At 32.6% G+C, this 72089-nt stretch overlaps 7 protein-coding genes, 1 long non-coding RNA gene and 1 other non-coding gene across 9 annotated transcripts; 3 read left to right on the top strand and 6 right to left on the bottom strand.

The window, feature by feature from the left end:
• Nucleotides 1-1487: 1487 nt before the first annotated feature.
• LOC122585689 (heavy metal-associated isoprenylated plant protein 20-like) lies at nt 1488-3947 on the bottom strand. Its single transcript, XM_043757811.1, has 3 exons — nt 3735-3947; nt 3487-3562; nt 1488-1964 (listed from the first exon to the last, which is right to left on the bottom strand). The coding sequence occupies exons 1-3, from the start codon at nt 3807-3809 to the stop codon at nt 1672-1674; spliced, it is 444 nt and encodes a 147-aa protein (XP_043613746.1). The 5' UTR covers nt 3810-3947; the 3' UTR covers nt 1488-1671.
• Nucleotides 3948-13398: 9451 nt separating this feature from the next.
• LOC122592421 (putative fasciclin-like arabinogalactan protein 20) lies at nt 13399-14753 on the bottom strand. The gene is made up of 2 exons (XM_043764642.1): nt 13613-14753; nt 13399-13453 (listed from the first exon to the last, which is right to left on the bottom strand). The coding sequence occupies exon 1, from the start codon at nt 14751-14753 to the stop codon at nt 13650-13652; it is 1104 nt and encodes a 367-aa protein (XP_043620577.1). The 3' UTR covers nt 13399-13453; nt 13613-13649.
• Nucleotides 14754-37732: 22979 nt separating this feature from the next.
• On the bottom strand, nt 37733-39059 carry LOC122586071. The gene is made up of 2 exons (XR_006321866.1): nt 38989-39059; nt 37733-38027 (listed from the first exon to the last, which is right to left on the bottom strand). It is a non-coding gene; the product is annotated as an uncharacterized LOC122586071 (long non-coding RNA).
• Nucleotides 39060-48841: 9782 nt separating this feature from the next.
• Nucleotides 48842-50086, top strand: LOC122585378 (probable ribose-5-phosphate isomerase 2). Its single transcript, XM_043757514.1, has one exon. The coding sequence runs from the start codon at nt 49139-49141 to the stop codon at nt 49925-49927; it is 789 nt and encodes a 262-aa protein (XP_043613449.1). The 5' UTR covers nt 48842-49138; the 3' UTR covers nt 49928-50086.
• A 577-nt stretch (nt 50087-50663) lies between these two features.
• Nucleotides 50664-50860, top strand: LOC122586188. The gene has a single exon (XR_006321896.1). It is a non-coding gene; the product is annotated as a U2 spliceosomal RNA (small nuclear RNA).
• A 1358-nt stretch (nt 50861-52218) lies between these two features.
• On the bottom strand, nt 52219-53685 carry LOC122592402 (probable aspartyl protease At4g16563). Its single transcript, XM_043764622.1, has one exon. It carries the CDS (start codon nt 53683-53685, stop codon nt 52219-52221), a length of 1467 nt encoding a protein of 488 aa, XP_043620557.1.
• A 4255-nt stretch (nt 53686-57940) lies between these two features.
• Nucleotides 57941-61064, bottom strand: LOC122592393 (sulfhydryl oxidase 2-like). Its single transcript, XM_043764610.1, has 12 exons — nt 60832-61064; nt 60679-60703; nt 60496-60588; nt 60222-60403; nt 60049-60121; nt 59905-59973; nt 59741-59814; nt 59498-59654; nt 59349-59389; nt 59110-59256; nt 58056-58508; nt 57941-57962 (listed from the first exon to the last, which is right to left on the bottom strand). Exons 1-12 carry the CDS (start codon nt 61062-61064, stop codon nt 57941-57943), a joined length of 1569 nt encoding a protein of 522 aa, XP_043620545.1.
• A 1585-nt stretch (nt 61065-62649) lies between these two features.
• On the bottom strand, nt 62650-64395 carry LOC122592382 (berberine bridge enzyme-like 21). Its single transcript, XM_043764598.1, has one exon. It carries the CDS (start codon nt 64393-64395, stop codon nt 62665-62667), a length of 1731 nt encoding a protein of 576 aa, XP_043620533.1. The 3' UTR covers nt 62650-62664.
• Nucleotides 64396-69825: 5430 nt separating this feature from the next.
• On the top strand, nt 69826-71660 carry LOC122584695 (berberine bridge enzyme-like 21). Its single transcript, XM_043756742.1, has one exon. The coding sequence runs from the start codon at nt 69871-69873 to the stop codon at nt 71515-71517; it is 1647 nt and encodes a 548-aa protein (XP_043612677.1). The 5' UTR covers nt 69826-69870; the 3' UTR covers nt 71518-71660.
• The last annotated feature ends 429 nt before the right edge of the window (nt 71661-72089 follow it).

The following is a 72089-nucleotide window of genomic DNA, read 5'->3' as shown; positions in this document are numbered from 1 at the left end:
ATCATTAAAATTGCAGCAAGTCTTATTTTATTTTTCTTTTCAACTTTGATTTTCTCTAATTTTGCAAATTTGGGGAAAATGAAAATTGGAGGAAAACAAAAAAAAATCTCGATTTTAGACTTTTACTGATAGAAATATATATAATGTGTTGGTTCACACTAAAGTTTTTATTAACGTTGTTTGCTAGTCATTAAAACGAGGTCCAAGTAAAACAGACAGGTTTGAAATTTGACCCAATATCTTTATACGAGTACTTGAGAAAAAATCGAAAAGTATTGTAATGAGAGTTTGAGTGTGATTATTATCAGAAGTAGATATCCTTTAGTTTTTATGCTATTTACTTGACATAATATTAGATGAACTTTTTTGTTGATGATGTAAAGATTTGATTTTATCAAAAGCAAGCGATATACAAATTGTTTTTATATTATGATCACTTTAAATTGAGACGACTTAGAGCAATTTGGGGTAAATTTAGTTCGGGTCATCTCAATTGGGGGGTGACAATAACAGGCCCCTATACAAGGGTGTTTGAATACGTCTCTCATAATGAAGTATCACTATTCTATCTAACATTGTTTAGTTAAAATTAAAAGTTTTTGTTATAGTGTCGACCATAATGTGAACGTCATGGTCTTAACTCACCATGACATAACTCAATTTATTATATTGATGATTATTAATTTTTTATATAAAAATGTGAATTGGAATTTTGCTCACCTAGCGTGTGGCTCATTGTATGTATGAAATAAAAGTAACTCAAATTAAGATACTCCTATAACTGGTTCATCCAATGTAGCCCGATTCAAAATTTGCCAAAAAACCGATCATTTCGAATACTCCAAGTAAAAAACGCAGTGCGAACCTTGTTTGACCGCTTTATAAACACTGCAAATTAAACAACATTTGAAATTGATGCACCATCTTAATTGGTTAGAATATTCTTGCTAAAAATATTACGAGTAGATGGGACTTATAATTTTCCCATTTCCATTTACACCATCATCTCACATGCTCATGAACTAATTAAAAGTATAAAGAGATCAATTAAAAGTAGGGATCCGTAAGGCAGTAATTCTATTTTATTGATGCGTTTTTTTCCGGAACGTTCTGTCGGTATATAAAATTGGGAAAATCTCACCGTATAATGATGAAGCCTTGCACGCACCCAAGACAACGAGATGTTGACCATGAGCCGTTACAAGTATCCATAGGAAATACTCCAAGGTTTTTTCATCCTTAAGGATCGAACTCAAAATCTTGGATAAAACAAAGAGTGCCTTAGACCAAGTGGGTTTGGCTATTTTATATAATGAAATTGTCCTTGTGTGTTCTCTATTAGTCTACCAAGTATACATGTAATGATGTAAATCACAATATGACATTAAGAACTTCCGGGGTTCCTTGTACAATTGTGCTTTTTTCTAAATTTTTGTGTTGCAATTATATTTCAATAGAAGGGAATAGCAAAAAAAATAAAAATGAAGTGAACTCAAAATTTTATGCATATTAAAACCATAAACATTCCACGTATTCTAATAGCGTGTATACAGGAAACATGATTTAATCTACCTTCAAAATTGCCAACTACTAACTACGAAAATTGTGTACATGTAAATTATCATAACAAGACCATTCCAACACAAGCTCCTAATCGATAAGGACACACATTCACATAATCGAACAAGCATTTGGATTTTCGTCACTAAATAGAGTGGTGAACGCCTCGCCCGGAGCATTTGGACTATAAAATGCTTGAGGGACGTTCCTAACGTAGCCGGAAGGGGCTTTTTTGTCATATGCTTGAGGTGCATAAGGGTAAGCGACAAGATTATATGGCACGTATGGCCACATTTCGGCTTTCTTTCCAGTGTTTTGAACTTTCTTTAAGACCTTTTTTGGCTCCACATAACCCTTCACTGTTACCCGGCTTTGCTTTCGGTTTACATCCACCGATTTCACGCCTACATAAGAAGATATAGAACCAATAGTGTCAATCACAATGATGATTTGAGCAAGTGACGTTCTGTGATGTTTGATTACATTAAAAATTAACATGTATTATAACTTAAAAAAAGGTTTAAATATATGATGAAAAGTAAGTAAGTGATTAAATATTGAATTTGACCAATTAAGCTTGGTGACTAAGATTTGAATATGGAAAGATTATTACTCGTACAACAATTATTATGAGATCATTGGTGAAAGAGACGTGAGTTCCATTCCCATACGACAAAACAAATCGATTGATTGCAAAAAAGTATTGAAAATTCAGAATATAATTATTATTTGATGTTAATCAAATGTCAAGTCAGGGGGATTTTATCATTTTGATAGTGACAAATCTAAATTACAAGAAAACTTGTACGAGTATATATAACAAAATTACACGGATGCGAGGTTTGATGTATAATTATTATAGTAATAAAACTTGTATAAATTGAGCATAAAGTTTTTTGGTTACAAAACATAAATAAATTCGTGAATTCTTTCTCAAAGGTTTTAAATGGGCGTTTCTTTGTTTAATTTGTTGCGGTCCAAAAACAGCTAGGGTGTCAGTTGGGGCTGATTCGCGTTTGGCAGGTAGAAAATATCCAACCATGCTATCAAAATTGAGTTAGAAAACTCAAATTTAACATGTAAACTTGTTAACAAGGCATGTAAACAAGTTGAATTCATGTAAACAAATTATATGGGCTATGGATTTGTAGGTTGAGTTCGTGTCAAACGTGACATATGGGTTGTTGGTTGGTGTAGATTATATTGGTGGGTGATTTTAGGTCAAACAAGTCATATGGATTATGAGATATCAGGTTGTCGGGTTGGTTTTGGATCAAATGGGTAAGGGGTCAGCCTATGAAAAAAAATTATATAGATTTTTCTTTTTGGCGGGTCAACTTGCTAACCCGAATTCCCCACACAAACATGCAGAAAAACATCATATTAGCGTGTCGAGATTACACAAACTAACCTAACCCAAAATTGTTTCTCTACAATTAATATGAAAAATTGACGTGTATGTGTAGTTAATTGACTGTACAAATCTCATATATGTTTATTAATCACAAAATGGAGAAAGGATGCAAATTATAAGATCATTGTCACTTAAATGATTATATAGATGATTTTAATGTTAGGAAAAAAGTAATCCTAAGCTTGTACACAATGGCCCATGCCCACTACCAAGATCAAACTACTAGTCCTTAGTAACTAGACGAGTTTAAAGGCTATATTGATACACGTACACATTCAAAAAGAATGATCAAAAACATTATTTCTATAGTTGGAAAGGTGGTTTTAGCACAATTTTGAGTGGATGAATATATCATATATCGAGTATATACATACCATTAGTGGATAAAACATTAGCATTAATTGGATTAGGATATATAATCTTGTTTGCATGGTTTTATATATAAAGTTTATTTCTAGCTCAAAAAGTAATTAATATGCATGAAAACATTTAATTAAGAGAATGATTATAACCTGATAAGGAAGAAACAGCATTCTTGACTCTTCTTTCACAGCCATCACAATCCATTTTCACCTTGATCTCAACCGTCTGAAAAAACCCAAAAACTCAACTTTAGTGAATCTAATTATCTTAAAACACGGTACACATCAATAGTAACAAGTTAGTAACAAACCATGCATATAGACACAGAAAATATGAAAAGTTGACCAATTAATTAAGGTGAAAATATTAATTGATGAAGAGATATATATATAAATACCTCCATAGATTTGCGTTTGCTTTTTCTAGTACTTGTCACGGCACATATATCCGATATATGATCCAAGTAACCCATATTGGATTCTTAACTTTGTGTTGATTAACCAACTCTTTAATTACAAGCTATTATATATAGAGATGTGTGACGAGTATGTACGTGTATGTGTGCTTGTTTATTTCTTTTGGAGCTAGAAGTTGAATTAGGAGGGTTGTAGGTACGTTGGGGATGAATGAAGGGGAAGAGGTAGGGGATGATTTGGTATTTATAGCGCTAGCAAATATATAAAGAAAAAATCATGTGTTTGGAGAACAAATAGTTGTCAATAAGCTGTGATAAGTTGAAATCGAGTAATCTACCCTATTATATTACTTTACTATATATAAATAAATTTCACTTCATGCTTAGATTTCTTATATCGTCACATGAAGTGCTTCTCATACCAAATATATAACTATTTTGATAAGTGTAGGCCGGTTTATAATAATGTTATAGAGAATTTCAGTAACATTTTCTAAAACATTGAAGTGCTCCTTAATAAGACGGCGTCCTACATGGTTAACTCAAAAAAAATTACTATTGTACAAGAAAATAATCATCTCTTTACAAGTAATAATTAATTCTTATGTATAACTTCTATGCCTGTTGACTATAACTTTAAAGACCGTTGTTAGTAAAATCTTTTATTTTTAACTGACTAGTATTTTCAAATTAGGAGCTTATGCGTGTTAATTATATCTTTATAGTCTATGGTTAGTTAAATCATATATTTTTTTAACTAGCTATTATTATACACTTTTAAAAGTCTTGAAAAGATTTCCAGGAACTTATTTCGTGCAACTCTGGTAACAATTATTTTTAACTTAAAAAGATATTTTTAAATGAAGAGAGTATAAAAGAACTCAATCAATCAATGTATCATCTTGTCCGCCCCCTTTTTACCACATATCATATAAATTCATTTGATGTGATGATACAAGTTTTGATTATACATTTAAGTTAATTCTATCTTATGTTATGTTAATTAATAAAATATAAAACAATCGAAGAGAAGAAAAGAAAATGAGATGGGCCTGCCGTCCCATCTAATGATGAGGGCCGATGGGAAGCCTAAAATCTATGTGTGACTACCAACTCTGAGAATTTTCTTTTTCTTTTCTTACTAATATCAATCATTGGAGACAACATACATTTTCTGTAATTCCGTGTTAATCCCCTGTTTATGGGCTGGTATTCTTTCTTGGTCTTTCAAATTACTATGAAAACGACTTCAAATGTGCTTTTAAATAATATTTTAAGTATTTTACCTTTACAATAAAAAGAGTTATTAGATTGGCAATTTGTAAATACTATTTTGATTATGATTACTAATACAAATGTTTTGATTATTTTATCACGAGGCATCAGGGTAGCATTATCTTCTATATCTACTAGATGTATGCTACAGCGGCGATGATGTTAACGACAGCGGTTTGGTGGTGGTGGGGCCAGAGCTAGCGAAAGAGGGCGAAGGTTCAAGGAAGAGGTATGTTAGAATTTAAGATATGAATTAGGGATGGATACACACATAGTTAGGATTAAGAAAATATAAAAATGTGAAAAGTGTTGGAAAAAATAATTAAGGATATTTTAGGGATAATGAAAAAATGCTTAATTTCTTAGTCCATTTTGCTTTATAAAGGATTATAAATATGGATATAGAAATCTATACTTACTACCTTATAAACCATTTATTTCCTTCAAGTTTTCTAAAAAAAACTTGATAAACTCAAAAGGTCTCTCTTTTGTTCATCAATTTGAATATTTTTACCTAAAACTATAATTCTCTTAATAAAATTATTTACGACATATATTTTCAACCATTAAAATAAATACATTACCCTCATAACATCAATTACCTTTACATTAATAATCATACCGCCGTCACGGCTACCGTCGCTACCACCACTGCTATCAATGTCGTTGCCGGCACACCGCTGCATCGCACGTGCACATGTCTAGTATAATATATGTTTAGTTGATGTTACAATTTCAAAAAGATTGATTGTGCTGGTGACATAGTCGATCTCTACCGGACAATGAAGAGGCAATGTCGCTGAGTCCAATCACTACTGCTATTAAAAAAAAATAAAATTGAATATTATATTCTTTAGCTTATTGTATATCAATACGCTGGTTTCACATAATAAGCAGGTATTGTCTTTCCTTCTTGGTTGACTTTTACAATTTGGGTAACAAGTTATATTGAAATTATTACATGGCCACAAAGGTTTAGATGTTATGACTTCGGTCTTGCAAAACGAGTCTTCTGATTAGACTATTCGCAAAACAAGTGAGACCATCCAAGCTCGTAAGAGGCTCAAAAGCAAAGCGTAAACAAGTCAAGATTCTTTATGTTGAGTTCGAGATTAAAAAAAAGACCCATTAATTTGATTTAGTATAATAAGTTGAACTAAAACTTTTAATTGGCTCGGCTTCTATAAATATCTTGTTATTTCGGATCAAATGGTCTAGCGAATGCAACAAGTTTAGTTAGTTAATATGAGTTTTATAAACTTGTAAGCTAGAGTATAAGGTTAATCTTGATGATCATCAATCTCGAGCTGAAGTTTAAGAATCTATGCAATTTATTGAATTCGAGTACACGACTTTATTTGAGTTTGAGCTTTAAAAACGAGTAACAAAAGAACTTGGCAATTAAATATTAAAAAAGTTAAAAAAATCATAGTCGAGCTAGTATCGTATAATAATTACAAGTCAAGTACTAGCGTGTTGCTGCGACAATAACTTATATAACGCGCGAGATGCCGTGTCGTAATTTACGTCGTGCATGTTTTTTGCTAATTACCCAAAGTACGTACTAATGCAAGATCCCTTACATTTGACCTTTCGGTTCAAATTGCCTCTAATATGTATGGTAGATTAAAGCTGAAATGGATTTAAAGACTCTAGTACACTTTTTTTAAATAGGTTCTAAAATCATAACAAGCATCAACTAACGGAGGATTGTTTATCTCTTCATGTGTACACATGTATTTAAAATTAGAAAAACTATGCTTAAAAAGGTTGTCAAATATTTGAAATATACATTGTTACAAAATCTATGGCCTCCATAAACCAAACTGTAAATGATGCAAACAATTGCCACTCAGACCAATCCATGTATCAGACCACGGACCGCGGACAACATCTTTCATATCAATCAAAATGAATAAAAATCAAAGCAAGATAAAAAAAATCTTGCGGTATCCATAGTCACAGAGCTTCACCCCTTCATAGTCCACAGTCACTAGCTTATACCGTCGATGTGAATCTCGAAAGATCAGCAGCCCCAACAACAGCAGCCTATCAACAGCATAATATGAGAACTAAACAACATAATATATGTAAAGTAAACAACATCATTAGTAGTGTTGATAGGAGAACAAAAAAGCATAATATAACACGAAACAAACCGGTAGCAACAATAGACACTTGGACAGTGTTAAAACAACGATAGTCATACACAAACATAAGAGGAGCAGTATGTTGGATTCACAGGCCCTTAATCACACACAAGACACACTCAATATATGTAAAGTAAATATGATGAAGGTTTAAGGAGAGTTGCAAAAGGAAATTACTACTGTTTCTTTACTCTCAAAATGAAAAAGGGTACATAACAAAGAAAATTCCTATCCTATTTATAGAGTAAATAAACTACCACATGCGGTAAAAACTAAGTCCATGTTCACAAAACTAATTAACTCAACGAGCTCCATATTATTAGTAGGAACCACCTCTATGTTTTGCATCGTTACTCCCATAAAATACTCGGTCAATTTAAACCAAATCTTCCACACATTTTACTTATGACCCGGTAGTGAATGGTTGACCGAGACCCGTTTAACAAATGGACAAAACCAGATTAATCCAACAAGGTATACGGATATTTTTGCAAAACAAAGGCAGCGGACGAAAAATCCCTAATTTGAACTAGGTAAATGCAGATTGCACTTGCAGAGCAAAGAAAACTCACGAGACGTGATCAGTAAAGAAAACTCACTTGTAAACACAAAGTAAAGAAAACTCACCAGACGCGATTAAAGGATGCCACTTTCAATGTTTAGATGAAAATTGCATTTGTATGTATCTTAATCATCACGTAAAACTGGAGATCATCCATACCCATACAAGGATTATACACCTTCATTTTGTTGTAGCCTGTGTCAATGACATAATAGATTCCATCCACGGTAAAAAGAAATTATCTACCTTTTTATGTGTATTAACGTTTAAAATATCTATATAAAGTTTAAAGTAATGAAAGTTTGAATGATGAGTCGTTGTGATTGATCAAGAAAAATGCATAGCATATATTAACTTAAAAGGTATACTGGCCTAGTGGGTTAAATGTATTACGAAGAAGAATAGATAAGCTGCAACACACAAAATAGAATAGAAATTGCAGTTGGCAAGTAACCTAGATCAACTGTGTTGTCTTTCCGGAACCAGTTTCATAAATTGTACAAATTGGTATAAATCTTGACCCGCAACATACAAATTGGTCAAGCCAAGTTATGCTTTATCTCTTGGGAGATCAGCAACTTGTTCCATAATTTCAAGAATACCTCTTGACCTTTGTGTGGTTGAAGCCGAGCGCGTTGGATGTACCTGTTAACACTTCCTCTTTCCTTGAAGCATCATTGCTTATTGGTCACGTCTATTCATTTGGTAGAAAATTTACTAAGTATTCAAAATTGAATTGATGATTTTAACTGGTGATAAAGGACCATTTATAGTCGTGACAAAAAAATGTGGGCTTTTAAACGGTGAAGTTTTTTCTTAGTAGTGAGTCTTAATCTAAACTTGTCACTGTGTAAGCCAAAAGTGGCAAAAGGGTGGGTTCCTTGGAGTCATGGTTTGGGTAATCAATCAAAATGGGTTATATGGTCAAAGTGGGTAATTGTAGGCTACAATTTTGCACAGATCAAAATTGACCTGGCTGGATTAACCTGCTAACACTTATCCTATATTGTAAGCTGATTTTTCAAACATAATTCTAATTGAAAGACAAATACTTAATACACTCGGAACCACCTATCATTTGCACCCATTTGTTTTCTAATGAGACTTACTTAACCCGACAATCTCTCGGTTGATTGGTTACTCCAACACCTCAAGACTTACTAATCTAGGGTGAATTAGTTGAATAATGCTTTGGATAATAATCTGTACGTTCTGCCTGTTTTTTATATTTTATTTTAGCAATGGTCTTAAGCTTGGCCCAATTGACCTTTTAGTGGTAAAGAATAACCAAAACCAACATGATCATACGAACTCATTATAATCAATTTCAAATACACATGATCAAGCAAACTTGATTACTATCATTCCCACAAAAGCAACAGAACATGTTAACAATTAGATCACTAACGAGGTAATTTGGATTACAACTCGAATAACAACTGCTTGAAGTAGTCATTCAACACCTTTATTTTTCACTAAACCGTTATTATATGCATGTATTTATAGAGTCATAGTCTCCACAACAATGTATGTAGTTTTACTTACAGATCAGTAACAAACTTCATGGCGCCTCAAAACTGATTCAGAACTCAGACAGATCCAGAGCAGCTAGCAGAAATCAACATTCTACCCGAACTTCTAACCAAAGTTTCATGAAGAAGCTAGTTAGTATCAAATCATGAAACAATTGCCCGTTTTAGCATTACATATATTTATATACATATTACTAAATACTAAAAACCAACTAAATTTTTACAACTAATGTGGTTTTTCACGTCTTATAAGGAAAGGCCCATTAAATCGTCTAACATTAAAAGTTAAAACTCAAGTTGAAAAACGAAGAGCTTGCTATGGTGCGATATGGCCAGTGCGACTGTCCTTATGGTCTGAATTAGACCATTATAATGAGTTGACTATTATTGGAAAAGAAGTTGATGTAAATTAGGAAATAACTTAGATCATTCTTATTGAACTGAGTGAATGACTATTTGTAAAGTTTTAAACCCTCTTTTCTTTATCATGTTTATGATGGTGTGATATGAAGGCTCACATGAGGAATGGTGTACTAAAAAATGGGGTCTGCCATCCAAATAAGTGCATTACAAAAGGTACTCTTTACTTGAATACCTTATGGATCATGCCTAACTATATTATACTATTTTAACAGGTAAAGATGCATCACACAAGAAACTTGTATACTAAGCAGGAACCAGTTCTGCTAGCCAAAACATTTTTTGTAGTTACTAGATGCAGCTTAAACACCAAAGCTTAATAAAAACATACTAATTGGTGTTGTGGTTCAGATATGAAGTTAAATCTGAGCTGCAATTCCATTTGAAGTATATGGCAACTTTTTTAATGCATGATCAAAGCGGGAATGTGATAATGTACAAAGATTTACCCGTTAGAAAATTGCTTTATATTACCATCCCTATATATATATAGTTGTTTCTACATAATATCTGTCAATTTGATACATCATCATAATAAGCAATTAAAAGCTTAAACCACCATTGGAAAATTAAATTAGATTAACAGCAAATTTTATACATTCTACTACGTACTATAATTAATTTGAGTATGATATCTTTTAGACATTCTGTACATTGACATACATTCTTGAGATTGACGTATATTTGTAGACATTGTGTACATCCCGATTTCGTTTTCCATGACATATATTTTTTTATATTATTGACGTACATCTCGATCAGATGGAGCAAAATCATCAGATTTCTAATAATGCTTCAGTTTGTAATGGATTACCTACTCTACCGGCTAACTATCCATGGTTAGTTGCTCAGAGGCTGGAAGCAAATGATGACAACGGACTCCAGAGTTTCCACACTGTACATGATCGGTGGTCACCTTATCAGTGTCGAATTCCTGAGTTGTTTGGGAGACGTATCCGAGGGTGTTACCATGACTGGGTGATCCTTTCTAGCCATCCGCACAACGCCATGTGGTCTCTTTGGAACCCCACCACTTCAAAGTTCATCCGTCTCCCACCTCTACCGATTTATAAAGATGAAAATTTTGATGATATTGGATATTGTTGTTTGTCGTCCCCTCCTGGTGATCCAACCTCGGTTCTTTTGTTACTGAGAACAACAAAACCTAACCTTGTTTTTTGTAAGGTTGACCGTAAAAGAAAGAAATCTAGATGGACTGAAATGTCATACGCGAAACAACTCAAGAAGGTTTCTAACTATGATTGTATTCTACGTTTTCTAACTTGCTCCAATGGTAGAGTATACGCCTTAGGTCTTCAGACGGGATATATTATACTAATTGACATTGTGGTTGAAGATAAAAACGTTCTGATAAGCCTATCGCCATTCCAGGAGTATCCTCTACCTGCCTACAATAACACTGGTCCAGACTATTATTGGATGAAAGGATCTAATGCAGATTTATTTTGCATTAGAGTTTGTTTTGAATCGATTTCAACAGATAAAATTGCTATGGTTTTTGTGTTTAAGCTAGACATGACTAGTACAACGTCAACATGGGAGGAAGTACAAGACCTTAAAGATGGTGTATTTTTTGGGGATATTAGTCAAGGCCCTTGTGCTCCCTCCTCAGTATTCTACAACCCCGCAATTCCCTCAGAAGAACTAAAGGGTCATATATACATCCGTGGCGGACTTAGCAACGTCATCTACTCGTACAACATCAAAGATAAAACAGTTTCCCTAACACCTATGTTTTCGTTAGATTGGAGAAGCCATGTGTCATTGTGGGAATGCAGGTATTACTTATATCACATTCATGTTTATTTATTCCGGAGTAGTGTAATAATTCTATTATTGTTATATGAGTAATTTTGTTTTGTTTTTTTGTTTTTTTAAAAAAAAGAAAAGTAAATTATGCTCATATTTTGGGTATAGGCTTGGAAGTCGTGATGGACCAGCCAAGAGCAGCTTCAATTCTACACAAGAAGTGAATAACAACGATGAGACAGTGGCACGGTCAATTACTGATGGTGAGATTGAATGCAGTAACATACCGAATGAATCACCTCTGCTGAATATCCCATTTCATCTTTTGGAAAAGCTTATGGGGCATTGTGTTGGCATCGAGTACATGTACTTTCGTGCTACTTGCAAGCGCTGTAACTTAGCAGCACCTGTGAAACAATGGGGGAAAGAAGCAGCATTAGGGAAATTGGAGACCTATTCATTAGATTCACCATGGCTTATGGTGCTGGAAGACAATCGAGGGATTATGAAGTTTACAGATCCTATATTTGGTGATAAGTACTTTATAAATACATTACCGATACCTATTATTCTTGATCATCACAAGAAAATATATTGTTCAAGGTTTGGTTGGTTGTTGTTTTATAGTAATTCATATAACCTAGTGTTTTACAACCCCTTCACAAGTCAAGTTATCGAGCTTCCACCTACGTCTGAGCTATTTGATCAGGCATGTTTCTCAGCGCCGCCGACTAGTCGTGATTGTATTGTGGTGGGATTTGCAAGGAATGGTTCTGTATTGTCTTCGCACGAACTCCGGTTAGCAGATGAGAACCCATTATGGCATGGCTCTTTACAGCATGATTGGGGTAATGACTCTAAACCACAAGCCTTCTATTTCCCAACATTCTATGGTCAGCAACTTTTTGCCTTGCGTAATGAAGGGGTACTTATTTTTTATGAAAATGCTGCCCTTCACTACTGGTGGCGGGATGTTGGGGCCAAAGCCCCTAAATACGATCTTAAATACATGACCCGGTATTATCTAGTTAAAGTTGATCAACATCTCTTACTAGTCACAGTGGGCGGGCATGGAGAATTCGTTCACGTATACCAGTTGAATGGCACTTCACCAAAAGAGTGGGTGTGGGAGAAAATTAATAGTATAGGTCAACATATGATATATATCTGCGATACAACATGTCTCTGTATCGAAGCAAAAACTCCAAAAATGAAAAACAAGATTTTCTTCTCTCAGTTACACTCCGACAATGGAAAGATGGTGTTTTATTCACTTGAAACATGCATGTTTCATATCGATAAAGAAGCAACCACCAGGGGGTTCTTAGAAACTCAGCATCTTCTCTACCCTCATGTATGGATTGAACCAAGTTGGAAGTAACAAACTTCATCTGTGTGTACTGAGGGTTGGTTAGTGGCTTGAGCGGACCAAATTTCATAGTTTGTACTCTGTACTAATTGTTTGTATAAAAGGTTGTTATTTTCGCATTTTTTTCATCCATTGGTCAATTCCCTAGCTTTAATGTTCCATTGAAACTGACCAACTATGGTTTGACACTCTGGTTTAATTGGTATAATTTGTTGACAATACTAAACATTAGAATACCGCAGAGAAGCGAGATTAACTAGTCTAGTTTTTATACAATTACAACCAACTTTATTCTCTGCTATGAAACGTTGGTATGGCATTCGATCATGTCAACATTAGCCATACTGATTAGGATTTAGTTACTGGTTTTTTAGGCGCCTCTATGGCTTTAGTTTATTTAGAATCCATAGGAACTGTTTTCCAAGTTGGATGCTTGCCAATCGAGCTGCAAAAGAAATGCTCGATCATCCAGTAGCGTCGAGTGCTGAGACCGACTTGTCTAGTAGCTGATAGATGACTTGTTACAAAAGGAGCTTGTTACTGGTTTCATATGCACCTCTATCTCATATCTTTCATTCTAGACCTCCAATGGCCAAATACACATGATCAAACAACCTTGATAACTATCATTTCCACAAAATCAAAAGAACATGCCAACAATGAGATCACTAAACCAAGTAATTTGGATTTGAATTCGAATAACTACTACATGAACCAATGACTAATCAACAACTTTATTTTTCATACTCTCCGCGAAACCTAAAAAATGTAGCTTTACTTACATATCAGCAACAAAGTTTAGAGCGCCTCAACTCGGATTCAAAACTCACACCGATCCGGAGCAGCAGCAATCAACATTCTACCTGAACTTCTCACCAGAGTTTCATCACCAGGATCATCACCATCATCCTGATCCTCCTCTCCATCACCAACCTCATCAGCCGGCTTAGGCAGGCTCAAAACATCACCAATTCCATGAATCACAATCCAGTCACTATAATACATATCCGGAGACGTAATCGAGACCTCATTCACCTTATAACCACCACCACCAGATCTATCAACTTTCACCTTAAATCCATCTAAATACGTATCGAAACTAATTCCGTCATCAACGCTCATCAAATCAGTCCACGAGACCTTACAATTCAACACGTGACGGTGAAACAGACTTTGATAATCAGGAAACCTACCGGAATATTCCACCATCACTTCATCATTAGGCGCAAAAACAGTCAAGTTACTTTGATTCTTGTTTTGACTTTGACTTTGAAATTGAAAGCCTAGCAATTGTAAATTGAGGAACGAAGCAAAGACAGAGTAACCTCTAGAAATCAACACATTTGCTGCATCGTGAAACGAACTAATACTACCATTATTACCTCGAAACGACGCCGTACAGTGATTTAGGTTACTGATTTGAATCGGACTATCCGGAACCGTGAAATTCGGATCTAAAAAGTTCTCAATGCCGTAAACGATCAACGAACCGTCGTCGAAGATAGAAGAACCGATAATTCTGACGTCATTGATCGAAACGACGTCGTTTGGTGATGAAGTTGTGACAGTGAGGAAAATTGATTCATCAACGGTAGGGATTTTGGTACCGAAAGGGAGAGAACGGAGAGTAGAGAGAGAGAAGACCATCGGAGAGATGTGGACTGAAAGGAGAGGGAGAGACGGTTGACCGTAGTCAGCGAAGGCAATATCCGGCGGGGAGAAGATAGTGGCGGCGTTGTGGTGAGAGAGTAATCCATCGGAGACGGCAGTTAGCGTTAACGACATGGCGATATAGCCGGAATTTGATAAAGTTTCTACGGCGTTTGTAAGTGTTTCCGGTGGAAGAGCGGTGGTGGTCTGAGCTGTAGAGAAGATGATTGTTATTGTTAGTAGTGTGAGAAGAATTGATTTGGCGACTGCCATTGGTGATGTGGAATGTGTGTCTGTGTGATATTATATATATATATATATAGAGAGAGAGAGAGAGAGAGAGGGAGAGAGAGAGAGTGGTGGTGAATGACTGAATGGTGATACACTGAGTCTGATACATTGATTGGGTTTGTTTGTGTGATGTGATGGAAGAGGTTTTCGGCGGGATAATTTGTTGCGAGAAATAGATTTGTCGCCAATGAAGTTTTTATAAAGGGAAGTGATATCCCACGACACAAATTAGCCATTCACAACAATAATTGTTTTACACAGTTGTACACTGTGTATCAGAATATATACATATGTTGTGAATGGCTAATTTTTGTTGTGGGGATATCACTTCCCTTTTATAAAAGGGATTCATATCCCAACCAAAGTTATTTTGGTATCTAGACCACACTTACTATTTGCAGCGATAGTCGCTGCAAATAGTGCGCCCCCCTGTCTATAATGGTAAATCTGGCAAAAAATAACGGGGCCCCTGTCAGTAATCGCTGCAAATAGTTGGATATGGACAAAAACACCACTATTTGCAGCGATAATCGCTGCAAATAGTCTGGTTTAATTACCAAAAAAGTGGTCGGGATACCAGCTGCCTTTATAAAACATAATTTTTTAAAAGTTTTTAATAAACAAATTAATTATCAGAGATGCTCTTAAAAGAAAATAAGTACCTAAATTTTTTGATTTTCCGGTAATGGCTGTGTTTTTTTATTTAAATTTTAATTTCTATCATAGTGTGGACTGTATTCGGAGTCTAATACGGTGCAATACGCTCCACATTGGTAGTGCTCTAATAAAATTACATAAATGTAGCTATTCTATTTTTTCCGATACATGTAACATATTAGAGATTCAAAATTGTCACTGCTCAGCTCGATGGAACGACTTTCCCGCCCGCCATTAAAAAAAAAGAAAAAAAATACATATATGCTTGCAACAAAAGCCAGCATCCACATAAATATATTTAAGTTTACGCATAACCAATGAATTCAAAAAGATATGATATTTGACCAAAAATTAATTGGATACGGCGATCCTGTAATTTGAAGGCCTGCTTTTTGACCATTAATGAAAGCATACCACTCTTCAAGAAAAATCACACATCAATCATGTACTGTTAGCATGATATTGAATGCTTATGTTTGCACAGGGAGAAAAAGTGAAAGATTTTAATTTTAGAATTTTCGCTCCATTACCAACAAACTTAATTCATATCCTAGCATGAATCGAATAAACCCTCTCCAAAAGCGTCAGTTACGTACGTAGATTTCATTGACTTATCTGGGTGTTTACTGCTTACCTTTACCTCCTGGCCCGTTACAAAGTACCATGTGAATTCCTCATTCACTAAAACTAAATACACCAAATGCAGTGGCAGATTAAGTCTATTTGACACAAATGAAGTTTCGCAAATGGGCCAAAAGGTTTATGGGATCTATAAAAGGGGAATCGATAATGTTTAACAGGTCAAATGAATTAAGCCTGCATCTTCTTGCCAACATATAACTAGGTATTCAAAATGGGATGACTTTTTCCGAATTTTACTGCATCAGGGCAATGATCAACGAGAATACAAGTCAGTCCATGCATTTTGAACAAAAAAAAGTATATTTGACCCTATAGCTCATATATATGACCAATTTGATAGTAGGGTTGATAAAGGTTTGTCGTATGATCAATTGCAGATCGAGATGTTCAAACATTAAGCCTGATCGTGACATTGATGTCTACATGAAGGTAGGAAAATTAAGCCTCTGGTATTACATAAATATTAGTCTTTTATGTTTTGAGTTAATGAAATATAAAAAACAATTGCTCTAAACATGAAGTTTTCAATAGCCAGGGTCTTAATAGATATGATGTTTAGAAGGTAAATTAAAAGCATATTTAATTATTTTGATGATTTAAAATAGAACAAAATAAAGCAAAACTTATTACTCCAATAATAGACTATTACACAATAATAACAATAAACAAGACAAATGAAGTTTATTACTTCCAACTTGGTTCAATCCATACATGAGGATAGAGAAGATGTTTACTTTCGAAGAACCCCCGGATGGTTACTTCTTTATCGCCATTAAATGTGTGAAATATGCATGTTTCAAGTGAATAAAACACTATCTTTCCATTGTCGGGGTGTAACTGAGAGAAGAAAATCTTGTTTTTCATTTTTGGAGTTTTTGCTTCGATACAGAGACATGTTGTATCGCAGATATATATCATATGTTGACCTATACTATTAATTTTCTCCCACACCCACTCTTTTGGTGAAGTGCCATTCAACTGGTATACGTGAACGAATTCTCCATGCCCGCCCACTGTGACTAACTTGACTTGTGAAGGGGTTGTAAAACACCAGGTTATATGAATAACTATAAAAAAGCAACCAACCAAACCTTGAACAATATATTTCTCTGTGATAATCATAGATAATAGGTATCGGTAATGTATTTATAAAGTACTTATCACCAGATATTGGATCTGTAAACTTCATAATCCCTCGATTGTCTTCCAGCACCACAAGCCATGGTGAATCTAATGAATATGTCTCCAATTTCCCTAATGCTGCTTCTTTCCCCCATTGTTTCACAGGTGCTGCTAAGTTACAGTGCTTACAAGTAGCACGGAAGTACATGTATTCGATGCCAACACAATACCCCATAAGCTTTTCCAAAAGATGAAATGGGATATTCAGCAGAGGTGATTCATTCGGTATTTTACTGCATCCAACCTCACCATAAGTAATTGATCCTGCCACTGTCTCATCGCCCTTAATCAATGCTTGTTTAGAATTGAAGCTACACTTGGCTGGTTCATCACCACTTTCAAGCCTACACAAGATATAAATTATAATTTACTAATACTGTTTTCCTTTTTAATAAATAAAAAACAAATTTCGTATAACAATTATAGAATTATTACACTACTCCGGAATAAATAAACATGATTATGATATAAGTAATACCTGCATTCCCACAATGACACATGGCTACTCCAATCTAACGAAGACATAGGTGTTAGGGAAACTGTTTTATCTTTGACGTTGTACGAGTAGATGACGTTAAGTTTCTAAGTCTGCCGCGGATGTATATATGACCCTGTAGTTCTTCTGAGGGAATTGCAGGGTTGTAGAATACTGAGGAGGGAGCACGAACGCCTTGACTAATATCCCCAAAAAGTACACCGTCTTTAAGGTCTTGTACTTCCTCCCATGTTGACTTTGTACTAGTCATGTCTAGCTTAAACACAAAAACCATAGCAATTGTATCTGATGACATCGATTCAAAACAAACACTAATGCAAAATAACTCTGCATTAGATCCTTTCATCCAATAATACTCTGGACCTTTATTGTAGGGAGGTAAAGGATACACGTAGAATGGCGATAGGCTTATCAGAACGTTTTTATTTTTAACCACAATGTCAATTAGTATAATATATCTCGTCCCAAGACCTAAGGCGTATACTTTACCATTGTAGCAAGTTGGGGAGCTTAGAATAAGATCATCATAACCAGAAATCTTCTTGAGTTGTTTCGCGTATGACTTTTCAGTCCATCTTGATCTCTTTCTTTTACGATGAACCTTACATAAAACAAGGTTAGGTTTTGTTGTTCTCAGTAACAAAAGAACCGAGGTTGGAGTCCAGTGTCATCATTAGCTTCTTCCAGGTTTTGAGCAACTAACCATGGAAACTTTAGGACAGGGCCAGGCCCAAACTTTAGGACACTAATTGGCCCAAACTAATAGTGTTGGGCCCGATTTTTGGAAACTGTTGATTCTATAATTTGTTTCTGCGCATACCGTATTAAGTTAAAGTGCTATGTGCTATTGCGAACCGAAATAGACATGTGAGATTATCTTCAATGTGATTCTGTTTTATCTTATGTTGCGAAATAAAATTTTAGAGGACAAGTTTGTTTCATTATTCTGATTTAGGTACAAGATAATTAAGGAAGTTGGTAATGGAACCTATGGGGTTGTCTGGAGAGCCTCAAATAAACATAATTAATGGTGAAGTGGTAGGTTTTCTCTGATTAGCATAGCATTCTGGAAGGACTTGTAAAAGTTAAAGAATTGTATCTCCGATAATGCTTACAGGTTGCCGTTAATCAAATGAAGTGAAAATATTATACACGGGAGAAATGCATAGATTTGAAAGAAGTGAAGGTAAAATTAGTTGTGGCTTATTAGAAAAGTCTTAAACCTTGGGGAAATCCACCAAAGTTCAAATCACACTTCCAACATTTGTATTAGTGCATTATTAGGGGGTTTTTGAGAGTCCTGAGTTAGGTATATATGGTTCGAGCTCCGCATACTGCCCAATTGGATGTCACTGTGGTGTTTCGAATGCCAGATACTAACTACTAACTCGCTAACTCGTTGTCCAAAAAAACAAACTTAGTTCTATCGTTTTAGAGGTAGGAAATGGGCTTGACGGGAAACAGGTCAAAACTAGTTTGGGTTATAGGTCGTTGCCTTTGACCTATTAAGATGCCACACTTGATGAGTTAAGGATCTAAAAAAGTATGCATTTACAAGAATAAATTATTTCTATCTTAGTGATATCGGTTTATTTTGGGTAATGGGATACCCCGATGATTTATACCAACATAAAGAAAAAGTTTGAGTACAAATAATGTGACTCCATGTCACATTCAAGCATATATATGGCAAACCATACATATGAAGCAAAGCTAAACTAGGAAACAAGGTTTGCAACACACGTCACATCATAGTAAAGCAAGACTACATAATAAACAACAAATCTAACAAGTAAAGTAATGTAATCCATCTACAGTCGCACAAATCAATCGGCCAACCTTCTCATGATTAGCTTCCATTGGCATCAAGGACTCTAGGCCACTTCCATTTCTCCAGCATCCTAGCGAGCCTGTAACGAACAGTGTTGAGTATGATGTCTCCCAACTGATTGTAACTTCGACCATCATTTGAGAACATCCTATTGTTTATTTCTTGCCATAAGAAGTATGCAGTTGTTGCAACACATAATCTACTAACAATGCTTTGCACCGATTTCTTCTTAAAAAGGGTAATCATCCAAGCCATGATATCATTCCATTTAGCAGAAAGATGGTGCATGTCTGCTAAGCCTTTCACATGAGACCATACAAGTTCTGAGTACTTGCATTCAAAAAAGAGGTGCGTGTGCGAGTCTAAACCTGTTTTACATAAAGAACAACACATTAAGTTAAGGTTAGTTTGCCCACCCACATCCCAAGGTTGCATTCGGTCTTGAGTTTTTAACTTTCGTCTCTGGATGAGCCACATAATAAAAGCATGACTGGGAATGCATTGAGGAAACCAAACAGTCAACACCCAATCAACCTCATTACCTCTAGTACGAATTGAATCCCAAACAGCCGAAGCCGAGAACAGCCTATGGTTGCCATTGTTATCTTTCCATACCATTAGATCAAAACTGTTCGGAGTTAACACGAGGGGCTGGACATTAGTTAGCACAGGGAATAAGTCATACCAGGCTAAGGGACACTTCCATGCATTACTTTCAACAACATCACCAACTGTACTTCTCATAGAAAACGAAGCACTAAAAATTTCTCGAGGGGTTACATACCTCGATAGAGGGCAGATAGGATCCCACATGTCAAACCACAAGGAAGTGGTACGACCATCACCAAGCTTAGACCATATATGGGGACGGATCATGTTTCATAATTGGATAATTTTTCTCCAGCCCCAACTAACCCCAGCCTGTTCAAGAACATCCCATAATGAGTGACCCTTGAGCTTATGAGCGTACACCCAATCCACCCAAAGGGATTTCCTTTTACTCACAATACTCCATAAATGAGAAGTCATGAGGGCATTATTTGTTTCTTTTATACGACGAATACCAAGACCCCCTTCAATTTTTGGCAAACAAACATCTTTCCATGCAACTTTAGCTTTTCCACTTTTCATAAGACCTTGACACCATAAAAAAGCTCTCATCTTTTTTTCAAGGTCTTTTATAAGCCGAGCAGGTAACACAAAAACTGATGACCAATATATGTGCATGGAGGACAAGACAAAATTTATAAGTTGTAGTCTACCTGCAAACGAAAGGGATTTGTTTTTCCAATCCGTAATCCTCTTTTCCATTTTTTCTACAAGGACTTGACAATCCTTGTAAATCAACTTTGTAGATATAAGAGGAACACCCAAGTATCTTACCGGAAGTTTGCCTTCATCAAAAGGCATATTACTCATAATTGAATTCTTTACATGATCGCGAACATTACAAAAGTATGCCATACTCTTAGATAAGCTTGGAGCAAGATGAGAAGAAACTTTAAAAGCATTCAATACGTCCATGATCACCATAGCTGATTTTGCATCCCCCCTAGCAAATAAAAATAAGTCATCTGCAAAACACAAGTTTACAAGTTCAAGCTTATTACACTTAGGCTATGTGATGAAGATGAATGAATTTCTCTTGTCCATTTTTGGCAGTCAATTGGGTCAACACACACAAAACCAGTCCACAAAACCGGATAGTGGTTTTGGCTCCTATGTTATATGCGAATTGTCGCGTTATATCCCACGTTATATGAAAATTTACATTGGCGCCTTAAATAAGAAAAAGTGACAAGTTCAAGACCTTTAAAACCAATTAAAAAAGGTAAAATGTTTTATAAGATAGTAGTATTAGATATTAGATATATAGATGGGTCAGGTCCAAAATTTATATTTTATTATAACTTTCTATATATATATATATATGGGAGAAGTGAGTATATATATGGGGTTGTCCCCCATTTAAGCTTAGATGGGGAACCTTTCACATTTTATTTTTTTAACCATCAAAATCATAGAATCTCATGATTTTATTTAAAATAAAAAAAACATTAAAATATTTGAATGTGAGGAGTTATGGGAACAACCTCATATTCACATATAGTAAGGTTTTTTGCTTAGGAAACTAATAGTTATCAACTTGGTAAGTAGTGTTGCTCGATTTTTTAATATGGAAACGGTTAGCTGTATCATTTGTTTTTGCACAAATCATGTATGGATGTCTTTGTTGGTATTTTTTTTTTATTCGAACAAATAGTTTGGAATAAGTAAAAAACTCAACTCTTTGAAAACAAAAGTATTCGATCCCCACTCCCGTCAAAATGGTAGGTCTTTCTAATCTCAATTTCCCCATATCTAGCTTGTGGAAGGAATCTGGGATAAGATATGATTGTTACTATTTTTTACATGGTTTTTTCTTCGGATTTTGGATATATATATATAGTTTCTTGTTTTTTAATGGCATATTATCCAAACTTACGTTTGCATTACACGAATATATAAGATGAAACACAAGACTTTCAAAACCACTTATTAATCCACCTGGACCATCCCATAAATTTAAAAAGTGACACTCGAATCCAGGTGAATAATGTAAAAGTCAAAGACCTATCAAACCCCATTGGTAGTTTCAATTTATCAAATTCTTGTTAAAAAATAACTACTCTAGTATTAACTCGTTTGATTGAGAATTTTCAGTTTTGTATGACACAAACCTTGAAAGAGAATGGGACGAGATTGGATAGTGCTGGGCTCAGGCTAATCCAGAACATTTAATAAAATGGTATAACCATATGTAATTAATCATTTAATGAGTTGACAATCGATTTATATGTTAGATTGTTATAAGCATGTACACACTATCGAATAACTAATTAAAATATGCTTGATAACATGAATTTGTTAGATCGTTACTTCTGAATATATGGTTGGGGAAATAGAAAATGATTGACGGAGTTGGTATAAAAGTTTGTACATGCATGTTTTATTTGTCATTCTGCTTATATATATATATATATAGTAGCATATACATACATTAATACATGATACATATTAATATTAGTGTTAAAGTTCGTCCAATGGACGAGTAGTTTCAAAATATATTAATCAAAACTAAAAAATTAGAATTTAAGTATATTAAATCCCTATTACCAATATTACAATTTAATCAATATGAGAACTAAATAAGGAAACATATGTAAATTAACTACATATAAATATTGTATCTAGTTTACCCCTTTTTTCAACTTTAGTTAAATAAAAATTTTGTAGTTTCGTATATCTTAACTAACTACAAACACAAACAACAATTTTAAACAAAACGATTTAGAGTTAAGCTAAAAAAAAACAGAAACAAAAAGTGTACAGTATATAAATTGGAAAATACATACCCTTTCATCAACGAATATCATATCGAACGTTTTGATTTTCTTCGAGTTGTTCCACTCCGAAACAGTCCATGTTGAACCTATAATTGACAACAAACTAAATAATAATAATAATAATAATAATAATAATAATAATAATAATAATAATAATAATAATAATAATAATAATAATAATAATAATAATAATAATAATAATAGTTTAAGTTCATAATTATATTGGTATTCGACTTTTTATTTGGTTGAAAATAGTTTTTTTTTTGTTGAGAATATGTGAGGGTTAAAAATATATGATCACACACAACACGTCAAACAATATCTGAAAATTGTTAAATTATACTAGCACGGTGCCCACGCAATGCGGCGGTGATAGTTATGGTGGTCTGGTGGTGTTGGAAACAGGTGGTGATGGCACGACTATTGGTGGTGGTGGTGGTGGCGGTGTCGAGTGGTGTAGGTTGATATAAATGTAATTGATGTAGAGATAATTGATCTAAAGGGGTAATGGGATATTTTAAAAGATAAGGGACCAATGGTGTAAGCTAACTCATTAAGGGTATAATGGTCATTTTGCATCTCTTTTTTTTCTAACTTTTCAACAAAGGTGTATAATCTTTATATAGTAGTATAGATAATAATTATTATCTATCTATACTCCTTATTAAAAGTTATTCACTCATGTTAAAAGTTTACAAGATTTGGGACATGCGATTTTATGTTTTTGCCATTCCTCACCATTTTAGTGTTTTATCTCCCAATAAATATCTTTCAATAAATACAAATAACCTTTATCAAAAGCAGACACATTAAACATTAATATATGTCTTCTTTATACCCTAAAACACACACGCAACATATTCATATGAAGTCGGGAATTATGGCGCTATAGCGTCTATCAATATGGATCACGATCAAGCAAAAGTCATAATTAACGAGATCAAAAGATTTCAATATCAAGAGGAGGTCGTAGTCAACGATATTAAAAGATTTTAAGATTACAACAATTGAAACTCTTTCAATGATATTCGCCGTAACGCGTGAGTAGCATGCTCGTATAATATAATAATAATAATACATTTTTTGGTCCTAGAATTGTGGATTTGTGTTTTCTGTTTGTATATCCGAGCGAAGGGATATATAAAAATTTAATTTAATAAAAAATATAAAAAAGAGCGTGAGAAACCGAAGGGTTATATCAATATTTAATTAATAAAAAATATAAAATAGAGGATTAACTCTAAGAGAGTTTTAGAGTCAAGGAAGTAAATCGGGGGATTAGGGGTGGCAAGTGTACCTCTAACCCCCTCTTTTAGTTATATTACTAGATTATTTTGCCGCGTAATACGCGAGATAAACATAGTAAGTTTTAAAAATAATATAATTATTAGTTGTAGATAAGACTGTTAACATATAACTGTATTATTATTTAACTTTTTATTTGCTTCGAAACTGGCTAGTAAAATATATAAATTTTTGTATAATGACAATGTAATGTTAAATACATCTAATAATGCTGAAGATATTATTATTCAGAATTTCTTTTTAGTGTAGTTGGTTGTATTATATGGTTGTTATATATTTGTATAATGACGATATAAAATTAAATATAAAAAAACATTTTATTTAGTGCAATGATTAAATTTCAAACTAACTCATTTTGGTGGGTAGGCCACCATGACTCCATTGAGAAAATGTTGTTTCGAGGGATGCATGTTCAAATCTTGTCATAGATAATACTGATAATGATAGCTAATCATCGATGCAAAAAACTCAACATTGAAGTATCGTAGGTACCAATTCGGTACATGGGATCAAAGGATTCCCATCGATTTACCCTTTTCCTTAAATGAAATGTTAAAAAAAACATATTATCTTCTTATTTATATAAAATCAAATACCCAATTATAAATTTTAAACTATAATATTTATCTATTTTATAAAATGACATATTTAATTTTTGTGTTTTGTTAGAACAATCTAACTTCCAATAATAAATTAGATAATCTAACTTCCACATTTATGTGTTTTGTTTTAGTAATTTTTTTTTTTTTTGTATTTTATAACTCTTTTTCCTTTTTCTTGTAATATTTTGTCAAAATATAAAAAGTAATTGATCTTGCATTCAAATTTAAATATGCTTACGAAATTCAACAAAGTTTTTATAATTATCTTTTAATTATATTTTAATATACTAAAAGATAACTGACCTAATGGTTTATTAACCAATCATATCTCTTGATTTTATCAAACTAAAAATTGATGATGCCATTATTAATTTAACTAGAAATTAAAAATTATAATAATTATTATCCAAACATATTAGTATATTATATTAATATTAATATTTGTAGAAAAAATCTCACTAATTTACACTTTTTTTGTATTCCATCAATAGTTTACAATTTTTACCATCACTAAGTATTTAATTTATAATTACTACAATTTGTAGTTATAATTTTGTTTTAGATTTTCATCATTTAATTAATAAAAAAATTTTAACATTTTTTTTCTATTTTTTTTTCTTTCATAAAATCTTTTAATATATTAAAAGACATTTGCTCTAAAAACTTATTGACCAATCACAATTTTACACTTTTTGGTCAATCACAAAGTTGACTTTTGTTTTTAATTTTACCTTTAATTTACATTTTTTTATTTTCAATCACAAATTACACTTTTTAATCATTAATTCCAATATAAGAGATAAAGAATAATAGCTAATATATATCCAATAAAATAATAAATAATATATATATTCAATAATATAATAGCTAATATATATCTTAATTATACGTTCTATCATATATATATATATATATATATATACAAATTAATTACTAAAAAAAATAAAATTCAATGTAAATATATTAGGTTTTTAAAAATAATTGTACTATTATCCTTTTTTTTAAGTCTTTTTTAGTAATTGTCATGACACAAATATGAAAACTAAAGCATGTAAAAAAAATAATCTTTATAGGCAACATTTTAGGGTCGCTGGCTTGTGAAGAATAATTACTCGATAAGACTAAAGGGTTCCTAGCCATTTACCTTTTTTATTCTAATTGAAATATTTGGAATATGTTTCATTTAAAAATAAGATATTACTTTTAAAAGTGTAAAATAATAATGTAATATCACCTTGTGTAACGATAAATCAAATAAAATGATAGTTGCCTATTATAATTTATTAATATTCAAATATCGTTAAGTATGTCACAATCTACAATTTTGATTGATATATATATGATTTTGTAATATTCAAATATCATTATGTATGTCACAGTTTACAATTTCGATGAACATATTTTAAAAAAAATTTCACTATAAAATTCAAAGTTTTATAATATAGATCAATTTTTTATTACTAAAAATTATAAGCTAAATTTTAAATCATAATAAACTAATATCTAATATTGATAAAGTTGTAAGCCCACGTATTAGATACGAACCTAAAATCTATTATATATCAAGTATCTAATCTAATCTCTCTATATAACTAAGAGAGAATATTTTTTTTCCTATGTGTCATTTTAGTTTTTCGCCACATTGGATTTTTATTGTTTCTATCAGTCGGAATCTGACAGTTTTTTATATTATCATAAATTATGAATAATAATGTAACTATCAGTTATTGCATTTTTTTTATTTATGTTCTCAGTTATCCCGCAAAACGTGTGGGTTTACTCTACTATCTAATATAGTGAATGACATGGTTTTTCTTCTATTAATAATAAATAAACACTTATTTATATTAGTTAAATAATAATTAGATTATCTAAAAAACTTTAATGTACATAATATAATGTATATGATATAATTACAAATGCTTTGATAATACAATTACCATATGAACTTATATATGCATTACACTGATCGATTGATCTATGGTTTCCTATGTAATTTTTTTATATTATTATTATTATTATGATGTTATTATTTATGGTATAAATAATATAATTAAGAAGGATATGTTTTGATAAAACATATAAAATATAAGTATTATTGTTATCATTAGTTAAAGATAAAATAAATTAAATTTGATCTAATGGTTCTAAATGAAAGAGGTAATTTATTTAAGGATACCTATTTATTTATAAATAAATGTAGGATTTGTTATATATATTGGTAAATAGATATTATTCAACAGCAGGAGCCCATCAGGCCATTACACATCCTAGTTTATTGGGCCACCCAGCAAACATTCTTGGCTTCTTGCTTTTTGGAGCTTGAACTCATCTAGAGCTTATTAAAATGATCAATTTTATCACAATATCACATAATCCCATGATACAGGTTATTATATGCACATTAAACATAACCGCGCGGAGATCATATATAATTTTCTATATATGTAATAATATTTTAAACATAGTCTTTACAGAATTTTTTTTCTTTTTTCACTTTCTTTGATGATTGAGACATTGTTGTAAATAGGGGTTTTTTTTTTTATTGTATTCGTACCAGTGGAAGGACTTCTTATCGTTTCATTTTTTTGAATACTCTATTTTTTGTATTAAATTAAAGTTATGGAAAGTTATAGGTACAATATATCTTTAAAATAATAAAAAAATATATGTATACTATTTTTTTTATTTGGATCATTTGCTTTATGGGATTTTTGGTTTAATTGGATAAAATATAAAAATATATATGGGACGAGAGTAAGTACCTGCGCGTTATGGCGGTGAGATGGTAGGGTGATAGGTCAGAAAGTGTGATAGCCAAATGTCTTAACCGTACGGGTTCTGCCCTAGGATTTAAAAATTCGTCAAAAATATATCGAATGACATCTCTAATGAAAGAGCATGAAATTTTAAGAATACCCATATAATTTTTATAATTTATCGATTAACGGTTTGTGAGATAAAAGATTTTAAATGAATTGGAGAAAATAAATGATTTATGGCGAATAGAGAAAAAATATGATTAGTTGAGAGTTGGGGATAGAGAAGGGGTGTTTGGTAATATAGAACTGATAAAAGAGACATTTTGGGAAAGTAAATGTTGAAATTTAAAATGTTAGTAATTGACTTTTTGTTTTATAATATAGTATAGATAAATATAAATGAGATCTTTGAATAAATATAGTAAAAATAGGGTATATTATTTGATTGACTGTGACAAACAAGCGGATGAAGATCTGACCAAAGGCTATGCTGAACGTTCGAGTTAATCCAACATATGACCAGCGTTTGTGCAATGAGTTTTTCGTAATTACTGAACTTCTTTTGGTTGAAAAAAAATACTTTGATTTCATAATTACTGAGCTAAGCATTTGTTTTTCTTTTAAAAGAAGGAAGTAAATTTATAGCCAAATACATATGAATATATGTATCCTACAATTAAAAAATATATTTATAAGGAGTTGGTCGTGTAAGGACAAAGAGTAGATTTGGGTGGAAAGAAGCTTCTTCAATCAGGTGCTTAAACAAAATCACATCTTTTTTTAAAAATGATCGGGCCTACTTATTGGATGGCTAATGTTGTCTAAATCAAACTATCTTAAGTACATGAAGTTTAATGGCAAAAAAAAAAGACCAAGTAAAATTGTTCTAGACGACCGTCGACCCATTGATATAACCAATATTTTCCTTGTGTTGGATTCGGGATTGTGATCGATCGAAATTTACTATCGGGATTGTGATTTAAAAGCTCCTTGCAAGCATCAAAATCGAACAAAAAAAAAACCTTTTTGAACAATTTCGATTGAGAATAAAAGTCAATTTGAATAATTCGAAAATCGTAATTCGTAACATATTCCTTGTCGAGGAAATACCATAGAGTATTCGTTTATTTGAATTTTTTTTGCCATGTGCAAAAGTACATGGTAAAGTGTTACCCGCTGTCTTATGTTAGTGAATAAAGTTAATTGTGGCGAATGAACTTTTTCTCGATGTTAAATGTTTATATATCTATACTGGTTTTCAAATTCGTCCATTAAATCGGTAGTTTAAAAGGTTATATGTTATCGATTTTGTTTCAATATGTTTTCAGCTGCAAATGTATAAAAATGAAAAATATTTATATAAACATGAAGAACTATGATATAAGCGACCAATTCGTCCCCGTAACAGATGAGCCAATAAAAATAATACATATTTAATACTAACTAAAAAGTAATACTTGTAATTAAGGGGCGTCTGGGATTGATTATGTAAAGTAGATTTTGTGTTTAAAAATTGTGTTTTAAAAAAGTATGTATCAACATGTTTTTTCAAAACTAAGTTTTGTCTATGTGAAAACGCAAATAATCACCTTTTTTGCTAAACACTTTTTTTCATTAATTGCGTTATGTAAACGCAATAATCAGATAATCATTTTAAAACTCAATCACAAACACCCTCTAACAAAGTTTATTGTAGAAAAATAATAACATCGGATAATGAAAGATTTAGAATGAATATGCAACTTGTTAAACAAAAAAAACATATCAATTCGTCCCATCTCAAATTTTTAACTGTGTTGCCTCTTAATTTTTTTTCCAAATACCACCCATACATGTAATGTTATCTATACGCGGGGATATATAAGTATTTGAGAAATAAAGTCATAAAGATAGTTTTAAAATACCAAAACTTGTAAAAGGAAATAATTTTTTTAATACAAGCCCAGCTATGCGGTGTCAATGGTTTTTTAAATTCTTGGTTTTTTAATTTCTTATTTAAGTTAGTATCTACTAATAAACTATAACAGGATTTTAGCTTTTTTGATGAACACGTGGTGTCATATTAAATCGACAAGTGTCCATTTAATCAATTTTTTAAGAAAATCTACGTATTAAATTCCTTATGTTAATCACTTCTAACCGTATTCAAACTAGAATATTTACAAATTAATAAATTTATTGTTACTTGATATTTGTATTCGTATTAGGATAACAAAATCCGTATGATTTATCAAGATGATATATTTATTAGTTTCCTAATATTTTTTGAAACTTTCACAAATCCATTGCCTACGTATGTAATATTTCGAATCATTCGACCATTGTTTTTTTCTTCTTTACATCTATTACAAATCATACGAATGGTAAGCTTTCTAATCCTTTTTATTTTTATTATTCTTTTGGGTTATTATTAATTAGCATATTTGCTTATTATAAATATATTTATATTAAGTTAATTGATCTATGTGCTTAAAAATTACTCTTTTACAACAAGCATGTTGCTTTACATATTCTAAATGTTTTTTACCCTTATATTTTTTATTTTCTATTTTTTTTTTTGTCATTGTCATTAATATATTAATTATTATTATTATTATTATTATTATTATTATTATTATTATTATTATTATTATTAAAAAATCACTTTTTTTCAACAAGCATGATATTTTTGTATTATGGATGATCATTTAACTTATGAAAATTTATGTTATATGTTTTTTTTAAGCATATGAAACTTCTATTTGTTTGCGCGTAATTTAGATGTGGGAAACATCTTCTATTTTCAATTCATTGTCGCCCTAAATATTTGTGATTATCTTTCAGGTTTATGCTACATACTTTTATAATATACATACATCAAATAAGTATATAAACCTTATTACAGATAATACTAGTTTAGATCTAAACAATTAATAAAAAAAAACGGAGTACAATGAATGTTTTCGATAACCACTCTGTATAACGTGACATAAAAATTGAAAAAGACTTGAAACATAGCGGAGGGTGGGCCCCAGTTAACACATTTGCTGCGAAAAAAAGCTCTCCAAAATGTAGGCCCACACAAAATAACGCGGCCAATACAACATGTCAATCCGTACGCGGAATTCCAATCCCACAACTTATAAATACAAATGCATGCTCCTTTGCATGGCTTATCATAACTTTCATTAACTTGCATACAAATTTATATTTAAAAAGAACAAAAATGCAAACTTCAACTTTCTTTCACCCCTTAGCACCTCCAAGCTTAGCTCCTTTCTCCGGTACATTTCATCGATTCAAAAAGCCCGTTAACCATCAAAACCGCGTTATAACAATGTCGTTCAAGCAGAACGATGGAAAAATGGTGGACGAAAACATGATTGTTTTAAGACAAAGGATACGGAAGGTGAAATTGGAGATGGAATGTGATGATGATGAAGATAAGTTGCCCGACAATTGGATGAAGTGGGAGAAGGCATATGTCTATAGCGGTGGGTACTATTCGGATGTTTATGAAGGGGTTGCGTTTTTGCAACGGTTTTTGATGGAGACCAGGCCGAGTGTGGCATTAGGACTAATTGCGGTTTTTGTATTTGGTGGTTCGGCTACAGCCATGATGGTTTTTCAGTGGTTGATATATTCGGTTCAAGGGAATTAAAACGAAACGAGACAATTGATATATCACAATATATAGTGTGTACACATATATCTATTTTATATCATTGAAGGGTACCTATTTCTTTATTGATTTATATAATGTAATTTGTTTTGGATATGATTAGATTTGGTTGTTATTAATATACTGAGTATTTTTTTTCTGTATATTTATACAATATTACATTAATTAAGCATTTGAAGTTTGAATGATATTTTAAATTTTGATTTTTTTAACCGAGCATAATGCTCAGGCATTACTGCTTAATTTAATAATTACTTTTTTGGATAAATACATTGATTAAAAAGTGTGATTTCACGACAGCAAAGTTGTGATTTTATTTGGTTGTCATTTTGTTTTAGGATAGACAATTTATTATAAAGGTAGATATGGTAATTTAGTGTTGTAGTGTGTGGATGAAATTTTAGGAATCATAAATATGATGAAAGGGACTTTTTGAGAAAAAAAAATATGTTTAATTTCTTAATCCAATACTTTTTAATTTATACGAGCATAGTGCCCGCGCGTTGCTGCGGCTAGAAGGTGATGACAATATAAAAAGGAGGCGGTGGTGGAGAAGGAGGGCAACAGACATTATTTATATACTCAGTCACTTAATATAATTATCACTTAATAGTACAAAAAAGAACGGGCCTTAATTCGTATATTGATAATATTGTAAAACCCGTGTATTTGACACATGTCTAATATACTAATAAAATTTTTAATATTGTAAAATTTTTTACTCTTTAACAACGCTATTATTATATATATATATTTTTTATGTTTGTAATTGTGACCCGAAGCGTCTCACCGACCCATTATTGCAATTTAGGAGGTTCTTTATAATTTTAGAAGATAATTAATTATTAATTTAATATAGCAATAAAATCAATTGTTAAAGATCAATATATTAATAAAACATGTTACGATCCTTTTTAAATATAGTATCAACGTTTGATGTGAAGTAACCTAGTTCGAGAAAATCTATATATTAATTTTATTTTTATATATTTTGAATGTGTTAGATATGTGATGTGTCTATTGTGAAAGTTTAAGCAAAATAGAAGGACTAATGTCGTGTTTACTTAATAATAAATTTAGAAATATATATCTATATCTATATATATATATATATAGAGGGTAAAGTTATTTTGAGAACTCTTTTTTTTTTGCGAGAACCTTTGAGAACTTTTCAAATCAAGCCCAACCGATGATTATTGTTTACATGAAAATTGTTTTTTGATTGTTTTCTGAATAACTTATTTGTGATATTGAAATTTATAAATGTGTGGAGCATGGATTATCATCTGTTATACAATTATGTGGAGATTTGGATTCTTGATCACATGTGCACGAATATTGCTATGATCACATGTATGCAAGTCGATCACATGTAATCAAAGTAATATTCGTGCACATGTGATCAAGAATTCAAATCTCCACATAATTGTATAACGGATGATACTCCATGCCTCCACACAATTATAAACTTCAAAATCACACATAAGTTATTCAGAAAACAATCAAAAAACAATTTTCATGTAAAAAATAATAATCGGTTGGGCTTGATTTGAAAAGTTCTCGCAAAAAAAAGTTCTCAAAATAACTTTTCATATATATATATATATATATATATATTGGTAGATACTACTATTAAATAAGTTCTATTTTTAGTTTCTTTAAATAATGTCGATGTTAAAAATCCTCATCTAGATTAATAATATATATCCTAGATTAGTTATATGTTTATTATATATATCCGTTTATTTAATTTATTAAGATGAGCATAGTGTCCGTGCGTTGCAGCGGCTAGAAGGCGAGGACAATATAAAAGGAAGGCGGTGGTGGAGATCGAGGGAGGCGGTGGAGAAGGAGGGCGGTGGTGGAGGGCGATAGAAGGTCGATGAAAGCGTGTAATGATTAGAAAGATTGGAGGAAAATAGTATAGATAAGGGTTTTATGTTTTGGTAGAGATATAAAGGGTATTATGGGAAATCTGAAAATAGTGCTTAATTTCTAAAAATAAAAAAGCCAATATGCTTTATTAAAGAGTATAGAAGAACATCTCAAATGGTAGGTTGAAAAAAAGCTTTTTTTTTAAGAAAAAGTCTTTAGGTTGTCACCATTGGAGTGAATAGTTTTTTTAATGAATAGGTTGACATAGGGGTGTTGAAAATAACCAAACCCAAATAACCCGACCCAACCCGAATGGGTTTGGGTGATACGGGTTGAGTTATTTGGTTTGTGGGTCGTCATTTGGGTTAACCCAAAGCTTAATCGGTTTGGGTTGTGGGTGAAAATGTTATAGTTTGGGTCAACCCAAATAAGATGTGTTTACATATATATACACTAATAAAACACATTAAATTTTTTAAAGTATAAATTATTTGAATATTAAATTTTTATTTATAAACAAAATCAGAAACGTGCAAAGTTAAATAATAATGGATGTTAAAAAATACACTAATAAAAGATGATAAAAATATGAATATAAAAAGAGTTATATATTGTCAAAATTTATTTATTTAATATCAGTAGTTTCTATATTTTTATATAGTTTGTAATTTATTTGTTTTGTCTATGACTTTTATTCTAATAATATTATCATTTTTTCATTCAAGAATTCAAAAAACGCATAATCAAAAGTGTTTCAACACATTTGAAAATAAAGAACTTAGTCTATATAAGTATCACTATTATTTAAGTTTTTGAAATTGAAATTATATTGTTGCAATATTGCGTAACTAATGCACGTAAATTCAATGACATTTTATTTGGGTTAACCAAAACCCAATCCAAAAAACCCGAACCCAAACAACCCAAACCCAAATAACCCAAACCCAAATAACCCAAATATTTTTTGGTTTGGGTTACGGGTTAACTTATAATTCTTTGAAACCCGAATAACCCGAAACCCAATTAACCCGACCCATCAACACCCCTAGGTTGACAATCTTCAACCTTTTTATCAAAGCTTTTTCCTTGTTTAGTGGTAAAAAAAAAAGCTTTAAAAATAGCTATTCATTGAAGGAGATGACTTTTTAAGAGGTTGAATATGGTTGGATTGATTAAGTGGCAAGACAAAAAGCTTTATTGTGGATGCTCTAAGGAGTTAAAAGATATACAAATTTTATACAACTAAAAGTCTTATAAGGAGAACAACTTAGATAAATTGAAAAAAAAATAATAAAAAAATAGGGGATTGTTATATAAGGTTGTTAGGTACCTGATCTTAATTGTGAAATACTCACAGATCTATTTTTTAATCCATAATATTCGTGGGAGACCAAACATTTATTCATTAAAAAAATATATATAAAAAAGTAATATATAAAAAGTTCTACATCTAAACTTAAATGTCAAACAACCTTAAATTTATTTTATTTTTATAAAAAGTTATACATAAAAAAAGACACTTTGTCCAGAAAATCACACGAATAGATTGTCTTGATCAAGTGCTTTCACTTTTCCACTCAAATACTCTGACGGCTGAACACAACCACAAACTTCAACAAATTCCATCTCAACAACCGGACACGTACAAATGCTACCTCTTTGACAACTATTATTATCATGGCCTTTTATCGTGCCATTATGTAACTTTTACGTCTTCTTATTGCAATTTCACGTTAATTATAGTTGGCAGCCATATATAAATGCATTTTTAACAAGCAAAAAAAGAAAGAAAAAATGAAAAGAAAAGTAAAGGATTAATTAAAAAATGTTAGAACGCCAATATGTTTTTTTTATTTTTATTATAGGTAGAATAAACAAAACAAAAGTCTCACTTATCCTATGTATATATTCTTAATTTTTTTTATTGAAGTCTAAAATAATTTTATTTAAAAACATCTCGATCCGTACGTATCGTTACGGATTGAGTCTTCTTTCATCCAATCAAGAATCATTCTAGCTTCTCCCATCTACGGGGTATTTCAATTTCTGCACGTGTCATTCATTTTCCCTTATACCAAAAAGTATTTAATTTGTTGCTAACTAGATTAAACTCATACGATATACGATATATTTTAACAGAGAATAACACAATTATTTTTAATGTTAAGGTAACCACATATGAAAAAGTAAAGCCAAAAAAGATAAACGAAACCATTCAATGCGTTGAATGAAATTAAGGAAAATGATACAAATATTGTTAAAGTGTGAAAGTATCCGTTAAAATAAAATTCAAAGTAAAATACATAAAAAAACCATTAAAGTAATATCTATTTGAATGAAAATGAAAGATCTGTTAACACTTCTTTAAAAACCACGTTAGTTGTAATATTGGTAGGCTTTCCATCTTTGTCTAGTACTAGTACCTTCAAATCTTTTTTGCTCTTAACTCTTGAAAAGGCAACATATAATTGATCGTGACTAAAAACTGGATTCTTAAGATACAAATTAACCCACTTCTGAAAGTGTTTGGCCTTGGCTCTTGTTGATAGTCATGGCGAAAGAAACAGATATGAGAAATTGTCGTCTTTGAAACCAAAATGGGATTCGACTATCTGAAGGTACCAATTTCATTATTGGAATGAATGTGATGTTTCCAACATTTGTTTCCGAATTAATTTCTCCTTCTATTACCCATTCTCCAAGCTTAGGAACCTTTAGTCTTGTTCCCTTACACAATCCAGCCGGTTGATCAATATTTATAAGTTGCATTATGGGAATGTAATAAGATAAGAATAATGTATATAATGAATATATATATATATATAGAGAGAGAGATTATGAAACATAAATTTGTATCTTGGTTAAAAAGAAATCCATCCATTAAGTTAAGAGATACATGGAATTAAATTAGAATAACATGTTATGATGTTTAGCCGAATCTTTCTTCTGTGAATATATATATATATATGTATATAGTGAAAAATTATTTTGAGAACTCTTTTTTTAGCGAGAACCTTTGAAAAATTTTCAAATCAAGCCCAACCGATAATTATTCTTTACATGAAAATTGTTTTTTTTATTGTTTTCTGAATAACTTATGTGTAAATTTGAAGTTTATAATTGTGTGGAGGCATGAATTATCATCCGTTATACAATTATGTGAAGATTTGGATTCTTGATCACATGTGCACGAAAATTGCTATGATTACATGTGATCGACTTGCATACATGTGATCATAGCAATATTCGTGCATATGTGATCAAGAATCCAAATCTCCACATAATTGTATAACGGATGATAATCCATGCTCCACACAATTATAAACTTCAAAATTACACATAAGTTATTCAGAAAACAATTAAAAAACAGTTTTCATATAAAGAACAATCATCTGTTGGGCTTGATTTGAAAAGTTCTCAAAGGTTCTCGCAAAAAAAAGGGTTCTCAAAATAACTTTACCCTATGTATATATATACTAAATCCATCCATTAATTAACTTTTTAAGAGATATACATGACTTAACCATGACTTAGCCGAATCTACTTGTTCTGAATATATATATATATATACGAGAACGGTACCCGCGTATTGCGGAGGCGGTCGAGTTAGTGGCGGTGAGATGGTGAGGTGATAGGTCATAGAGTGTGATAGCCAAATGCCTTAGTCGTTCGCCCTCGGATTTAAAAATTCGTCGAAAATATATCGAATGACATCTTTAATGAAATAGCATGAAATTTTAAGAACACCCATATAATTTTTATAATTTATCGATATACGGTTTTTGAGATAAAAGATTTTGAATGAATTGGAGATATAAATGATTTATGGAACAGAGAGGAAAAAATGATTGGTTGAAATTTGAGGAAAGAGAAAAGATGTTAAGTGAATATAAAATTGATATATGAGCATTTTGAGAAAGTATAATATTGAAACTTAAAATGTAGACAATGGAGATCTGCTTTATAATATAGTATAAATAGATATATATACTAGTACTATAATATAACATATAATATAATATAGTTATAAACATAAGTAATCCATCCATTAAGATATACATGAGTTAACCGACATGTAATATGGCATATATCATGTTTAGCTGTCTAGCTTTAATTTTTTAATTATTATTATTTAATGATGATGAGGCTAAAGAATAATTTTTTAAAGTATGTTTAAAAATAAATAATTAATGTAAGTATGATAACTAAGCAAAAATCTTACATGACATTTTTTCACAATTGTCAGAAAAAAATTATTCTCTATAACGTACACGATTGGCATGATGCCAACCAACAATGACTTTTTAATTAATATGAACTAACGCAACAAGAAATACTAACTGAATTAAACTTCAATTCTTCAATTCTTTAATAGAATTGAAAGCCAATTAAGCTACATATATACATCATTCTCAAGTGATCAAGATCTTTACTTTACTTTTATTTTTTATCTTTTTTCCCCATTAATTAGTTCCAAGTTAACACTACATCTATATCAACAAAATATATCTTCACTTCCTTTGTCGCTTTACATTACACACGTATTGACAAATGAAAAAAAGTAGTAAATGAAATGACAATTTAAAAATGGGAATACGTTTTAGAGTAACATTATATATGGAAGAAAATACAAAAAGTTAATAGAAACAAACTAAATTAGGGTACCGTACCGACTGATGAATTCAGATGTCCCTGCTTAAAAACCACCTAAACCATCGGTACCAAAAAAGCCTCCTTTGTTAAGACGGAAGGAAGAGAAGGAAAGGCACAGATCGATCGGAGCATGAGTTTTTCAAATGAGAGCCTCGCTCCAAGATTAAGAGACCAACTAAAGTCACGATATATATAACAATATATCTGCATATCAAAACCATAACAATCTAATGAATTAGTACCGTGATAGGAATACAATAAGGAAATTAACCAGGATCAATCACCTAATTAATTTGACCAGCCTCGTGTGTTATAAATGACTACTGTACGTAACTTAAATCAAAATCGTTGATTAATTAGTTATCTGTTTGCTAGATAGCTAGAGAATATGAAAGAGATTACAAAGACTACTAGCTAGGCAAATTAAGGTTTATAAGATTTAAGAATGAAAATACGTAATCAAAAGTAATTAACACCATAATATATAAAAAATTTCTTCTATGCATGCTTCCTTGGTCATTGTACGTATTCGAGTGGTGTATCCTCGAACATGCTATTAATTAATTTCTTACATAGTACGTACACATTTATAACTTAAAATCAAAAATACAGAATTAATTAAATTAAATTAAGATAAAAAGATAAGTAAAGTAGGGAGCTCCCTTCAGTCCAAGACGTGACACCAACGACTAAGCTTCCAACTCCTGCTTCATTGGATCAAGAACACATTGTATTATATCCTAGCAATTTTAATGCGTTGTTGAACCAATGATTCAGCAGTTGAGCAACAAGTCATTAAATTTGTCTCGGACTGGACTGAAAGAGCTCCTTTCTCTACTTATTTCCTTTCCTTAATCAACCAAATAGATGTAAATTAACTTTCCTCATATATATAGGGCTTTTGTTTTAAGCAATCAGCCTAATCCATTTTCTCCTTTTTTTCTTGAAAACCTAGGCTTGAGAACAAAGTTAGCCTCTTGGGTATTTTTAATAAATAGGGTAATTAACTAGCCTCATACACATGAAGATCGGTTTTGAAATATATATAAGAGAGAAATTAAAAGTAATTTGTGTAGACGTACATAAGTAAAATTGAAGTGTTGAATCAATAAATTTTTTGTGGGAGTTAGAGTAATAGATAATCTAGTAGTGATAGTTACAGAACCTGCTTTCTACATTCAGTGAAAGTGGGTGAGCAAATTACATGTGTAGATATATGTAATATCATAAGGTATATGAGGCCATATATGTGGATAAAAGATCTGAAATGTGTTGCACCTTTTATAGGAATAAAGTTAGGCATTTCTTTTTTGGTCACATGATCATGGTTTCCCAAAACTAGTAAAGCTTCTAGTCTTTATAGGCGTTTTGTCACTTTGTTGTGGGATTTAATTGCATGGGATGGACAAGTGAAAATTTGACGTTTATTACCATTAAACATGATTTTTACGTCTTAATATCATTATTATGGTTCTATTCGTTGTTTAGTTTATCGACTTATCGTGTCCCTTGGGACTTATTTGTATTTATAGTATATTCCTTGTATATTTTGGTGTCTAGTATTTTGCTAGTGCCTTTTTAATTTAATATAATTTGCCGTTCAAAAAAAATATGCGATTTTTGGCATGAATAGTTGTCATACTAAGCTAAGATACTATGCACATTGCCCACATAAATGAATAATATTATTTTTATGATATTGATGATCATTAATATTACTTAAAATGATATGATAAAAATTTAAAGTCATTAAACATTTCTAAAATAATAATATTTCATTAAATATATACATTAAATATGTAACTTGGATTAACATTTGTTGAAATATTATTTTGCATAACAAAGGTTTTTTTTTCCAATCTAAAATTCTATAGAATTAAAGAATTGCATACCATCACTAGTTTGATGCGCACATGATATTTTGAAGAACTGACTATTTTGACGTGTGAATAAACTGTTCAAAATATAGTCGTTGTAGGCTATGATCCCATTTTAAGGTCGTTTTTGTGTCTATATATATACATGTATGTGTGTGCGCAGATATAAAAGTTTTATTTTTAACTAAAAAATAATTCACTTGAATTGACTTAATGGTTGACGTCACCTTTTAGCAAGCTTCAGCAAACCTCACAGTCAATTCTCGTTTTGTCTTTTAAAATTGAGCCGGAAAAATAAAAAAAGAAAAAAAAATAACTTCGAAGAAAAGGGTCACATGTTTGACCCTCGCAATAAGCCAAAATCCACGTGTACTCATCCATTTGAGAATGGATAGTTTTGAGGAAGAATTCTATACGGTTTCTCTTTTACCCAAAATGGCTAAGTATTAAGAAGACAAATCAAAAACAATTAATGTCAAGTGTATCAAATGTTGTAATTGTATTTTTTTTAACAATCTCGTGTGGGCTTTTAGCATTTTGCTAAAGACCCTTTTATTTATATAATGATATATTGCGGTTAAAAAAAAAAAAAAAAGTGTATCAAATGTTGACAACTTCTTTCATATCAACATCCAAAGACTTTGAAGACTCTTTTACAAGTGTACGTGTTTACGGAATGCAATAGTTGGTGAATTGAAGACCAAAGTTTATTGTCTGTCTATCTGTGTATATGATTTCTTGGCTTTTGCAAAATGAGTTTCATAAGAAACTGTTAAAGTCGGTCTTCAATCGTACCGTGTTCGTTAATTATAATGTAATCGTTAGAATCTCAGTGTGTCTAGTATCCAATACTTGTTAGTCTAGTCACTAGCGATAAAGTTAATTATAGTATTCAAGTTAGTTCTATCTAACTTGAGCGTTGTAAATCTCTTTCGCATAGATATAAGTAGGGATGTGTACGGTTTGGTCTAAACCGGTTAAACTGTTTAAACCGAAGTAATTGGACGGATTGGTCGGTTTAAAATCAAAAACTTAAACCGTTGGTTTGCCTTTCTAATAAACCGCTCTTATGGTTTGGTTCGTGGTTTTAGACTTTTATCAAACCGGTTTAACCAAATCGGACCATTTAATTATATCAATGGTATGTTTAATATATATATATATATTTACATACATGTATATATTAATATTCAATGTTATAAATTATAAATAACAAATTATTAGTTGGTATAAAGTTGAACATATTCAAATTCTAGATTTAAAATTTTCAAAGATACGATTCCTAAATCACCAAGCTAATTAATATTATATGATTTATATTTTTCAAAATACTTTGTGTGTTTCATTTTAAGTATAAGTGAAACTTTTGCAATTTAGTATTACTAAAAACTTTTATATATGAACGTCAAAAGTATGATAACAGTTTAACCGGACCAAACCAAACCGGTTAATTGGTTTTGGTTGGTTTGGTTTGGCATAACAATTTGGACGAACTGGTTTGAAAAAATGTTAAACCGTTTACATTGGTTTGATTGAGATTTTTAACAAAAACCGACCAAACCGGACCATGCACATCCCTAGATATAAGAGTGTGAAGAAACGAGATTGAGAGTGAAAATGCATGTATTCATTTCTCATCTCTCTATATAATTAAGAGATGATATATTTTTGCTTAGTTGGCATTTGTAAGAACATGCCATGTTGGATTTTGTATGAGGTGTCATTTCTTCATTAATTTTCTAATTTTAAGTTACCATGTGTTTATTTATGTCATTTAAATTATTCTCAATCATTAATCCTAATCACCATTAATTATCATTAAAAAGTAAAAAAAATCTTGAATAATCATAAACCTACGGGATTAATATATAATAAGTTAGTACAAATCTTGAATCAAATTTATAAGATCGCTATCTATCTTGAATCAAATTAATAAGTCGTGTAAATTAATATATAAACATTTTATTTAATAATAAAATTGGATTACATATCTTTTCTTTATCAATGATAACATTTTATCATATATATCTCGACTCCTTATTTATATAAGTATCACATTTTTTAAAAATTTGTTATTATCCATTAGTTTTGTTATATCATAATTTTTTAATAAGATATTAATTTGTTTTTTTAGATCTGTTATATTGTATCGATCTGATAGTTAACTTTTCTATAATACAACGCCATAACTTTTTTTTTATTTATTACAATACAAATAATGTAATAATTTTCGATTAAGTATCAGTAGATCTTTAATTTCTATGAAAACTTTAATGATTTTATTAAGTTATTAATTATTGCTTAAGTAGTTTTTTTTATTAACTAACTTATGAGGTAAAAATAATTTATCATTTTTGGTATGAGATTATTATTATGTGAATGTTGTATATATTTTTTATGTGGAGATATATTTTGGACTATTAAATCTTATTTTTAACTAATAATTATAATTTATTTATTCGTATAAAATATACGGGGTTTAATCTAGTTATTGAATATTACAGGGAATTAGAAATTATTATATGGAAATCTAAACTAATTTCTAACTATCTACTACTCCTTTATAATGTTATTCATCCCCTTTATTTTAAGAAAGTTAGATGAAAAATTACTAGATTGCCCTTAATAAACAACCCTTAAGGAAAGGGTTATTAGATATTACCAAAATCACCCTTAATAAATTAATTTACACTTTAAACCCTTATCTTCTAAAATATCACTATCATCATTGTATTAACTTACACGGTTAGACCACTTGACACCAATTATCGATGTCATCGATCACCACCCGTCACCGACGCCACTAAACCACCGCCGCCGCATTGCGCGGGTACAATGATAGTATATTTAAACTCAAATTAACCGCCTCTAACAACTATATTTACAATATAAACCCTATAGTTCTCATATTTATAGAATAAACCTTATATTTATATATATATTCTTTAGAGTGCAATAGTTAAGCGCTTAACTTTGGTGTTGTTAACTTTATTACCTTGTGCTTTATATCATTTACCAAATAAACTTGTAAAAAAATGGAGCCAATAAATTAATCCGAGTCAATTTTAGTTTCACTTAGTCTTATTCTGACCTTTTTAATATTAACCGCATTATAAGCATATAACCAAAATATATACTTAAGTGTTATTAAAATATATATATATATATTTTAAAGATATGGATCATTTTCTCGTATAGGGGATTTATCTAACGCTAAAGAGCCCCTCACTCTCAGCATCTTGTGTGAGATACATTCTACCATTGAACGATATATAAACTGCCTATAACATTATAGGTTCGATTTAGACGTTAATTGAAAAGGTTGACGGCCCTTAGCCATTCCAGCTAGCTTAGTCTTATTATTCATTAGTTAAACTTAATTTAGATGAAAGGAGATATCGCAATCACACGGTCACTCGTACTCTTACATCGATCGTACACATACTTGGAGATGGGATATGATTTGAGGAACCAGCAGGAAATCTTGAAGCGGATTTTGAGCACAAACATACACATACATACTGGCAAATAAGCTTTCATGATTTGATGTACAGCATTATTATTATTATCAATAAGATTCTTTTTAATGAGTGTCCCATCAGGTGGTGATATGTTATAAGAGCACCAGACCAGAGTGGTGTAGAGTAGAATATATGTTGTAGTACAACACCAGCTGTTTTCCTGTGTACATGTGGCGCCCATTTGTATGAGTGAAGAGGTCACTCATCACCAGGAGTCACTATTTGGACTTACATACATAATTGCTTTCCATAACTAGCAAGATATATTTAGTCATTTTCTGTTTAGGGGGTCGTCTTGGTTCACTAGTAATCACTTAATAACGATTTTGTTTACAATGTGAGGTTAGCCCACTATATATATATATATATATGAAAATGATTAATCAACCTAAAACCTTAAGAATTTGACACGTGGATTCCACTAATTCTTTTTTCTAATTTTGCTCCTGATTTTTTCACATGTCATCATCTTAATATTAGTTATATCTTTTAGCAAACCAATTAGGTTGATTTATCATTATCCATATATATAAGTATGTCATCTTATGTGTGTTAGTATAAACCAACTCAAGAAGATACCTCAACACCCTAAAGTCCTAAACTACTAGCACCTAGCTAAAAGCACCTAATTAATTAAGAACCTCCCTTTTGCGAATAATAAAAAATGCACTCGATCAATTAACCTGTTGAAGAGAATTAAGGAGACAGAGATAGACCTCTTATATATCGCTAATTAATTTCGGCAATATGATGAGTTACATACGAATGTACGTCTTTATGAAACGGATAGAATTGAATGGATAATTAAAGTGTTAAGAAACCTCTTATATCATGGTCAATAAAAGAGCATATTAGATCAAACTTTATTTCACACTCTATTCCAATGTTTTTTAAAAGTTTTGATTTACATAAATTGTGACAAAATCTGATGTATAGAATCCCCACAGGCAATTCTACATATACTTTATGCTCAACACATGCCTAACTAATTACTGTAGTTGGTTCTATTTCAACTATGTGGTTCCCATCTAAAGAAACATGCACAGAAGCTTAATAATTTTTGGTTTGAACGACTGTTGTTGTTCTGATTACTAACACAGGTAGGAATTATTGTCATATATTCTTGTAGGACCAAATAATTAAATTGATCATGAGCCCAAGAAAAAAGAATCAAATATCTATCTTCGATTATTCACATCTTGAATAAATTGAGTAGTAGTGTACGTAGTGTCCTTTCACTTGTCTATTGGTTTCCTTTTTTGCATTTCTTTTCCCTTTTCACTCATATTTACGAGACATAAACCGAAGTACGTATATACTACGAGGAGCGTAAGCCCACCAGGCTAAAAAAAGTCAAATCTCGACCAGGTAGTATTAGCGGCGACGTCGCCGCTAATACTGCGAGCCCCCATGTCCGTAATGGTAAATCTGGCAGAAAAAATAGCGAGCCCCTTGTCAGTGTCAGAGTATTAGCGGCGACGTCGCCACAAATACCTTAGTCGGGTTGACTTTTGCCTGATGGTGTTACCCTGTGCCATATACTATTGTCTAATTGCATAAGTTATATTAACTCTGTATCAACTTCTCAAAAATGATTGCGCGCCATATTCATTGTATGAAATTTAGCCTTTGTCGTTATTTTTCGTGTTTATCTATTTTAGAGTCATGTCGTTCAAGTTTTAATTTCTTATCGTAGGTTGTATGTTATTGTAGCAGCTAGTTTCTTACTAGCAATTTTATTTAATAAGAATTTATTGTCGTTCAAAAAGAAGTTCATTGTATGAAAAGTTTTGAACTAAATCAACCTAATTTGTATGCCTAATAATCAACCTAATTATAAGATGATGACATGTGAAAAAATCAAGAGGCAAGATTATGAAAAAAGAATTAGTGAAATCCATATATCAAATTCTTTAGGTTTTAGGTTAATTTTTAAGCATATGAGTTAGGTTGATTAATGATTTTTTTAAAAAATAAATACTTATTTTAACTTTAAACTAGCATCAATATTGATCCGTGGGTTTACCATGGATGACGGGTATGGTTATAGATTTAAACATGCAAATTCGTGGGTAAAGAAAAAACCCATTGATATTAGTAATGGATTAAGGGCATCCACATCCGTTATCAATTTTCAAACTTGTTTAATTAATGATGCCATTAAAAATAAGCATAACTTAATAAAATGTCTGATGTATATAAAAATCTACGTGTTATGAACTTCTGATATACCCACTCTCTATACATGAAAAGAAAAACATTAGAAAAATATAAAAATATAAAAAAATAATTCAAGATGCGCAAAAAATAGCCAACACAATTCACCTTATATACTTTGACATCTTCAATGAAGGATTGAGGAAAACTTTTCTTATTGGAATTTTTAAAAAAAAAAAAAGCTAATACTAATGGGTTGAATAGCTTATTTCTATGGGATAAAGAAAGCTTTAAAAAAAGTTTTTCATGTTTTTCGATAATAATTGGGTAACGATAAATGAACAACTATTTTTAGCCATCCACAACGGGAGGATCTATCTGAGTTCGAGTCTCACTTCTTACATTTGTGAGGGTGGATTAATAGAGAGTTTTTAAGAAACCTGAGTTTCATTTCAGACATATGTGTAATTTAGAAATAGGAATATATTATGGCGTTCCAAAAAATAAAAAATAAAAAAATCATACATTATATATTTATATATCATGTAATAAAATATGCACATGTGTTACGAATGGTTAAAGTTTTGTATATTTATCACTATCCGTAGAAAATCTACTGTGAAACTACCATAGAGGACTTACTAGACGCAAAAAATGCATTCAATAATTAGTTAGAGGTAAAAATGTCATTTTAACAACATAGCACTTCATTCTTTTTCTTTTATTAGCTCAAGCATCCGGGTGATACCCGAGTATTATTATAATAATTTATTTTAATTATAGTCGTTGTGATGTAAATGTTAAATGTAAAAACACAACAACGTAGCTAACTGTGTAATAAACATGTATTTATAAGAAACATACAATAAAAGAATATTGTAAAAAAATAATGAAAAGTATAAAATAACCACAAAACTTATTTTTGCTTATGATATGCCAAATTTAACATATATTTATATATTTATTTATAATCAATTTGTTTACCTTTTGTAATGGTTTCATGGTTTAATAATAAGTGAAAGTAAAATAAAACCCGTAGAGCTAAAAACATTTGGGAATGTTGTGTTTAGGATATTGGGAAAAAAGAGGTCTTCTGTTTTAATTTATCATTTTGGAGGAAAAGGCAATTTAATTTTAAATTAAAATTATGACGTGATGATCCAAAATATAGGGGGAGTTTAGTTCTTTAAATTATGCCATGTTAGAAGATTTTTTAAAATAAGCATCTTTTGGACTTCAACTTTATTTAGTAGAAAGATGTTTTGACGCATATGATCTTTAAAACCACATGATACTAACATTTGGAAAAATCAAGAAAAAATGTGAGGAAAATAAAATAAAAGAATAAAATATATGATCGTAAAAGGATGGGAGGCTGGGAGCTAATTCTAAATGATACAAGGTCAATCCATAACTTTACACGTGACTTATAACTTTACATTCGATTCAAATGTTTTCGGTTCGAAACTTTTCTAAAGGCTTCAATTGTATCTTTCAATTACCACCCTGATTTTCTTATTGCCTCCTATCAATTTAGATGATTTAAAAAGAATTATCCCAATTGAGTTTGGATTGCCCCAATTAAAAAGGTGACAATAAGAAGCCCTTTTAATTTGGATGATTTTAACTAAATTTTGTTGTAACTTGTAAATAGACTATTGTAGACACCTGCTTCTAACCTAAGAATCAGTCAAAAACTTAAAATAGTCTTGATATTTAGCCTATATTTTTTAAAGAATTTATCGTTTCCAAAAAAACATAAGCATGAATAAAAAATATGGTAAGTTGGTAACAACCAAGAATGTAATTCTGATGCTACTGGCCCAAAATATGTGGATGTGTTGATAAGACCAAATATTGACCATTAATTGGTCCCATTGGATGGTAAAATGGCCCAATGGTTTAAGACCATTAAATGAGGATAGAGCATGGGGCCATATGAATGGAATCAATCAGTCAATGGACTATGCTTTTTATTTGTAACCAAAATGGCAAAAAATAGACCCAAGGCATGAATCTTGCTTCCATTACTTCCATTTCATACGACATTTCATTACCAAGCACCTTGTATGATTTTTTTTATATGCGTGTCACACTCATAAACGTACTGATTCAGTGCTTCTACATATTTTAAAACCAATTTAACAATCGTAAGATGGCACCTGAAAATAGTGATTAAAAACCTATACTATGTTTGAACTAAGACCTCTTGAGAGTCAAGACTTCCCACCTACGTTTAAATCGCAAACCTAGAATTCATTGTAACCCATTCATCATTTGACATAAGAATTTATACCGGTCAGGTTTGATATACATAATATTCTACGGGAAAATGGAAGATGGTGTTGTCTCACACCTAATTTGGATGAAAAAACCCCAATCATTTATTCCCTAAGTCCTTAGGATTTAGTCCAACTGGACATTTAGTGTCCCATATGTCTTTCAGCCAAGTGTTGGTCACATGTTCAAAACCTTTGAAAGAAATATTAGGAAGTCCTTACCAATGTGGTGGGGCATGAGGTGTTTTCTCTAGCATTTAGCTGGTTTCCTCCAGAACGGTAGTGGGACTTCCACCGCCAGTCATGCCCTCGGATTGACTGTGCCGGTGGCATGGTCGATCTCTACCGGACGATGAAGAGGCAATGCGCTGAGTTCAATCACCATTATTGTTCAAAAAAAATTTATTTCCTAAAAATCATGGGGACCCAACCATTTATTCAATATACGATAAATATTAAAAAAATAGTATATGAGATATTTTTCACCTAAGTTAGATAGATATTTAAAATAACATCAATAAAGCTAAAGATTAATCATAACCTAAAGATAATGGCTAACAATATCCTAAAAAAAATATTAATTATTGTCAAAATAGTAATTGAAATGTTATACAACAAACATAATCATTGACTCAAATATATAATAAGTTAAATATTACACGGATAATATATTTATCTAAAGGGTAGTGATATATATATACAAACAACTTTTTGTCATCCAGAACAAATGTACAAATTATACTACACAGTGTACAACTGTATAAAGCAAGCATTGTTGTGGATGACCAAAAATTGTTGTAGATTTATATATTCCTGAAAACTAGATTAAGAAATTAAGCATATTTTTTTCTTCCTAAAATACTAATACTTAAACATAAAATTCTTATATACCATCATTTCCCCTATTCTTTTTAATCATAACACATTTTCATCGACCTTCTATAACCATCTGTCGCCACCCTCCTTCTCCACTACCTCCCTTATCTCGGTCCATCAATTAAGAAAAGTTAGGACTTTTGTGAAAAGAATGTGTGAATAATAATATGTTGCATTGATATTCATTTAAAAAAGATATATATATATATATATATATATATCGTCCCATAAAAAGCTGATAGGAGGTTACGTTACACGCTACTACTATCTCTTTCTACCTCAAACGTTACAAAATAAAATAAAATCCATAGTATTAATTCCCCTCGATATGATTCCCATTAATATTATATATTCTATACAAAAAATATATATAATTCCTTCATTCATCTCCGCCGCACACGACCACCACTCACATTTTCACATTCTCGGTATATAAACAAGCAAACAAAACTTATTCATTCTCACCACATATTTCTCATCAAAAACCTTATACACGTTTTTTCATTGTTTCAGAATACCTTAACCATTCCAACCTCATTTTTCCAACGGTTTTTCAAAACATCTCACCAATCAATATATAAATATAAACATACAAAACAAACAAAATGGCTATAGCATATAACCCACATTCAACCACAAGGGTCATAACATCATCATTTTTACCACCACAACCACATGTTACAATGTCACAAGACGAGCTTAAAAAAATAGCCGCTTATAAAGCGGTTGAGCTTGTTAGATCAGGTATGGTTGTTGGACTAGGAACCGGGTCCACCGCAAAACATGCGGTGGACCGCATTGGTGACCTATTAAACCAAGGGATTTTAGAAAACATTATTGGAATACCAACTTCAAAAAGAACACATGAACAAGCTTTGTCATTAAATATACCTTTGTCGGATATTGAGACACACCCGGTTCTTGATTTAGCTATTGATGGAGCGGATGAAGTTGACCCGGATTTGAATTTGGTTAAAGGACGTGGAGGGGCATTGTTACGCGAAAAAATGATAGAATGTGCTTCTAAACAACTTGTAATTATTGTTGATGAATCTAAAATGGTTGATTACATTGGTGGAAGTGGTTTAGCTATGCCGGTTGAGGTTGTCCCGTTTTGTTGGAAATTTACTTGTAAAAAACTAGAAATGTTGTTTCAAGAAGCCGAGTGTGTCGCAAAGATTAGGACATGTGAGAAAACAAGAGATCTTTTTGTGACTGATAATAGTAATTATACAATTGATTTGTGTTTCAAAAAAAATATTGGGGATTTGAAGGCGGCTAGTGATGCTATTTTGAGGATTCCTGGTGTAGTTGATCATGGGATGTTTCTTGATATGGCTACTACTGTGATTGTTGCGGGTGATAGCGGAGTTATAGTGAAGAACAAGTCTTGAAGGTTGACTTGAGTTCGTTGGATTAAAAAAATGGATTTTTTTTTTGTTTGTGTTTTTGAGTAGTTTTTAGGAGACGATGTTAGGAAGATATGATGAAAGTTTTTTCAGATGTGTTGCTCTTGTTAATTCAAGATACTAACAAGGATGATTTGCCTTGAACATTTTGGTCTTCATATTTTGTATCAATCATACCTGATGAGGTGGTTATGGCTTTCAATTTAAGGTTATACGAAAAGGCTGCAATTTGGGTCATATGGTTTGATTTTGTGGATGTTGCTGCATCAATTCGTATGCAAGTTTTCATCAATTATGCATAATGCTATTTAAAAGTTGTTGAAATTGTTAACGAGACATAAAGATTTTTCACGATCAAGATTCAAGAATATGATGGTAATATGACCAGGCTACGGCTCTATGGGTATTGCATTTTTTAACATCAAACGAAACTGATAAAAATAATCATATTAATATAGAATTCATAACAGAAATTGCAAAACCAAAAATAATCAATAGTTATGGGGGAGAATTCTGAGTTTATTAAAATAGAATTCATAACAGAAATTGCAAAAGCAAAAAACATTCAATGAATTTTACATAATTGCATATTCAGAGGCCAAAAAATAAACTCCAAAAATATTGTTTAATAGAATGGTCTTTGCGTCCCACATTGGTTGTGGAAACAACATAGCCTCAGGAGAGCTCCCTATAAATTGAGAGGCCCAACAAATATACATGCATACCTTTCTCGGCCTTTTGGCTAAGATCAAGTGTAGTATCTGTTCTTATCAGTTTAATATCTGATATGTGAGCCATCGGCTCACTCGATATTAATCTTATTTTTTATGGGTGAAGGCCCATCACGCTAGCTTGCTAGTGGGGCTCTTTATGTGTCGCCTTGGTCTTACACTACCACTGAGGCCTGGCACACCCCTCCAATTAAAAGTTATAATTCTTGTATTTGACTTGAATATCAAATCCTTGATGTTGTTCCCCATATGGACTTTTTGGCCTATCTGTAACTAAGTTCAGACCCTATGGTGTGTAAGTTGTATTTGAAATGGAAAAATTGAATCATTAATCTTTATATAGTTATGTGTAAGTTGTATTTTCGAACCTTCATATTGGTATAGAGTTCATAACACGAATTGCAAAAATCAGGTGGCAAAATAATCTGAAGGTAAATTGTGAGTACAGAACATATCGTGTGTATCTGATGAGTTTCAGATAATGCAGGTTTGTTTTCAGTAAAAAAGTCAAAGACCAACTAAGATGAATTCCATATATTTATATATAGAAGGTGCAACGATCTTGTTTGCTGAGATGGTGTTTGCATCCTACATAGGTTGAGTGAACAAAGTAGAGAGCTCCTTGTATATAAAGTGACACGTTCATCACCATCATATCACCCTCTCGTGTTGGCTAACATAGCTTTTAATAGTTTAATATCCGACATGTGAGCCGCGCTGATTATCAACCTTATAAATTGATATCAAGATTATCAACTTCATTTTTCATAAGGGCCCTTCACAACAGCTTGCTAGGCATTAGGCTTTGATGGACTAAATAATATTGTCCCCTGTTTTCATTATCTAAAAAGTAATTGTTTTTGACACTAATCCTATATTTGTGTATCTCCTAAAGTTCGGAATTGTGGCATTTTTTAAATTAAAAATGGACAAACCGGACCAAAACCTGTAAAATAATGTTGTTAAATGCTTGATAAACAATAATTTTCATCATGAACTTATGGGCTAACGGACTCAAGAATAAATGATTTTGTTGTCATCTAAAAAAGGCTGTAAAGCACTTGTTGGGCTGGACTTTAGACTTCGAACCTCAAGACCTCAACCCATAGAATAGAATAGAATAAATTAATACTCAAAAACTAACTTTTAATTATAATCTTATGCACGGCCACTACAACTTGTTCCTGGTAAAGCCAATGCACTAAGAGCTTGTAAAAATTATATTTAATTTATAAGTAGCTACGAACAATAATATAATAAAATGCATGAGACTTAAGAGATACTTTCTTTGAATTTAAGAATTATTAAGGAAATCAAAGTACAATCTTTATGCACCATCAAAGTACAGAAAATATAATTAGATAGTACATTTATAAAAAATATAATCTACAACCAAGATTCAATCAAACTCAGGTTCTTTATTTACTTTTAATAAAGGCAACAACAACATTATTCACCTTATTAAGTGGTCTTTTAGATTCCAAAAACAAAAAAACAAAGAAGAGATCACATTTTGCATTTGAAAAGGGTAACCAAAGGAGCGAATCAAGGTTTGTGAAGTTGTTGGAAAGCTGAAGAAGAGGCACAATCCATTGTTTGGAACCCTATTCTCTCATTCTCCATATCATACACAACTTCCATATTTTGTTGTTGAAAGCTACCAAAAACACCAGCTGGTCCATAATCACCATCATCCATGCTTTGATATAACAAACACTTGACCACCGTCGAGTTACGTGGTGCACCCATTGCGTAGAAGTTGTTCCCTTGAGGCAAGACCAAGCTCACATTGTTCATGAAGTGAAATGTGATGGAAGGAAGAAGGTGGTCATCCACATCCATCATTGTCATGCCATCTTTGTTTAAACATGGAACCCTATAGCATAGGTCAAAACCCGTCCGCTCCTCCACTTCAGTAGCTCGTGGGTGATCTATGATAGATTGGAGCTCGGAAATAAGTTGGGAATAGAACGGTTGTGGTAAATGAGTGTATGTAGTCCCTGAATCTATCAACATACCACCATTGCCAAATGAATCAAAGTCTTTCAAATTTGTAGGAACTTGAATTAAGGAACCTGAACCAATACCTAGAGTTATGCCCTCTAGTCCAATATAGTAGTAGTTCCGGTACATTGGGTTCTTTAACATTGGAGTAAATTGCATATTTTCTTTTGAAGAGATTCCAAGATCTCCAATAACTAAAGGGCTTGAAATGTTTGGGTTATTGGCATACTTAAAAGCCAAGAAACAATGAGAAAAACCCTTTTGAAGAAACCCTAATTGAGAAGGTAAGGAAAGGGGACCTTTCCCGAATCCTGTAATTCCTATGGGTTCTCTATAAGACGATGTAATACAACCAAAGCCGAAGTTGGTTACATCTCTAGTATCGTCATGGTTCGTACTCCCATGGACTCTTAGGGTATCCCTAGTTAGAGTTCCCGTGACAACACCTTCCCCGTATGTATAAACAAATGAAGGACATGGCCTTGAGCAAGTGCCCTTAATTAGTGTACTTAATGAGCAACCAGCAATATTACAAGGGTCATAAGGATTATCAGAGCTATGTACATCAATGCAAAACTGGCTAGAACAAGTGTCCCTAACACCAGATGATGAATACAATGGGGAGTACTTGGACACAGACGAATGATTTGTATAGTCTTCACAATCGATGCAATTGAAAGAGAGGTTCCCACAAGGCACCCAAGTGAGATCGCTACCAGTATCCATATACACTTGTATAACTTGTGGAGGTGACCCTAGTGTTAGAGACATAACATAACCATCTCTAACTTCTCTCAAGGGCTCCATTATGTCCAATGTTTGTAATGATTGGGTTGATAGCTTAAGGTTCAAGGTTGATGAGGATTCTTTGGGGAGTTTAATGGTCGTCCTCGTATTAGTTAAACCTAGGACTAGAGATGAGGTCTTAGGGTGGTTTCGTGCATGTGAATGGTAGGCAATGGAGGAAAAGAAGAGGAACACAAACAAGTTGAAAATGATATGAGACATTTTTAGATTTGATTAAGGTATATTAATGTTTGATAAGAGCATGGTATTTATAGACCAAAAAGGACTATTCATTTATATGAAGGATATGAGGGGTTTCATATTAGACCCCAAAAAAAAGTTGCAACAACCATCAACTTATCATATGTACCTCAGTATGTATGAGTAAAAACTAGTGTTTGTTTACTACATTATGTTATTACACAATTTCTATACGAAAAATGTATTTCATAGCACACTCTTACACCGAATTTTCCAACATACGTAATTATAAACTAATAATGTATGGTGGTATATCATTGATTTGTAACTGTCTTCTGCAAAGACACATCAACTATACTGTTGAGCTACTTATATTATTTTATAAAATTTTGGCTTCTATTAGTTGGTGAATCTCACGTTATATGAATTTATATAATTTTGGGATCGAATCCCACTTTTTACATTTGTAACAGTGGATTATTAGGGGGTTTTGAGAGTTCTGGCCTGGTATCATCCCATACCAAGCATATATACATGGTTTGAGTTTCACATACTATCCAATTGGATGCTATCGTAGTGTCTCGAATGCTAACTGTTTAGTACTAACATTTAACTCTTTTCTTATTAAAAAAATATTTACTATAGAGATCGAAATCAGACATTTTTTAGTGGAAACAAAATTGAAATAAGCGGTGATCAACCTTTCAAATCCAAATTTGCATCGCTAATTACGTTAAGATGATAATGAAATTAGTAATTTCAAGTTTAAGCAATTTTTTTTAACATGAAACTTTATTTCACGTTTTTGAAATAAATAAGTTATAAATATGTCAATTTGATGGGATACTAGTTTGAGTGGAGATTTGGCAAATCCACCAAATCCTGCCGGTCTTCCTCGTATTGCTGATTAGATGGTAGTTCAAAGGCTGTTAATTAAGATCTATATATATCTTGATTTTAAAATCTATTGTAAGATTTTACCAATATTTTGATGATCAATGACAAATTGACAATCATCTGGATTTGTATATACAGAATCCCGATACTAATTTCAAAATATGGTGGTACTGACTAGAATCCTCGGCCACTCCAATGTGTCCGTGGAATCATGGCCGTTTGTAAGTTAAGTGCAAGGAGAAATCAATTCTTGTACATCACTACATAATTACTCGAATTGAAGTTCAGTCATGGAATGGTGACAAAACAGGAAAACAAAACCATCATATATATGCTATATCTGTATGTATGCACACATACATGTGACAAAATGATTGATGATGGACAACTTCTCTAGCGTAGGGGGTTTCCTCCTATCAGACATTTTGGTGAATGGGTTCGCTAGGATAAATTACATTAAGACAACAGTGTCTAGACTCTCAGTTGTAGTATTTGATCCTCAATTTTAAAAAAAATACAAAACATTTACATGAGTATTTATCTTCTTTTTTTTTTTTTTTTTAATCACATAACTGCTTGGAAATATATTCAGCTTAGTATAAAATGTAAACATGACATCAAATACATTCCCACATATATAAATTGATACATACTGTATATAAAATACCACCAGATACATAAAATGACATATCAGAGTTCATAAAGTTCATTAGACACTTTTTAATTAGATACATACTAGATACTAGTAATACTACATATATATATTTCGAGCTATATATAGTCCATAATTTTCAAACAATATATTTTTTTTTTGTTCAAAAATCTTTAAAAATGTAAAGGGGCATACCAAATCACTATCGATCAATATTCCTAATAAACTAACCTTCAAAACCTTAGTGGCCTTCCAAAAATCTTTTATACTCGTATTATTAATAAACTAGTGTTAATATGATATACAAATGGACTATATATAATACAATGTTACACCTTAATTAAACCGCAGCCTTTAATGCTTAAGATCAAGATTCTCTTATGTGTTTTAAAAATATTGATCACCCCACTTGCTGACATAGATATGATCATTGCATGGCATTTTAGCATGATATATGACGAAATACACACATGCACTTGCTACTTTTGGAAAAAAACTTTGTCTTTTGATTGATCCTCGTGATTAATCAAGAGTTAAGCCACTAATTAGTAAAGCATATCATCTACACCTCATCCTGTGTACTTGAAACTATTTGATTATAAGGTTATGGAAAATGACATCTAAAAGTCATCATAGCCAAAAAGCAGGGTTGGTCTAATTAGGGGATAATGCGCGCATGAACTAATTAATGTTTGATTAATCTTTGTATATAAAGTTTATATATATACAACATGCAAGTTGGAAATGATTAATTTTGGTTATTGGTATAAATTTTTTATATTTTATTATTATTATTATTATTATTATTATTATTATTATTATTATTATTATTATTATTATTATTATTATTATTATTATTATTATTATTATTATTATTATTATTTTTAGAGTAAATTACACTTTTCGTCCCTAAAGTTGGCACGTTATTCACTTTTGATCCCTAAACTTTAAAAATTACAATTTTGACCCTAAAGTTGATCAATTTTTTCAATAATCGTCCTTTGGCCTTACGGCGTTAAAAAATAGCCGTTAACGTACGCACGTGCTAGACACGTGAGGGCAATAATGTCATTTCACCTTACACCAAGGGACGAAAAGTGAAAAAATAGTTACTTGAGTGACGAAAAGTGAAAAAATAACTACTTGAGGGACGAAAAATGAAAATCATACAAATAAAATTATTCTTCCATTATTTCTTTTCCGATCATCTTCTCCGATCATTTTTACCGATGGAATTTTCCGACTTTGAATCCAAACTATACCACAAACAAAATCATTTACTCAAATTCATGACATTCAAAACACAACCAATAAAACAAATTATAGTTCAAACATGTCAGTCATCTTTTTTTTTTCTTTTCTAAATTTTGATTTTAATTGAAAGAAAGACGGTGGATGGTAGTGATTCTAGGTGGCGGCGGTTGGTTGGTGGTGAATGTAGACGGCGGTGGTTGGAGGTGACTGTAGATGGCGGTGTTTGGTGGTAATTGTAAGCGGTGGTGGCTGGTGGTGATTGTAGACGGTGGTGGCTGATGTTGATTGTAGTGGCGGTGGCTGGTGGTAATTATAGGCGGCGGTGGCTGTGGGTGGCAATTGCTTGTGGTGGTTATAGACGGCGGTGGCTGGTAGCAAGGCTGTTGTTGGTGGTTATTAGGTGGTGGTGATTGGAGAGGCTTGGGGGTAAAGGGAAAATAAATGTCTAGTTGGAAAATTTCATCGGAAAAGATGATTGGAAAAGAAAGAATGCAAGAATAAATTTATTTGTATGATTTTCATTTTTTGTCCCTCAAGTAGCTATTTTTTCACTTTTCGTCCTTCAAGTAGCTATTTTTTCACTTTTCGTCCTTCAAGTAGCTATTTTTTCAATTTTCGTCCCTCGGTGTAAGGTGAAATGATATTAGTGCCCTCACGTGTCTAGCATGTGCGTACGTTAACGACCATTTTTTAACGTCGTAAGGCTAAAGGACGATTATTGAAAAAATTGGCCAACTTTAGGGTCAAAATTTTTAAAGGTTAAAGATCAAAAGTGAAAAACGTGCCAACTTCAGGGACGAAAAGTGTAATTTACTTTTTTTTTTTTTTTTTATCAATGTTGATCATATATTTGAAACTTTTTTAGTAGGGAATTCAGAAAATGAATTACTATACAAATAAAACTTAGTGAACTACAATATAAATTTTTGTATTATAAATTACATCAGTACTTAAAACAAATTACTTATTGAAAAGTTACTGTATTAGGTAAAATAATATGTTAACTTAAAATCTTTGATTTTTGAATGTTAATTAAATAGTTTGGTGATCATATTATAAGTAAGTGAATACTTTGTTAAACAAATATGTGATACTCGTACTATACTACAATTTTAATAGTTAAAGGTAAGAATACCTAATCACCCAAGTTCGATGATCTTAAGTAAGATGTACTTTGGTCCAAATCGGTATCCATATTTGTAAAGACTAGTAGTAATTAGTTGCCACTCTTTCACATGATCACATCTCATTCTCAAAACTACAAACGCAAAGAACAAGTCTGTACATACCATATATGTATCCTATATGAGGGTCAAAACAAACTCTTTAATTGGAGTAGGGAGAAAGAACTCAAAAACATGCCATACTGATAGAAAGGCAGGATCTATCATCTGGTTTTCAATTCCAACTCCAAAAAAATCACTCATTTCCGAGACTTAATCAGATAGCCATGCCATAATCAAAGTTCACGTCTCAGCTCCAGCTTCTCTTTGGCCTGAAATTTTTTTCGGAAGAATTTAGACCTGATCTCTCCATCCAATTTTTGAATAATTAAATGCTCTTTAAAAAGTGGGGTTTGTAAAAATACTTCTGGTTCTTTTGTTGTGACCGCCAAACATACGCCAACGCTCCAAACAAACAGCTAGCCACTGCAATCGCCATTGCAGCGCCAACTGGCACCACAAGTGCACTACTTGGCGCAACCAAATCTTCTGAACCCATGTTGCTTTTTTGATCAACATTGCTTTTGATCTCCGTATCTTTATCCTTGTAGCGGGACACGAGCATGTTCCCATAATAACTGATTAAAAACTTGAACACCTCATTATAATCCCAAACGATAACATTAGTTTCCGTTTGATTTTTGGTGGTAGCATAACAAGAAGGACAGAGCAGTTTTGGAGGCCATATCACTTTTGGAAATTTGGGATCACCGGTTCCAAGAGATGCTTCAGTCTTCATTAGTCTCTCATTGACTTTGTTGTGCGTGGTCCATAGCCAGAGGGCAAAGTCACGCGTAGTGTTGAATGGAGAAGAAACACTGCAGCAGCAAATGATTTTGGTGTAAGAAGATGAATACATAAAAGAATTAATAAGGATCTGCACATATTTTATGATGCCTGACATTAAAAGAAACCAACTTCTCTTTAAATAAGAAAAAACCATTAAGATTTCATTTAGTGAGATTTAAGAAATCTTTTTCGAACTTTTTTCTATATTTAACATAATCCACCAGGTTATGGTTTACAACAGATGACTTGGCATGCTAAGTGTTAGCCAATATAGAACCTGGTGACTTTTAGGCTGATGTGGTTTAACATATCAACCTGAAAATGGCAAAGAACGGTCATTGTTTCAAATCAAAGTTACCAAACAGAAATCAGAACACATGTTGCTTACTTTCTTTAAATTCGTACAATTTTAAAAGGAATGTTATTTTTACGCAACAAAGTTGTGTTTTTTGTACAACAAAGTCCTTTTTCTGTGTGGTTTTACCATGCGTTATTTGATAATCATACTTGTGTACAAATTAAAACTGTGGTCTCCTATTTTGTATTAGTATTAATAGACATCAAATGTTTGATAATATGAACTAGGAAATAAAAAATGATACAAGAGGGCTAATTACTAGTTTCCGTTACCTCATGCACATGTCATAGAAATGTTGACGACACTCTTCACAGATGAAAAAGTTGTGGATAAAATCACACGCAGCTGTAAATGCGTGCCAGCTCTCTCCATCATCCACTCTTACCGAGAGTGAATGTAATAGAACCCATAACCCGCAACTGCAAACTCACAAACTATTGTTAACATCCTTTTCCAAACAATTTCAAGCAAACCAAAATAAATAACGCCAAAAGTATTATAGATGGTCTACCTGAATCCCCTAGTATTGTTCTTGCTGCCATGACAAAACATCTACATTTCAAGACCAGGAACAATAACTTAGAACATATCTTAGTACATCATACCCTATTACATTATTATTTTAACTACACAACTTTATACACTTTATTATCATTTTACCCAATATCCACGAGGAACTTGTGTTCCACAAATCGGATAGGTATGCAGAGCACCAAGTCCAGTGCTATTAGTTGGTTCATCTTTGTCCATTGACAACACTTTTGAAGGGTACAATTCATCAAAATTCACAAGTATTTCAGCACTTCCCTTTCGGCACCTGACATGATATATTCAGTTGCAACAATAAAACAACAGTAGCAACTTTAAAGAACAAACCCGAATGAGGAAACGTAGGGTACCAACCTCCTGGAAGGGTGATAAGCCACCATAACTTGCAAGAACCTTATGAATGTGGCCCGAGTATCCAAAGTTATCATCTATCGAATGGTTGTATGTAAAACTTTAAAAATTAATTGCAGATGAGAAATTCAACAAACATAATTAGTAAAAGACTAAAAGATGGTAACCTTGTGTTGCAGAATGATGTCAAATGCAACACTTGTGGCTTCTTCAACGTCATATATAGCACGTGCAATCTAATCCAATTTCAAGAGTTAGTCACTAGCCGGCCAAGCTTTATGTTTTAAGAACTGGCATTCATGAATGTTAACCTGTCCAGTGTCCGAGACATTTGACTGAAGAAGCTTATCGTTTTCAAATTTCACATCTTCAAAACCGTACGAGCTAAAGAGAAAAACAAAACATGTAGTCACATAACATGGATACAACCAACACTCAATTATAAATAAAAGTTCTTAATTCCCTTCAATTCATACAGTATTACCTTTCCAATTTTGTATTAATCCATGCCAACAAGTGTTCAGCAGTTCTCGAATCTTCGATAGGATAGATTTCGCTTTTTTCTTTCTTTCCATTCCAATGACCACCAACGAACTTAGAAGGTGGGCCCCATAAGAGCATCGGGTAATGAGATATAGAGAACTTAATACAAAGCTTAGTATTTATCTGTGCTGGCAAACATGTAGCAAGAGTAGTAAGTTGATCACTTGCTAAGACATAATATATAACAACCACAATGAAAGATGAAATCTAGGTACCTTATTGGCACAGTGAACTCTTGTCATTAATAAAACTCCAGGATGAACCGCATCGGCTCCATTAAAAAGTTTTGCGACTTTTTCATAGTGCGGCTGCATGCAAGGTTAAAGTTATCATGACAAGAAATACAATAGGCATATATCAACCTTTTGATGACATTTACATAATTCAAATAGGCAAACCTTAAAATTATTGCACGCCGGGCACCTGCCAAAATAATAATAATTGTAACTAATTGCAAAAAAAAATAAAAATGGTTGCTTAACAAGGCTTTCATAATTATTTTTTCAATTATATGAAAAAATAATAATGTATGTATGTATGTAATGTGTTACCAGTGAGCGTAGAACTCAACAATAACATAAGAAGCGGGTGTTTCTTTAAGAACAGAATCGAAATTAGTGGCGTTTAAATCAATAACAAAATTCGACGATTTGTCCCTGCTCCCCCGGCGGTGGTTTATCGCACGAAGTATCTGACGATTCAATTCTACCGTGGGTAAAGCTGATGATGAAAGAATTAACAGCGCCGTAAATAGTAATAATAATTTTAGCAATAGGTTAAACATTGAATGAAATGAGGGGATGGATATACAATCACCGGCTGATGTGCATATTATGAATTTTGATTTTTATGATTTGGGTTTTTTTGATCAATTCTCCTTTTAGGAAATAGGTAAAAGTAATTATTATAAATGAATTTCTACCATTAACTGATTTGCTGAATGAAACTAGCAATTAATGTAAAAAAAGAAAAATAAAGTGGTACCCGAACTGTTCGGGCCGAACACTAGTTAACAAACAAATCTTATGCAGTTAAGCATGTGGGTTAGTGGTAGCCAATTACATTAAATCCTTTAAGAATAGTTTTTTTGTATTTTTTAGATGTTATTTAAGTAATGTGGAACCTAAAAAATCTTGCGATCCGATACCTCGGCCATTGTAATGATAGTTAGCAAATTGTTTGATAATTTAATACTAGTATAATTCTTAGGTTTCTAGCTAATTATAAGATGGAAGAAGATGATAAGGAAGTTTAAGGCATTATCGTATAAAAGTTATGTTGGTTAAGATTTTAGGTAGGTCACGGTGTGTTTAGGCTAGAATCCAAACCATAACTAATTTTTAGTTAATTAAAGGTAAACAGTAAAAATCGACTAACTTGCTCTATAACCGGTCGGTCAAATTTGTGTTGGGCTTGACCAATGGGTCAATTTAACATTTTCACTTTTAATGTCAATCAGAGTTGTTACGCGGGCCTACACAACTTTGGACTTTAACTAAAATATTTGTTTGAGCCCAACATAAGTTGCCTTCATCGGCCCAGTAGTCATCAACATTTCCGTTTTTTTTTTTTGTTTTGTTGAATGTCTATGTAAGTAAGTGGTTGGAGCTCATACTTCTGGAAACAGAGGTCATGGGTTCGATCCTCATGCCCAGTAAGGCTGGAGGTCCTTTTCTACCTATGGTAGAACTGGAAGCAGTCTCTCTATCTTTGGTAGGGGTAAGGCTGTCTACATATCAACCTCCCCCATACACCGTCGAAGACGGTATTGGGACCCAAAACCCGTGGAAGACGGCATTGGGAGTTACTTTATTTTTTGAATGTCTATGTATTTCAAGAACCGTGTTACTTCAGTGTTTCCCTTACCATGCTACTTATATTATCATAATATTGAAGCCTGATGTAAAACAATTTCATCATGTTGAAACACTTATAACCTCGCCACGGAACACGGAAGCATGGAAAACGCATAAAAAAATCATATAAACTTTAGAATGGGTATGTATTCGAACCATAATCATTTCACTAAAGAATCACATATTCAGAAAAATATGAATTCTAGGCAGAACTTTTAACGCTGATTACAGTTACACACTCGATATTCTAGCTAGTTATGAACACTATTGAGCAATAATATATACTTTGATCAAACACAGATATGATCATACATTATTCATACTGGCGTATATGTGCATGTATATATGGGAATATGCTTGAAAATAATTCAGGTGAAAAAATCATGAAAGGATGCATTATTTTTGTTTTTGTATAAATGATCATATGTACGTGTAGTCATTTTTTGATCATAGATGGCGTAGTGGGTTTGGAAAACCAATTACCATATATAGTGATATCAATATTCAAATCAAACACCCCTGTAGTCTTTAAATGGGCTTGCCTTTGGTCTTTTTGCCTTGAGCTGGGATGCTTTGTTCATTCCTAAAGAAATTATCAGGATCAACAGCAGTTTTTACCTTCACTAATCTCTCAAAGTTTCCCTTAAAATACTTCTCTCCGTAAACCTTCCCAGAGTTAAATCCGTCGCCAGAATTTACACCGATATCTAGATCCCTATAAGCCAAGAATGCACTTCTTGGATTCTTGGATACATAGGTAGTCATGAACTCATACATAGCCTTCCCTTGGCTTAAATAACTCTCAGTTACTTTTGGATCTTTTTCCTCCCAATTCAACGAATATTGCATCTTAAACAAATTCCCTGCACGATGAGGAAATGGAGTTGCATTTGCGGGAACTTCACTCATCTTCCCACCATATGAGTTGAATACAAGCCCAACTTTATCGAGTTCCATCAATTTATTGAACATAGCAGTCAAACCTTGTTTAGGTATCGCTGTTTGGACATAATCAGACTTTCGTTTCAAGAGCTTAATGACGCTACTATGGGGATCAAGAAGGAACTCTGGCTTCGTTTTATTGTAATCTTGGTTGGCCCAGTATAGTGTGGATTGAATCCAACTAACTTCCATACAATCTTCTTTTTTTAAACCCAACTCGGGAAGTGTTTTGCTCATTAGTCCTAGTAACCTTGCGGAATCACCAAGGAAAAGGGCCATAAATGTTGTCCTGACTGTTTTTTTATTATTTTGAGAAATGGGTTGCAACAGAACTCTTATGAATAAATCAGGGTCGATTGTAGGCATTACTGACTGCCATTTAACAAGTGTGTCTATCGCATTTTGGTCCATTGTTTTCTCTACCCGAAAAACAGTAGTGACTTTTGGTACTGGAACTAGTTTCACGGTGAAGGATATTATGACACCAAAACTACTACCACCACCACCACGAATGGCCCAAAAAAGATCTTCACCCATTGTTTTTCGTTCGAGAAGTGTACCATTAACATTGACAATTTTGGCATCTATTACGTGATCAACTGTTAAACCATATTTTCGGATCATGTTGCCATAACCACCTGCGCTTATATGTCCACCAGCACCGACTGTCGGACATGCTCCAGCGGGGAACCCATGCACCTTGCTCTTTTCCCAAATTCGGTAATATAGCTCACCTAACTGAGCTCCAACCTGGACAACAGCAGTTTCAGCGGCGACATTAACTTCAACTTTGTGCAAATTGAACATGTCGAGCATGACAAATGTTTTTTCGGATGAGGAGTAGGAGACTGCTTCATAATCATGTCCACCGCTACGAATCTTTATTTGGATACCGAGTTGCTTGGCACATACAACTGTCACTTGCACGTGGGTTTCTTTGGTTGGAGTCACAATGATGACGGGTTTGGGTGTTGAGGGGGCGTTGTAACGAAGGTTTCTTATGCGATCTTGTAGTATTTTAGTGTATGCAGACGAGTTGGTGGTCGAACTATAAACAATGGAGGAAAATGAGGGGTCGGGTTGGGGTGATTTTGTTGGGAGACATTCTAGGAAGGATTTATAGATCGCATTAGGATCTGACGATCCTGGTCCCTTGGGAGGGACAAAGGGTCCAGGAGGCCCTGGTTTCTTTGGAGTCGAGGGTACAGGTCCTGCTGGACTCTTCCGAGTAGGAGGCCCGGCCCCATTTGTATTAGAAAAACAAGCACAAATGAATAGAACTAGTGATAAAAACGTAATGGAAGATATAAAAGACATGATGATAATGTCTTAGAAGAAAATGATGGCTATAACGCATTTACGTAGCAGCTAAAATATATATAGTCGCCACTGGTGAGTATATTTGAAGAAAGGTCACGGGTAAAATTGTCATCTTACCACTTCACCACATTCTTTCTTAATTTCTTATACGGAGTATTTCCTAAGCCAAAATCACAACTCATTTTATTTTTTATTTATATATATTTATTTCCATGTACTTTTATTGATTTTATTGTTCATTAACAATCTTACTAAACTCGGTACATTTCATTCGTAATTTTACGTATACATGCATCTTGACGTACAGTTGACACTAACAGAAGAAATCACATTTTTGCGTTTATAATTTATTTATAGCACTAATAATAATCTGTATGAATTATATGTGTTTTTCACTTTTTGTTTTCATATATAAAGACAATTTCCTGCTCATCAATTTACGTCCACAGAAACAATAAAGTGCCTAAAAAAGACCTGGTTGCTTGTTGCTATTTGATGAGCTGATTGATTGATTTACTGGTCATCAAAAAAGGTTTGGTAAAACGTTTGGTAAATATTAGTGCTGGTTATTTGCATTACCCTCCATTTTTTAATAATTTAGGTATAAGGTTTAGATGTCAATTTTATATAAGTGAGATCTTTAGTAGAACCACTGCTGCTAATTTCATTCGCACTTGTCAAGCATCATAAATCTAATAAAAAGCGGGGATTAGTATTTCAGATAGCAAACAACTTAACACGAATTATCATAATGTGTATCAAATTTTAATCATGTACATTATATGTTGAATTTAAACTAAATATAGGTGTATATTATAAAGTTTAAGGGTGTATTATGTATAAGTGTCAAAGTTAGGAAGTTAAATAACCGTTTAGTGAAACGGTATGTCGATAGGGTGTGTCTATTGGGTTGTGTCGGTCCATATCTATATATATGGACAGCCGTACAAAACAAACCTTGTAATCATACTTGCATATTCATAATCAAAGTATACAGTGTGTGTATATTATTGTCGATTGTGTATTTGCTCATAGATTACCAACAGTGGTATCAGAGCGGTTATCGATTCGGGGAAAGAGAAAATCTATCAGAAGATCACCGTTTTGATCCTTGTATTGAAACAGAGACAGAAGCGGTTATCGATCGGAAGGCGAGACACAGAGCGTTTTTCAGGTTGTTCTTTCGATTTTAAAGAACACAAAAACAGAGTGTTGCGATTTGGTTGAAGAGATCGATTAGGCTGTCTGTAATTGGAAACAAATCAAGGGTTTCGATTTGATTGCTTTATTGTTGTTGCGTTGCAAAGTCAGAGAACAGGGGGAAGAAGACGACAACAGATACGTGCCCTTTTCCTTTACTTTTGTGTTTGGAATTGCAATAATATAGGAAGTAAACACTTTGAATTTTTTATTCAAGAAGAAAAGTCGAAACTTTTAACAATTTGGTTTTTCTTTTCTTTGGCAAAGATTTTTATCATGTGATAAAAATACTAAAAGATAAAAAAAAATTAGTTAAAAACATTAATAAGTAAAAGGAATCAAATTGTTGTATAGTTTTTCTGTCAAGTGGGTATATTTTAGAAAAATGAAAAATACAAGAAAAGGGAAAATTTGATTCTTAGACAAAGACGGTTACTAAGATCATTAGCGGATTAGCGGGATTGATAATCAATAGCGGGGTAGCGGGTTTTGATTATCAACAACGGAAAATTGCGGGGATCGATCTAGATCAACAGCAGGGAAGCGGGTTTGATTGTCAAGAGCAGAGAAGCGGACATAGTTGTCATTAGCAAAAGGCGAAAGTGACAATTATTTGCGAGGCGGATTTGACTTTCAACAGCGAGGCGGATTTGACTTTCAACAGCGAGGCAGGTTTGATCAAACACCAAGAAATCAAAGAAACTAGGAAAGAAAAATAAGAAAATGGTGGGTGACGGATCCAAGAAAAACAACAACGAACTTATGTAGGACAGTGGAACATCAATGGCTCTCCAATGCCCGATTCTCAATTCAACGAATTACACTATTTGGGCAGTAAAAATTAAAGCAATTTTTAATGTCCATGGACTATGGGAAGCAGTTGAACCAACCGAGGGCGCTAAAGTTGATGAAAAGAAGAACAACATGGCAATTGCAATGTTATACCAAGCAATTCCATAAAATATGGTTTTGCAAATTACAAGCCTTACTTCGGCAAAAGATATTTGGGAAGCATTAAAGGTTCGACACGTAGGAACTGAAAGGGTTAAGGAAGCACGTGTTTAGACAATCGAGTCAGACTTTGAATCTTTAAGGATGGGTGCAAATGAACCACTCGATGTCTATGCGGGAAAGATTAGTGAGATTGTTTCACAAGCGAGCAGTCTAGGGCATACTTTGGATGAAAAGAGACAAATTCGCAAACTTCCAAGTTCGGTGCCAGAAAGGTTTATTCAAATAGTGACGGCAATTGAACAATTTGCAGATTTGGATAAAATGATCTTCCAAGAAGCGGTGGGGAGACTAAAGGCTTTCAAAGAACGTACAAAGAGGCAAATTAAGGAGGAAGACATGGCTAGTAAACTTCTATGTATGAAGGAAGACGTTAAGGAGAAGGGCAAACACCATAAGTGTGAGCATTGCGATTGTGGAAACTCAAATTAGAAAGACTTTAGACGTGGTCGAGGATGAGGCCGGTGGTCCGGGAGAAGTAAAGGCGATGGTCGAGCACAACGGGACAAGAGCAACATAAGGTGTTTCAAATGCAATGAACTTGGGCATTTCAGCAATGAATGTTCAAAGTGGGAAAAGGAGCATGAGGCAAATTTGATCCAAGAGGATGACGAACCAACACTGCTGTGATGGAAAGTTGAATCAAGAAAGGATGAAGACCTCACTTAAACTATATTTAGCTTAAGGGGGAGTGTTGAAGTTAAACTAAATATAGGTGTATATTATAAAGTTTAAGGGTGTATTATGTATAAGTGTCAAAGTTAGGAAGTTAAATAATCAATTAGTGAAACGGTATGTCGATAGGGTGTGTCTATTGGGTTGTGTCGGTCCATATCTATATATATGGACAACCGTACAAAACAAACCTTGTAATCATACTTGCATATTCATAATCAAAGTATACATTGTGTGTATATTATTGTCGATTGTGTATTTGCTCGTGGATTACCAACATTATATGTAATGAACTCTCAAATCTTGTGCATTGTATGTATCGACCAACCAATAAAAAGTTACAAATAGTAGCATATATGGTTGTCACATATACGCAGGTATATACAATAAACAAGATTTGAAATTTTATTACATATAATGCATATAATTGAAATTCAATACATACTATGACAATTCATATAAAGTTGCTTACATTTTAATGCACACTAATCCCAGAGCTAAACAGTTTCTTCATATCACTCGTATATAACAAAAAACTAGCAAATATTATTTGAATGATAATTAAAAGTACCTTCATTCTACTAGTTAACCCTTTTAACTAGCAATAGCATTTGTTTTAAAGTCTCTAAAGATATATGCGTATAAACAAGTCCATGGTCCTTATAACATGACGTACTTATAATATACTTATTTTCAACCCTTAGGGGAAGAGGGAGCTCGTGGGGCTTGGCCAGTGCTCGGCGCCGAGTTACCGGACCCAGTAACACGTACCGCCGCAAGGGTTCGGTGAAGTGGATATATCGGTGATTGATATTCAGGGAAGAATGCCGAGGTGAGAGAAAGAGGAGGATACATGAAGGGGGGCCCATTGGCGGCTATTAATCCAACTGCTGACACTTGTTGAATGAAGTTGCAGCAAATGCAACTTCATTTCCTTAATTAGTTGGGAACTTCCAACTCAACGCGCATTGGGTTAAAAATTGAGTGCATCGTCAATTGGAATTATGATGATCAAAAACTAGAGAAAACTACATGTTCAAGATAGGAGGTTTATATATAAATTCATGTCAATTTATGTATATAGAATTTGGAATTTGATACAGGAGTTACACATCCGGACTATAGCTAGAACACTGTCACGTTTAAACCAGAACTCCAACATTGTCCGAGCGTATTATACCTCCTGTCAGGTGTTAAACTTTGCATTTTAAGAAAAATACAGTAGACATGAGAACATGATAGCATACGAATTACGATAAGTGACTTGTGAAAAGTTTTATAAAAAAATCAATAGATTTTTGGTTGTCTTATACTCTTAACCTTAATTAATTACCTTATGGATTTATAACTAGAATTCAGATGACAGAAAACGCCGTCGACTACATATTTATTACTACATTTTTGGTAGTTTTACACATCGTCCATCACAGTCTAATAAGACTAACTCTCCAAAAGATCATGGTTCGTTTTGTTCCATTATTTAATTACGAGAGTAAGTACCCGTGCGTTGCGACAGTAAGATGGTAGGGTGATAGGTCATAGGTTATCATATGTCATAGGTTGTGATATGTCATAGGGTGTGATAGCCACATGCCTTAGCCATACGGGCTCCACCCTTGGATTTAAAAATTCATCGAAAGGTATATCGAATGACATCTCTAATGAAAGAGCATGAAATTTTGAGAACACCCATATAATTTATCAATTTACGGTTTTTGAGATAAAAGATTTTGAATGAATTAGAGAAATTTATGGAGGAGAGAGAAAAATGAGTGGTTGAGATTTTAAGAAGAGAAAAAAATGAGTGGTTGAGATTTATTCTAAAGGTATTATGAATAAATGATAGGAGGTTTTGGGTTTTCACTTGTGTCAAGTTAAAAAAATGAAAGGAATATATGTTTTATAATGTAGTAGAGATATATAGGATTGTCCGAGATGCCAGGGTGGATTTGATTAATGAGAATTCGGAGGTGAACTCTAGCAACTCTCAGTGTGCACTTCCTTTGAGCCAGTACCGTTAAGTAGATTCATATCCCCTATAAAATGTTCGAAATTCATACGTACTACTTTTTCTTATTTTGTTATAGCATTAAAAATCTTAAATGGAAAACTATGATGCCATAATCCACTAATAAATCTTGTAGTTGAGTTCTATACAAAAAAAAAAAAAAACTTTTATTTGAGATAAGATAGTAAGTCAACTATGAAAAGAGTACTATTTGCCGAATGAAAGTAGACCCACTTATTTGAGCCAATAGTGGGGGGTCGCCGGCACACCCAAGCTCAGTGCGCACCGTGTGGCGCCATTTGAACCCATTGACCGAGTTTAACTTGGATAGCTATTTGAACTTTAGCTTAACCATTTTGTCACGTTGTATATATTTGTATCCTTATTTCTTAACTTATGTTAGCATAGATATTAAAAGAAAACAAAGCTAGTTTTTCTTCTCTTTTCTTAAAATTGATACCATGTACAAACAAAAACAATATATATATAACTATTACACTATATCATAGAGATATTGTTTCAGCTACTAACTACCATAAATAACATGGCCATCACCTTTCTTTTATAGTACTCGTGTAATGAGCAAAGAAATCATGCGTTCATATACTCTCGTTACACTTGCATTGTTCCTAAATTTGTTTTTATTTTTGTGTGAAGCTAATTCTAATCCAAATTCAATCTATGAATCTTTCCTCAAATGCCTTCCGGCACTGTCACCTCAACATGACCGAAACTTTTCTCCAATTGTGTATAGTCCCACTGCTAACTCGTCCGCCTACACCACCGTCCTACAAGCTTACATAAAAAACCGTCGTTTAAACACCACCTCCACCCCTAAACCCGCAATAATCATTACCCCAACCAAGGCATCCCATGTTCAAGCAACCGTTCTCTGTGCTAAGAAACTTAGTGTCCAAATAAAAATTCGTAGCGGTGGGCATGATTATGAAGGAATCTCGTATCTTTCATCCGAAAAGAAGTTCATTGTGCTTGACATGTTTCATTTCCAAAAGGTTGATGTTAACATCGCCAATGAAACCGCTTTTGTCCAAGCTGGAGCTCAGTTGGGTGAATTATATTACCGAATTTGGGAGAAGAGCAACGTTCATGGGTTTCCAGCCGGAGTGGGTCCCACTGTCGGGGTTGGTGGACATCTAAGCGGTGGTGGTTATGGCACCATGCTTAGAAAATACGGGTTATCAGTTGATCACGTAATTGATGCCCAAATTGTTGACGTGAAAGGCAATATCTTAGATAGGAAGTCAATGGGCGAGGATCTTTTTTGGGCTATACGCGGGGGAGGTGGTGCTAGTTTTGGTGTTATATTATCCTACACAGTAAAACTAGTCCCGGTTCCTAAAGTTAATACTATTTTTCGGGTAATGAAAACCATGGATGAAAATGCATTAGAGCTTGTGTATAAATGGCAATCGGTTGTTCCTGCAATCGACAATGATTTGTTTATCCGAGTTCTATTACAACCAATGACCTTGAACAACACAAAGACTGTCCGGGCCTCATTTATAGCACATTTCCTAGGTGATTCCCGAAGATTAGTTACTTTAATGAACAAAAGCTTCCCGGAATTAGGTTTAAGAAAAGAAGATTGCATTGAAGTAAGTTGGATTCAATCCGTGCTTTATTGGGCAAACTTGGATTACAACGCAACTGTCCCCAAGATCCTCCTAGACCGCCACTCTGACAAAGTTAACTTCTTAAAGCGTAAGTCAGACTATGTGCAGACCCCGATATCCAAATCTGGGTTGAAGTCCATATTCGACAAGTTGTCTGAATTGGGTAAAGCTGGTTTTGTTTTTAATCCCTATGGTGGGAGAATGAATGAAGTTGCAGTGGATGCAACTCCATTCCCTCACCGAGCTGGAAACTTGTTCAAGATCCAGTACTCGGTGAACTGGAACGATGATGATCCAAAACTAGAGAAAAATTACACGAATCAAAGTAAGGTTTTGTATAGCTTCATGACAAACTATGTATCGAAGAATCCAAGAGGTTCATTCTTGAACTATAGAGACTTGGATATCGGTGTCATGAAGGGAACCGGCAAGAGTGGTTACAATTCCGGAAAAGTTTACGGGGAGAAGTATTTCATGAGTAACTTTGAGAGATTGGTGAAGGTGAAAACTGTTGTTGATCCTGATAATTTTTTCAGGAATGAACAAAGTATACCTATTCTTCATACAAAATGCAAAGGAAAGTCCACCTAGGAAGATGACGACGAAGTATGCTTAATTTTGTCTGTGGTATTTATTTACTACTAACTAATACTCGTATATATTATTTCATGTTCAAAACTATATTTTATGTACCATATTATTGTTTTAAGTATACAAAAGTTTGATGTGCTCAACATTACGAACTGATGATCTCCTGCAGCTATACGAAAAAACCCACAAAAGTTTTTTCTCATATAGACACCAATAATATTGAAGTAATAGGCAAGAAGTTTGACTGAATCGATCATGTAATCTTTGTTAATGCTCAAATTGGTTCATCTCCTTGGTAAACATTGGGGAAAAACAACTTTAAACCTTGTCTAATAGGTACGTATAGCTCAAACCCAAACGTATACAAAAAAGGATTCCTAAACCTTCACCACAATAAAGTTAGCTTTTCGCGACGAAGGTTTTCGGGAAAGTCGTCCCCAAAAGCCCGCTAAACGACAAAAAATTCATCGCTTTTACTAAAAAGGTCAAAAAAAAGTTTTGGGGACGACAAAGTCGGCACAAATGTTGTGCCAAAACAATTTCGTATTTTCTTTTTGATTTTTTTTTCCTCA

The sequence above is a fragment of the Erigeron canadensis genome, chromosome 1, assembly GCF_010389155.1.
Source record: "Erigeron canadensis isolate Cc75 chromosome 1, C_canadensis_v1, whole genome shotgun sequence".
NCBI lineage: Eukaryota > Viridiplantae > Streptophyta > Magnoliopsida > Asterales > Asteraceae > Erigeron > Erigeron canadensis.
The sequence above is the reverse complement of the archived record's forward strand: the minus strand, read 5'-3'. Positions and strand labels throughout refer to the sequence as shown.

Bases quoted from the DNA above. Each gene is read 5' to 3' on its own strand.
- LOC122585689 (XM_043757811.1), bottom strand. From the start codon at position 3,809: ATGGGTTACTTGGATCATATATCGGATATATGTGCCGTGACAAGTACT. The intron at 3,563-3,734 runs GTATTTATATAT...GGGTTTTTTCAG, and splicing joins GCAAACGCAAATCTATGGAG to ACGGTTGAGATCAAGGTGAA. The intron at 1,965-3,486 runs GTTATAATCATT...CTTCTTATGTAG, and splicing joins TGCTGTTTCTTCCTTATCAG to GCGTGAAATCGGTGGATGTA.
- LOC122592421 (XM_043764642.1), bottom strand. From the start codon at position 14,753: ATGGCAGTCGCCAAATCAATTCTTCTCACACTACTAACAATAACAATC.
- LOC122585378 (XM_043757514.1), top strand. From the start codon at position 49,139: ATGGCTATAGCATATAACCCACATTCAACCACAAGGGTCATAACATCA.
- LOC122592402 (XM_043764622.1), bottom strand. From the start codon at position 53,685: ATGTCTCATATCATTTTCAACTTGTTTGTGTTCCTCTTCTTTTCCTCC.
- LOC122592393 (XM_043764610.1), bottom strand. From the start codon at position 61,064: ATGTTTAACCTATTGCTAAAATTATTATTACTATTTACGGCGCTGTTA. The intron at 60,122-60,221 runs GTAATACTGTAT...TTTTCTCTTTAG, and splicing joins ATTAATACAAAATTGGAAAG to CTCGTACGGTTTTGAAGATG. The intron at 59,655-59,740 runs GTTGGTACCCTA...ATATCATGTCAG, and splicing joins GCTTATCACCCTTCCAGGAG to GTGCCGAAAGGGAAGTGCTG.
- LOC122592382 (XM_043764598.1), bottom strand. From the start codon at position 64,395: ATGTCTTTTATATCTTCCATTACGTTTTTATCACTAGTTCTATTCATT.
- LOC122584695 (XM_043756742.1), top strand. From the start codon at position 69,871: ATGAGCAAAGAAATCATGCGTTCATATACTCTCGTTACACTTGCATTG.